At 37.5% G+C, this 66,840-nt stretch overlaps 5 protein-coding genes and 1 long non-coding RNA gene across 8 annotated transcripts; 2 read left to right on the top strand and 4 right to left on the bottom strand.

The window, feature by feature from the left end:
- Nucleotides 1–11,189: 11,189 nt before the first annotated feature.
- On the top strand, nucleotides 11,190–12,998 carry LOC126589678 (stem-specific protein TSJT1-like). Its single transcript, XM_050255047.1, has 4 exons — nucleotides 11,190–11,474; nucleotides 11,664–11,904; nucleotides 12,144–12,264; nucleotides 12,736–12,998. Exons 1-4 carry the CDS (start codon nucleotides 11,260–11,262, stop codon nucleotides 12,924–12,926), a joined length of 768 nt encoding a protein of 255 aa, XP_050111004.1. The 5' UTR covers nucleotides 11,190–11,259; the 3' UTR covers nucleotides 12,927–12,998.
- Nucleotides 12,999–13,406: 408 nt separating this feature from the next.
- LOC126589677 (ribosome biogenesis protein BRX1 homolog 2-like) lies at nucleotides 13,407–17,086 on the bottom strand. The gene is made up of 9 exons (XM_050255045.1): nucleotides 16,971–17,086; nucleotides 16,657–16,865; nucleotides 16,129–16,270; nucleotides 15,745–15,823; nucleotides 15,508–15,632; nucleotides 15,255–15,356; nucleotides 14,189–14,257; nucleotides 14,009–14,107; nucleotides 13,407–13,714 (listed from the first exon to the last, which is right to left on the bottom strand). Exons 2-9 carry the CDS (start codon nucleotides 16,854–16,856, stop codon nucleotides 13,583–13,585), a joined length of 948 nt encoding a protein of 315 aa, XP_050111002.1. The 5' UTR covers nucleotides 16,857–16,865; nucleotides 16,971–17,086; the 3' UTR covers nucleotides 13,407–13,582.
- A 1,887-nt stretch (nucleotides 17,087–18,973) lies between these two features.
- LOC126590411 (uncharacterized mitochondrial protein AtMg00810-like) lies at nucleotides 18,974–20,340 on the top strand. The gene is made up of 2 exons (XM_050255875.1): nucleotides 18,974–19,144; nucleotides 19,231–20,340. Exons 1-2 carry the CDS (start codon nucleotides 18,974–18,976, stop codon nucleotides 20,338–20,340), a joined length of 1,281 nt encoding a protein of 426 aa, XP_050111832.1.
- Nucleotides 20,341–20,735: 395 nt separating this feature from the next.
- On the bottom strand, nucleotides 20,736–22,868 carry LOC126590660 (protochlorophyllide reductase, chloroplastic-like). Its single transcript, XM_050256141.1, has 5 exons — nucleotides 22,667–22,868; nucleotides 22,441–22,539; nucleotides 21,602–22,124; nucleotides 21,157–21,515; nucleotides 20,736–21,068 (listed from the first exon to the last, which is right to left on the bottom strand). Exons 1-5 carry the CDS (start codon nucleotides 22,718–22,720, stop codon nucleotides 20,913–20,915), a joined length of 1,191 nt encoding a protein of 396 aa, XP_050112098.1. The 5' UTR covers nucleotides 22,721–22,868; the 3' UTR covers nucleotides 20,736–20,912.
- Nucleotides 22,869–25,311: 2,443 nt separating this feature from the next.
- Nucleotides 25,312–32,104, bottom strand: LOC126589872 (uncharacterized). The gene is made up of 7 exons (XM_050255310.1): nucleotides 30,095–32,104; nucleotides 27,897–27,987; nucleotides 27,277–27,434; nucleotides 27,141–27,192; nucleotides 26,972–27,054; nucleotides 26,682–26,775; nucleotides 25,312–26,252 (listed from the first exon to the last, which is right to left on the bottom strand). Exons 1-7 carry the CDS (start codon nucleotides 31,667–31,669, stop codon nucleotides 25,675–25,677), a joined length of 2,631 nt encoding a protein of 876 aa, XP_050111267.1. The 5' UTR covers nucleotides 31,670–32,104; the 3' UTR covers nucleotides 25,312–25,674.
- Nucleotides 32,105–50,454: 18,350 nt separating this feature from the next.
- Nucleotides 50,455–58,285, bottom strand: LOC126588480 (uncharacterized). Of its 3 annotated transcripts, XR_007611482.1 has the most exons (4): nucleotides 57,645–58,283; nucleotides 56,967–57,454; nucleotides 52,381–52,633; nucleotides 50,455–51,291 (listed from the first exon to the last, which is right to left on the bottom strand). It is a non-coding gene; the product is annotated as an uncharacterized LOC126588480 (long non-coding RNA). The 3 variants fall into 3 exon arrangements; XR_007611483.1 differs by having other exon boundaries at nucleotides 50,455–52,633; nucleotides 56,962–57,454; nucleotides 57,645–58,285; XR_007611481.1 differs by having other exon boundaries at nucleotides 50,455–52,633; nucleotides 57,645–58,282.
- Nucleotides 58,286–66,840: the final 8,555 nt, after the last annotated feature.

The following is a 66,840-nucleotide window of genomic DNA, read 5'->3' as shown; positions in this document are numbered from 1 at the left end:
AATAGACTAATTCTATTGATTTTAAATCTCATAAACCAAAATGATAAAAAATTATGTCATTCTCAAATATCATTTTGGCTAAAAAAACCTTCCATCAATCAACTTGCATATAAAGTCGTGGTTGTTGGGTGATAATCACTTGCAACGATCAATCAGCTCTACTCAATATTAATTAATCTTAAATAAATAAATTTGATTTATTCGTGTTAATATTTAGTGTTTATATTATTTACGAAGACGCAGACAAAGACGACCCACTTGTTTGAGGTAATGGATTAAAAGACCAAATGGAGGAAAGAGGACATGTTTGATGTCATATTTCAAGTGTGGTCCTGCAAACTAATAACACATTTCATTTTATTTGTGAAACGACAAGAAATGGATTCAGCTTTATGATCTCCATAGGCAGGAAGGCATGCGTCCCTCAAGGAGAGTGAGGTAGGGCGGAGTAGGATTTTCTCCCCTCTTATTTTTCCTCTCCTTCCCTCCCCTCTTATTTGAACGGTCACGGTTAAGTCACGTCAAAATCGTATATTAATTTTTTATAGCAAGAGAAAGACAAAATAAAAGAACGTGAGAGGAGGGGATGGAAGAGAATAAATAGAGAATGAGATAATTCTAGTCCAGGTAGGGCTCGAACACCAGTTCATGGCCCCTAACAAAAGGAAACAACAATATTGTTGCCTTTTCGGAACTAGAAGGGGTCTCGATAAAGATTGGAACAAAGTTTGGTTGCTGAACAATAAGCTAGAGGTTCTGCTATATAACAAATATAGCTGCTTTTTGGTTTGACAACTGTCTAGTTTTATATTTTTCTTCCAAACAATTATTCAGTTTGAAAAGTATCCCGTAAAAGACTAGAATGCCCTCACCTACTAATCTCTTTCAGTTCTTGATTGCTCTGTAGAAAAATTACTCTCGCTTAATACAAAGAATTCATTAAATAATATGCCAAAAGTAAAAATTAACATTGGTGCATACCTAATGTATGAGGTGGGAAGATTAAATAGCGTCCATGACTTAGAAAAGATAAAAGAGTTAACTTTTATCTATAGAGAGTAATAGAACGAAAGAAAGTTGAACAGCGTCAAGACCTCTAAAGAAAAGAAAATACGTGAAAATTTACACATGCGTAGCTTGTATGTAAAAAAAAGAGCATTATAGTCTATTACATGGGTATTTCTATTTTCTACTATTGATTAGTTTGTTAGAAAAGAAAAAAGAACTGAAAAAATGTCAAACCAAAGAGTCACATTAATTTTTTAAAAGAAATTGCTACTAATATCAGTAGCTAGCCAAGCTTTGCTCTAAAGTTTTACCGTAAAGCAGAAAGATTCCAAAAATAGTGAGACATGGGCCGTCATTAGTCCGTACCTATTACATGTGACAGATAAGTACACAAAAAAATTAAAAAATTAAAAGACAAAAATTAAAAAAAGAAAAAGAAAAGAGATTCGTGTGTTTTTAAAGTTGACCATTACAATAGCGTCTGTCAATAATATAAAGAGAAGTATTAAAGAGGTTTTCTTGAAAGTATAACTTTTTATAAAACATTCTATCACTTTATATTTTTCGTTATAATATTTTATAATATTAAAATAAGAATTTTTATTAAATTGTGAGATGTCACAAGAATTATCTCTCTTTTTGTTTTCATCATTTTCTTTCTTCTCCTCTCACGTTTTGTTTTTCATCTTACTATTATTATAAAAAATTAATAAAAAAATGTTAATATAATTTTACTGTAATCAAGAAAATAAAAAAAGAAAAATTAGAAAGAGAGAGAAGTTTTTTGCATTTCTAATTATCGATAACGTTATGTACTGTATATCCGTACCATACGGCTTGTGGAATTGAGTGCTTGACAGCTTGTAATATGGAAAAAGCGACAGGTGAAAAGAGAGGTGGCTTATCTGATTGCCACAGTTGTTTTGTCGTCCGCTTCACAATCGCACATGGGTATACGTGTTATCAATTATGCAACTAAAAACAAAAGTACGGCTGCTCGTATATTATATATATAGGGAAGAGATTCGGTTTGAATTATTTGATTGAAATTTGATTCAACAGTTATAATTATTATAATTTAAAAAAAAAAACTATCTATTTATAACTATTATATTAAATTTCAATGATCCGGATCATTTAATTATGAACTTTTTATAATGACCGGATCTCTTCCCATGTGTGTGTATATATATATATATATATATATATATATATATAGCTAACTATCATTATATTAATATTTTAATTTGATTTTGCTTGGGTGTGGATCACATGTTGTACTAGTTTGATGTGTTGATTTGAACAAGGCAATTGTATGGTTCAAATATTTCGTCTGTGTTTGTTGCATGTGTCCTCTGCATTAATTTGTCCTCGTTTGGAAAAGTCGCAACCCTTTCATTTTCATTTTCTTGCAACAATCGCACGTGGTATTAAGTAGCAGAAAAAGTGAAAAACAAATTTAACTGCTAAAATACTTGTAGTATTAAATATTATGTATTATTAAAGTCACACTCATTTTTTGTGGTTATAAGACTATAGGTACTTAAATGCGGAAAGGGATCCCCGCCGGATCCTTTTCTTGGAGATCCTAGGGATCCTGTAATCGTGATAATTCGTAGTATATCGTGCGGTCATAAATCATTTCAAAATTTAAAATTTAAAATTAAATATAAATAGTACTTAACGAAAACTAACCACACGATGTACGATGAACGGTCAAGATCACAGAATCCTTAGGATCCTCAGAAAAAGGATCTGGCGAGGATCCTTTTACCTTAAATGCTATTGGTGTAGAGTTTTTTATGAGAAGTGCAAAGTTTTGGTTCTATAGTTCGACGTGAATTTGATTGTTTTTTAGGCAATAACATGAATTTGATTAGACGTTTGTAATTTCAATTGGTCCAATCAAGTTGGTAGTGTATTATTAATTTCATTAGGTTTAAAACTATTATTATGAGTTTGAATCTTGGCTCAACAGAAATGTTGTTCTTTTGTGACCGTAAGGCTACAGATTCAAGTCGTAAAAATAATATCTTTACATAGTAAGAGTAAGTGTAAATGACTGCCTACAATAGACGTTCCTCTTCCGACTCTCAAAAAGTGATGTCGCGCTTTTTAAAACTAATTACGATAAATATTTAGATTGTTAACCATCAACAATACAAAAAACATGCATGTAATAACGCAGGAGACAAAAGAACGGAAAGCAAAGTTCCGATTGACTTCCCTCCTCCACCAGCCTCCCAACTTTTTTTTTTGCAAATTATTAAATGTTTCATGACCTTGAATATATTAAGCTATTAATTAAATGGAGTTTTAACGAAAAGCCTACGGTACTGTTCAATTTAACGAAAAACCACATTTTTATACTAAAAAATCAAACTTGGTACTATTTATTTTACTATTTATTTTGTCTTTATCATTAAAACTCAAAGTTTTCAAGCCATTTTTATTAGTTTTCTTTTAATTAAATTAAAAATTAATTGTTAATTAATCAAAGTTTAAGTGTCGAAACTGATGAACATGGCATTGCATTGATATTGGCCAAAAAAGAAGATTGGATAAAGTGAGAAGTGGCCAAACATAGAAAAGTAGCATAGCAAATTGCAGCAGCAGCAGCAGCAAGGCATGCAGGTTATGACAGATTCTCAACCATCAGCTAGCAGTTAGTACTTTACTACAAACTAACATAGAAAATTTAGATTATTTCCAACCGAAAGAGCTAACAAAAAATTATCTTTAAATGAACATTGTTAGATAATACTCATAAATTATCTCCAACCGAATAGGCTAAATATAGCCCCTTAATAATTTATTTGTTTTAAGTTTATACGTTAAAATTATTAGTTAATTTAATTAAACTATGTTTTCAAATCTAACTATTGAATTTGAAACAATTATTGTAAATGAGAACTGGATTCCAAAAAAGGTCTAAGAGGGGGGGGGGGGGGATTACATTTGGCCAGCATGTGTCCTTGGGTCAAATAATGGTCTGATGGGCTCCATTGAATTATAGGCCAGTCATCGATTGAAGATGAGTTTTTGGACAAATCGGATCATTTTTTTACTTTTAGACCTTTAGCCCTTTCCATTAGAGATGAACTTAGTTAGAGTAAACTAATATAACAGTTTTCTTTACTCTCAAGAATCATATAAAAAATGTAACCGATTCTTTCCTTTCCTTGGGTTATTGGCCATCTGCTGGGAGTTTTGGGTTAAATACCAATATTTTAGCAACAAATCCAATAAATCTACTATATATATTTATATATATAGTATATAAATTAAAAAAATTTATCTATTATCTAATAAATATTTATTAGATTAGAAGTGGTCCATATTAGGATTCATGATCATTTATCTATTGATGACATTCAGTTTATATTTCATTGAAAGAGTTTTTTAGTTCATCTCATAAACTATTGTTTGTGAAAACGTTGGCATATTATGACAAAGAACTTGTACGTGGTGAGTAAGACTAAATAAATTTTGGGCTTCAAATATTTGGGTCGTGGTGACAATGATTATCTTGGGCCTCAATCAGTGATCTCTTATGTTGTTTATTTATCTATGTTTAAAGAAAAAAAAGTGGTAAACAACCACGAGATGGCCTAGTAGTTGGGAACGAATTTCAAACCCGTAATTCACACAGTTTGTCCTGGATTCGATTCCTGACGCTGGTGAATCATACGATGGTGGCTAGGGAGAGCCTGAAATGCTTATGTGAGTCTTCCTGACTCCCGAAAGGATGGGTTGCAGTGGCAAAGTCATCAGCAAGCCCTTTTTTTTAAAGAGAAAAAAAGTGGTAGAATGTTGGAATTTTGGCTCCGTTCCCTTATGTATGAATAATTAATGGTGTTGGATATGTAGCCTTAGGGATAAAACTAGACACCTAAATGTGTTGATTCCAACATGCCAATGCATATAGAAACCGTCTTTCTCTCCTGCGCATATAGATCGTGCTCATGTGCATGACTCTCTCTCTACGCCAAACTGACACACTCCGACCAAATAACTAGCAAGCTAAGAGGTCGTAATGTGTTGGCTGACACTAAGCCGACATTGTTACCCCACCGTAGGATGACATCACAATACCAACCTAATGACGAAAGCCATAATAAGGAATTAACAATGTGAATTAATATGAACAATCAAGTTATCATTGATTTTTCAGTGTACCCCAACATATAAGGCCACATTTTCTTTCCAAGTGTTTTGGGGCCTGAACTTGAAGGGCTGGTCAGGCCCATTGAAGTTTTTCCGCAACAGATCCCCTAACACTATTAAAAATTAACCCACAGCCCAACCCATCCCATTCCACCCATCTCAAGTTCTCAACCCAACTCATGCTAAAACATGATTCAAGATTGGCAATGCAGTATTTATTTAGAACTTCTAGTTTGCTAGGGGAATAACATTTTTAATAACCTCAAGTGCGCCACTTAGTATTAAGGTCTATGTTATTTCCTCTCATTTATAAGTGGAACGTCAAGTTTTTACTCCCATAGATGACGAGTTCAATATCAACTTATTATGATCCGTTCATTGTGTGATTTAACTCAAATTACTCAAAGGTAATGCCAAGTGCACCTCCGCCGTAATTTTAAGCATGTATGGAGTTTGTTTCAATGGTCCATTGAACAAGTGTCGTTTATAAGATTTGAATAAATAGACATCCTCAAATAAAATAACGACTTAGCGCTACTAGACCAAATAATCATTCAATCGTATCCACCATTTTCCAATTGGGGTGTGATATCCACACACCTTATTTTACTTCTCACACACTTTTTTAATTTTAGACCGTTGGATTGGATGAATTGAAGAAGATCAACAGACAAAAATTATCAAAGAATGTGTGAGAAGTAAAATAGCACACCCTTTCCAATTTTACATGGTACTCACCAACACCGGGGGCTGGCTAGCCCATCGTTTTATTTCTATTAGATAAAGTTATCTTCTATAATTGAATAATGCTTTTTGCTTGGTAAGTGGGTTGAATCATGAGAGTGGGCCTTTGTTACAATCATGCTGTCGAAGATTGCAATTTCGAATCGAAAACTTGATGAAATATATTAATATTTACAAATAAACAGTTCTATTGTTAAGAATTTTATGATAAAAGTTAATGTTTATTGAATTATGCAGTTGTTCAAGTTAAAATAATATTGATGTAATTAACAATAAACCACAGACTCTAACTTTTAAATCTTGACACTGCAGCATCTGCTCCTTGTAGTGAAGTGTATACCATTATTGTAACCGCATACTATATATATATATATATGAAAATTACTTGTACTTTTTTATTTGTTAATGATAGAGTGTGTGTTGCTTACATGTTAATGCAGGTGGGGTAGCTGACTCTTATCCCTGTCACTCTTACCTGCTTTGGATAAGTCTAAAACACCCCATCACCATCAAACTATATCTCTATTTTTATTATTATGTTTTTTTTTTTATCAAAACACCACAGTCTCAAACTGACACTTTAGGGTATTTTTTTAAAAAAGGAAAAAAAAAAGAAAAAAAAAGCTGACATATGAGCATCAAAAAAGGAATGGCAGCAGCTAATTGCTCTAAATTGTTTCCTTCTAAACTAGTTTAAGCACCTTATTGTGTAATCTAACTATGTTAATCTTAAATATAATTAAGGAAAGTATATAAGTGTAATGTAGCTGAAGAACTCCAGCTATAAAATTGTGGGAGTTGATGGAACACAGATATTTCTGACGATTACCAAGCTCTCACGCAACTCAATTCCTTATGAACGACAAAAGAAAAATGTGAAGATAATATCTCAAAACTTATTAAATTCCAAGGATAGTCCAAAATATCTTCGTTTCTGCAATAAGTCAAGTTAGGCAGCTACTGCTCCCATGGTATTCCAATTTACAGGATCAAAACAGCTTTATACATGGAAATTCTGTGTTATTTTTGTAAAATAAAATAATTATTTAGTGCGTTATGAAATTACTTATTATTCCATATATGAATTATAAAAAATATATATAGATAGGGTGTAAGTCTACAATTAATGGTACATAATAATTTTAGGACTCGTTTGATATTTAAGATTAGCACGACTTAGACAGCCCTAGATTTAAGGAATATTTGACAGAAATATGAATGTTAACTTGCATATTTTTCTAGCAAAGATAGAACATGAAGAAAGTTGTGCAGAAAAATTGTTCTTCTTAATCCTACTACTTTGTGGTAATTAACAGGAATAAATTTTCTTCGCTCAAATCTTCTACCATCACTTACAAAAAATATTCAAACTGACATTCATGTTTTCATTTAACACAATAATATTGTCATTATTGTAACAGAGTTGATGCGTTGTAAACGGTAGACATGACATTCATGTCGTATTTTATGTGTTCGTGACATACCTGATATCTTAACGGACCATGTCGTATAACACCTGTTAAAGTAAACGGGTAATATAACCCAACCCAAAAATTGACCCGTTAATATTATCAGGTAATATGATCCGACCCACTAAACCGTTGAGAAAATATACTTTATATTAATAAATAATGAAAACAAAAGACATAATTTGACCCAAAAAAAAAATGAAAAACATAATATTGAATTAGTATAAGCATTGTGACATCCACTTCGCTCAGGGGAGTGGATCATGTAAGCCTTATATGTATATTCTCATCTCTACCTAGCACGAGACCTTTTGGGAGCTCATTGGCTTCGGGTTCCATAGGAACTTCGAAGTTAAATAAGTTCGTGCGAGAGCAATCCTATGATGAGTGACCCACTGTGAAGTTCTTGTGTGAATTCCCAGAAACAAAACCGTGAGGGCGTGGTCGGGGCCCAAAGCGGACAATAACGTGCTACGGTGGAGTCGAGCTCAGGATGTGGTGGGGGCCTGGGCCGGGATGTGACAATTTGGTATCAGAGTCAATCCTTGGCCGGAAGTGTGTCGACAAAGACGTCGGGCCCCTAAGGGGGGTGGATTGTGACATCCCACATCGTCCATGGGAGTGGATCCTGTAAGCCTTATATGTATATTCTCATCTCTACCTAGCACAAGGCCTTTTAAGAGTTCACTGGCTTCGGGTTCCATCTTAACTCCAAAGTTAAGCAAGTTCGCGCGAGAGCAATCCCATGATGGGTGACCGACTGGGAAGTTCTCGTGTGAGCTCCCAGAAACAAAACCGTGAGGACATTGTTGGGGACCAAAGCGAACAATATCGTGCTACAGCAGAGTCGAGCTCGGGATGTGGTGAGGGCTTGGGCCAGGATGTGACAATACCACATTATCAAATAAATATTACTTCAAAAAATATATATATGTATATAAATAAAAAATAAAATATAAACTATTCATGAGGGTTTGTATGGTTTTAAAAATTCAAACGACGGTGTACCCATCCTCATAACGTAAAGGATGCGATTACGAGCGTTTTTATATATATATATATATATATATATTTCACATTTGTAAATTAATTATATACATATATAAGTTTTTTTAGTAGTTTAAAAATTTAATAACATCAAAATAATTTTTTTAACGTGTCGAAATGGATTATCCACATATCACCCTCATGTAAACTTGTTAGGGATTCGTTGTTAACGGATTTTTATTGTGTGACCCAATAACAACCGAATTAGTTATCGTGTTAATCTAAAACCCGTTATTTTCATCTCATTTACGTATTTTGTTAGCAGATCGTATAAAAAATTGTCATTTCTAGTAAAATGTCTTATTATGCTTGTCAATATAAAGTTCTATGTGTAATAAGATCGCAAAATCATCATTTTTAAACAAATTATATAAGAAAGTTGTTGAGATGTCACAAAGTACAGAAAAGGTATTGGAATCCCATTATCCTACATCGCCTAGATGGAAAAGAGAACATCAATTTAAATAGAATTACCCCACTCTAACTAACATTGAGATCTTGTGATAAAATCTCACACTTGACGAATTGGGCAGGTGGTAAAGTGAGGACAATATCAGTATTATTGGAGTGGGCCCTCGGCCCGTCGACCTGAAAAATTCAACATGATATCAGAGCCAGGGACTGTGACAATATTTGTGTTATTGGAGTGGGCCCTCAGCCCGTCGACCTGAAAAATTCAACATGATATCAGAGCCAGGTAACTGCCACGTGATTGGGTGGGTCCCCTTTGGCCCCGCGCGATGGGTGAGTCCCGACACGGTTCCATGTAGCCTAAAGTTGCCACATGATTGGGTGGGTCCCCGTTTGGCCCCGCATGTTGGGTGAGCCCCGACTTGGCTCCACGTAGTTGTCGTGTGTGGATCTCAATGTGTGACCCACAAAATGGGGTCTCACGTGCAGGGATGTGTTGGAATCCCATTATCTAGACCTGGCATTCGTGTCGTGTTTTCCATTTTCGTGTCGTTTTCATGTCATACCCGATATCTTAACAGGTCATGTCGTGTAACACCCGTTAAAATAAACGGGTAAAATGACCCGACCCAAAATCGACCCGATAATATTAACAGGTAATATGACCCGACCCGTTACCAGTTAAGGAAAATATATTTCAAACCAATAAATAATCAAATGAAAAATATAATACTAAATAAGTATATACATACCATATTGTCATATCCAAAACATAAAAACACATTTTTTTTAAGTATATTTTCACTTACCTAAAGTCTTTAATAGTTTTTTAATTAATGTAGAAGTGTAAAAAAATATAGAAAAAAATATATAAACGCTTGTAATGACAAGCTTTACAACTTTCATGAAGAGCTTAACTTCGAAATTCGCCACTATAATCATATAAATCATAGATCAAAATTTAACTATTGATTGTTGTTTACATTTACGCTTCATTGTTCTCATCAAATTTTGTTTTTTCCGATTTTCTTTTTTGAAAAGTTGATCTATTAGAGGATGATTTTCTTTTTTGAAAACTTGATCTATTAGAGGATGCAAAAAGATGAACGGTTTGGATCGTTGATATTATATTCAGAGTTTTACGATTAGTGAAAATATTGCTTAATGTTTACAAAGTTCTACAAACTATATGACATCGACTCATATTTCAGTTAACCGTAAATCTCGAAACGTGATATCAAAGATCTGAACCGTTCATATTCTTACATCCGCCAGATGATCAAGTTTTCAAAAAAGAAAATTTTAAAAATAAATTTCAGTAAGAAAAATAAAGCGTAAATGGCAATCAACGATTAAATATAAATTTAAAGTTTATGAATTATAGTGTTGGATTTAGAAGCTGATCCCTTCATGAAAGTTGTAAATTTTGTCACTATGAGTGATTGTATATATTTTTTTTACATTTTTTACTCTTCTACAATAATTATTATTAATTTTACCCTCAAATAAAAAACATTATTCATGAAGATTTGGAGGATTTTAAAAATCTAAACGATAATGTAAGTGTAACCATTATTTACTCGTAGAGGAATAATGATGAATCACGAGTGTTTATATATTCTTTCACATTTTTTATACTTGTATGTATGTCTTCTTAGTTTTTGCCTATACAAATACTATATTAGTTTATTTTAATTTTGGACAGCAACATGTTAAGTAAAATTTATTCTAGTAATGTTAATAAGGAACTCTCATAATAAAAATAAATAATGACTAAAAACCTTTTTTAAACTTATATAAAATAATAATACAAACTATATATTTAATATAGAATATATTGTATATATTCATATGGCTATTGTATTTTATAATAAATCTTTTAGTAACTAAACTTAAAAATTATCAAAATAAACTTTTTCTTAACGGGTTGAAACGCGTTACCCGCGTATATACATGTTCTTAACGGGTCACCCGATAATGACCCGATAAGTTATTGTGTTGACCCGAAATCCGTAATTTTCGTGTCGTTTTAGTATCGTGTCACCGTGTCGTGTCAGAAACTGCCGGGTCATTATCCCACATCGGCCAGAGGGAAAAGAGAGCAACAATTTAAATAGAATTACACCACTCTAACTAACACTAAAGTATTTTGTGATAAAATCCTACACTTAATGAATTAAGCAAGTGATAAAGTAAGGACGGTATCAATATTATTGGAATGTACCATCAACCCGTCGAGCTAAAAAATCCAACAAAGGGATAAGAACACCTTGAATTACGAGAATCTTATCCATGACACACAAGATACACGCCCCCGTAACAACTATATAATACCGCCACCAGCCCCAGCGACAAATATACAAAATATTAAGCTCAGAAACTATCTATGAGCATATAGTTTTGATCGGAAATAATGTTGGCCATTTTTCACAAGGCTTTTGCTCATCCGCCGGATGAGCTGAACAGTCCGGCGTCTTACAACGGAAGCAAGAAGCCTAAGCACCCAGAAGAGACTCTCAGAGACTTCCTCTCCCACCATCCTCACAACTCCCTCTCCATGGGATTTGGCGATGCTGCTGTCCTTGCTTACGTCAAGCCAGATCAAGGCTCCTACTCCAAACACCAGAGGTAAACCCTACTAACCCAATCGGAGCTGTTATTGTCACTCCAAAACCGTCATACTGCAGTACTTCTCACAGTTGTCAAGCACAGGATGACGGTTTTGAAGTGGTAACAAATATTCCCATCAAATTTTTTTTTTTTTTTTTTTTTAATTTCAAAGAAATTAACATGTTTTAGGGTTTGGTGAAATATCAGGTTGTTCTGTGGGTTTGATGACATATACTGCTTGTTTTTGGGGAGCTTGAACAATCTGTGTTTACTGAATAAGCAGTATGGTCTAACAAAATGCTCCAATGAGGCCATGTTTGTGATTGAAGCTTATAGAACCCTTCGAGATCGTGGTCCGTACCCAGCTGATCAGGTTGTGAAAGATCTTGAAGGAAGCTTTGCTTTTGTTGTCTATGACAGCAAGGGTGGCAATGTCTTTGCTGCACTGGTATGTAGTCGTACACTCATCTTGTTTAGGGAAATAAATTACATAAAGGTTATTGAAAAAAATAAGATCAAGGGCGAGCAGAATAAGAAAAACGCGTGACAATTATTTTCCTGTGTTTAGGTTACCTTAATTTTTATTTGCGAGAAATTGCATAATTTTAAATTGGAACTAAAATTAAATAGATCATCATTCTGCTAAGGATCTTGTGAGCTTCAGAATTTTTGATGTTGTGATTTTAGGGTTCTGATGGTGGAGAACAACTGTATTGGGGCATTGCAGCCGATGGATCTGTGGTTATTTCTGATGAATTGGAGGTCATAAAAGAGGGTTGTGCTAAATCATTTGCCCCTTTCCCAAAAGGTACCTTATGTTATAAGCTTTTGCTTTTATTTACTATGTTCACGTCTACAAGGGTTTGTAACAAATTGTTTATACAGTTTTTATTCTCCCCTTGAGGTCCTGAGTTTAATAGTCTGTCTTGCTTATTGACAAGAAAAAAAAAATTAACGTAATTCATCCAATATAGTTAACTACCAATTAAAAAACATTCATTTGATATGTCGAAATTCAGGTCACTTAGAGAAAGATCCTAGAAATTGGAGTAATCAAATCAATTGTTGTAACTTGTAATTAATTCATCTTCGGATTCTTTTGGTGAGGATCAATTGTGTTTAATTTTAAAAAAAATATTTAAAATAATTTCTAATTATACGATGTACGATAAACAGATAAACAGATACGATTAATAAATTTCTAAGATCCACACAAAAAGGATCCGCTGAGGATCCGGATTGGTAATTAACTTGTAGTTAATGATAAATTGTTGTGCAGGATGCATGTTTCATAGTGAGGGAGGATTGATGAGCTTTGAGCATCCAATGAACAAGATGAAGGCAATGCCAAGGGTAGATAGTGAGGGGGCAATGTGTGGGGCCAACTTCAAAGTCGATAAATACACAAGGGTCAACAGCATTCCACGTGTCGGAAGTGAGGCTGATTGGACTGAGTGGGCCTCCCATTAGTCATTACTGCTTTTTGCTTTGTCACTCGCTCTTACTGTGCCTCAAATAATAACTTTGATCTTAGTTTGTCCATCGTCTCTTTCTAATTTTTTACCATTTCAGCTTCGTCTAGTTTTTACCTCCGAACAAAGATGTAAATAACTTGGGTAGTTTTCACTTGGCCTATGTAAGTATTTTTTTTCAGGTGAAGAAGCACCTAAAAGTGCTTTTAATAAAAAATTCATTGACGGTCAGTTTGAAAATGCTTTTTAAAAAAATTCTTGGTGGAAAGGATCCTTTCTGGATCTTTTTCTAGAGATCTTAGGAATCTCGTGATTTCATTTGTTCATCATATATTGTACGGTTAGAAATCATTTTAAAATTTAAAATTTAAAATTAAATATGAAGAGAGCCTTGAGGATTGAAAAATCCATTCTTTCACTCTAGTCTTAAGCTGAATTGCACAAATATTGGTTAGATAGAAAAAAGAAAAAATCCAAATTCCACAAATTGCAACCACCAAAGCCAACTTACATATATAAGCTAGTGCAGTTTTAGAGAGAACCAATATTTGAAAAAGAATGGGCAGTTCTAAGCAAAATCTGCCTTTTCGATTAAACGATACAACGTATGACATAAATTTATAATTGTGATTTCTCAGAGGAGGATGAAAGTTTTCATTCCTTCCACATCTCAGAAAACTCATCAGCCTCCAGTGGATTTTCAAGCTCATGCATTTTTCTCCTCGTCTTTGCTTTGACTTTCTTGACAAAGGTCCCAGCCTTCTTCTTTTTCTCCAATGTTCGAATCTGAAAGCATTTGAAAAATTATTCCATTACAAACAGGAAACGACGTAACGTGCACATGGCGAGATTTTCCAACAACCTCAATACGAAAGTTTCAAAAGTACAATTTCATGCAAGTAAAACATAATGCCGTTTTTATTGGCTTGATTTCATCCTTTCATAAAACGGATTAATAAATTTAATAGGACAGAATCATAAACTTGCAAGTAAAATCCTACGTCGATAACAGACTTTCTCATATTAACTGTTAAGCATTAGGATCAATATTCATTCATGAACAAAATCAAGATATCTAACCTGATTGGGTGATATGTAAAACGGATTCTCATATAATGTTGGACCTCCAAAGCTGCCACCAAATATCTTGATCGGATTCAAACAAAATCGTGGTCCAACCTATATACAACCAGTTCTCTGAGTTAAAACGTCATCAAAGATACTGTAATATATAGAGCAGACAAAAGCATCACTACGAACCTCAACAAGGGTCATTTTATCTAAGCCTCCTCGAGCTATTTTATCTGATTCGTTATGAGGAACAGATATCTGCAATTTAAGAAGCAAAAAAGGTCAAGACAAAAAGCCGCGACATCTAAAGCAACAAATTGTCATTTTTATAAAGAATTATAAAACAAATAGACGTTTGAGTAGAAACAAACATAATATGGTATTAGGAAAATCATATATGTATGATATTAAGCCAATCTTAACTCAGAAGTTATTTGACAATACTACCACACTGTTTCTAGAGCACAAATGGTTTGATACGTGTTCTTTTATAAGCCTTTTTCTATTGCAGAAGTGCACTACCTATTTTGATATGCATTATGCCTCCTCCCAAAAACAAGGGTGGTCATTTAAAATATTCATGTGGCATTATTATATATACTTTAGCTGAGCTTATAATTAGTTAAAACCATTAGCACAAAAAGCATCATCAGTGTTTACATGAAACTTAGGTTGGAACTATTGTCAGCACTCATCATGCACTTCCCAACCACGTTTTAGTAAAACTAACTACCAACTATATACTCTCAGAAAATAAAATCTTATGAGTGCCAAAAGATAAATGGAAGCCGTGCCTTCAGCAAGGAAGGGCTGGTGCAAGGAAGGGATCAGGCAACCCCTCTACCTTGAGTTCATAACTTGCATAATGAATATTTGACCTCCAGCTCCAAGGGTTCCCAAGTAAGGCATGTGACAGGCCGCGAAAGAAAATTGCAGTAGTACTCAACCCATGGAGTAATCAATGGAGACTAAACTAAAATGATTAGGATAGGATTTAGGAGTATTATGGGAATGAGGGGGGATTGGCCGAATAATGTGGCAATTGGTCGAATAATGTGGCAATTGGTGGGAGGTGGGGGTGTAGATTACAATTGGGGATGCTAATGGTACGACTTTAAATACGTAGTGCTTTTATAAAATACTTGGTGCTTTTATAAAAAAATACATCCGCCACTACTCAATGAGACTAATGACATATATTCTGTAAGGATTAAAGTAAACCAATTTTATTGGTGATGTCTTAAGAAATTAATACCTGATAGTTTCGGAACCAAATGTGGTCATCAACGATAGAGAATACAAAGACGTGATCATGATAGGGTTTAGATTTTCTGTGCTCCTTGGGAATGCCAAATATCTGAGAAGAAAGTTCAATAAGAAAGAGAATAAGATATGCTGTAAGCAGGGCATGATCAAAATCAACAACGCAAACTGATCACAAGCAACTAAGCAGGGCATGATCAGGAGAATGTTTATAACTACACAAGGAGGAAACAAATTCAACATGCCTGAGTGATCATCTCCTTCAGAAGCTTCCAGTGGGCATCTTTATCAAAGTTGGATGAAAAAGTCAAAATAGGCCGTGACCCTTTTAGATGATTTCCTGTAAGCTTCAATTCCTCCATTGTGTGCACTGTAAATCACAAAGCAACTTTCTTTGATCAGAATTTTTCCAAAAACCTTTAACCCCAAATGAGATAAGCAAATCTTTCATGATAAGCAACTAAATAAAACAGAAACATTACCAGCATTGACTAAGAATTTCACAGATGGCCCATTGGGGCACTTTGACATCCACAGATACAGATCTTTCCCCTTCCTGCACTGTAATTTAGAGACCCCCAAATAAGTACAAGTCAGCACATAGAAAAAACCAGTGACCTCAATTTGCTATTTGTATCCCTATCTCAAACACCCAAAATGTCATAAAAATCCCACTCAATTAAAACATCACGCAATTAACTTTTAACACTAACAGACTTAACCACTGGTAGCAAATATCCACAGATATATAAACGTGTCAGTTAAACTCAAATATCAATTCACCAATTAAAATGAAACGTAGTACAAAACTAATATCAAATAACAAATGCTAAACAAGGTCAGCAAGAAACAATGAGAAAACTAACCTCAAAAAACATACAGGAAGAACAATTCTTTAGCTCGACCAGCTCGTTAAGGGTTGCGCCGTTACTTGATTTAGAATCCACCTTATTGTCCTTCTTACAGTGAGGCATCAGGTCCACCACATTCAACATCAGGTGTCGGTACCTGCATATATAATATATACAATCATATACAAACTTATACAAACACACACACACCCAAGTATATATACTCAAACAAATTATAAAGACCAATATATCATATAAACAAAACTTATTATCATATTAATTCATCTAAGGGTCACATATTTACAACTATTACAGAAACCCTCTGTTGGTTCCGAACGCACATGAACTGTTAAATATCCCCCAACAATTTCAAAATTTGATAACAGATAGAAACATAGTACACTCCTCATACACTACCCCACTACTTTTTCAATCAACTTCCAATCAGTTCACAATTAGTTTCAACAAATCCTTCGAGTTTCGAATAAGGCAACACCGAGCGAGCTCGTAGCAGAGAAAAAATTGCTGCTTGATTAATTTTACCTGTAACTAATGCGACGAGAGCAAGTAACCAAGACCTTCTCTTTGTTCCTAAACACTCCCGTCGATTCAATCGGTTTCACTTCATCATCGTCCTTCTTCTCCTTCCAACCCGAAAGCGTTCGCTTCGGCCTCTCCGGAGCAACCTCCTCCTCCTTCTTTTCTGGCACCGCGGCCTCGCTCTGCTTTCTCTTCTTCCCCATTATTTTCTGCTGAAAATTCCAATATTCAATGTAAAAATTATAGTTGATAGTAAATATAAGCAAGCATGTGTGGATGGAAACCCTAATTAGGGTTTTGGTTGGGCGATTTCTTACCAGAGAGATATTTGGGGGCTCTCGGGACGGGAGGCTTCTGCAAATGAGAGGGCTAGGGTTTTAGGGTTTTAGGGTTTACGACGATAGTGACGACCGAGTAGAGAGAAGCAACGGCGTGCGGGCGGGTAAGTAAAGTTTTGCGTTTTGGGCTTGGATTGTCTTTTCGGATCAACAAACTTCGGTTCATCCATACTTTGCGGCCTGGCCCAAGTTTGTTCTGCTCATTTTGTTTGGCATTGGCCCGAGCCTAGCTTCTTGCTTTGATATATGTTTTCCTCTACGGATCCTCTTTGTGAGGATTTTAGAGATCTTTAAATCATGTCCGTTTATCGTACATCGTGAAGGTCAGAAATTATTTTAAATTAAATAAGAATAGTACCTGACGAAAACTGATCGCACGATATACGATGAACGTATACAATTTGAGGACCCGAGAGAGGATACTCCTGGGGGTCTCAAGTGCAAAAACTGACGCTCTAACTCAGCTATGTTAAACTTGGTATTAACATCGTTAACTCTAATAATATTAATAAAATAAAAACTAAAATTTCAAAGACAAAAACCAACTCGGAAATGCACAAATGTCAAATTATTAGATAGGAGATAAGGACTTGGAGACGGTAGATCCATGACTATTTTTTGCCCCAAAAGAAATTTCAATGTACTAGAAACACACTCAGAACACTAATTATCATAATACAATTGATAGAACACGAAAAAAAAAATCAACTTGTGTGTATGACACGTTCTGGTCCGTGTTCTAGTGAAAATTTTCCCATTGTCCCAAAATTCCCGCAAATCAAGCGCCAAGTAGCAGCAGCCTACACACGTGTAACTAGTTCAAGAGAGCTAGGGGTGGGTTAAAAAAACCGAAAAAGTGGACCGAACACCTAACCGAAATTGAAAGATTGAAAAAAAAACCGAACTGAATAAGAAAAAAACCGAACCGAACCGACTCGAATCCTTTACACTTTATGAATGTATACTCATTTTTGTGAAGCTTGGTTGCCAAGTTTGAAACTAAGCTTAGAACTTTTTCAAGAAGCATACTTGGTTCAATTAGGGAGGATATTTCATTGGTTATAGAGGAAAGTTTTGGAAGGCTTTGGAATTTGGAAGAGCTTCTCTTTTTGTTTGCTTTTTGAATGGATATGGTGATCATTTTTCTTTGCAATTGTGGTTGTTAATAGCATAAGATTGGTTTATATGATCTTGTAAATGACCATCTTTCCACTTTCTCTATTTTCTTATTGAGTAAATTGTAGCAATAGTTCCTTAACTTTAACTCAATTGGATCAATGGTGTCTCAACTAAAATTTCATTACCATTAATTCCTCAACTCATCAAAATGTGCAGCTATGATCCCTCAACTAAAAATCTATTACCATTGGTCCCTCAACTTTAATCCAACTGGAGAAATGGTTCCTCAACTTTAACTCAATTCGAGCAATGGTTCCTCAACTCTAACCCAATTGTAGCAATGGTCCTTCCAACATAACTCGTTTTGACAAAATTATGAAGAAGTTGACGAAAATGACCATAGCTACAGATTTTGATAAGTTGAAGGACCCCAATTGTAGCAATGGTCATTTCAACATAACTCATTTTGACAAAATTTTGACAAAGTTGATGAAAATGATCATAGCTATACATTTTGATAAGTTGAGGTATCAGTGGTAATTGATTTTTAGTTAAGAGACCATTGCTCCAATTTGATTAGAATTGAGAGACCATTGCTATAATTTACTCTTTCTTATTATTAGTCTACCAATACAAGCCTATTTTTTAAATTCCATATTAAAAATTATCAAATTTTATAAAATAAAAAAAATCAAAACACCGTACTAAAACCGACCAAATGAAACTAAACCGATAAAAATCAAAACAAAATTGAACCGAACCAAATGAAACTGAACCCTTTGGACAGTGAGCTCCGTTGCTCTTACACCTGTTGCAGAGAACCCAGTGAACAATAGTAAAGCGATATCTTACAGGCAAGGGGAATGGGGGACCCATTTTTCCCGAACGAAATGCCAGACTTCGTGGCAGAGCCACCGGCGGATGCGGGACCTGCGTCCCAAAAGCCCACAGACTCTTTCATGGAGCTCCTCCACCTTCCCTACAAAACACTCTCTGACACACTCAAGAGCTCCGCTTTGGACCTCAAAGAAACGGTATGATTCAGCCACCGGGATTTGTTGATCCCCTCAACCCTCGACATGTATGCAAACTTAAAAGATCTCTCTACGGTCTAAAACAGGCTCCTCGGGCCTGGTATGAAGCATTCTATACGGCCATTCTCTCCTTAGGTTTCTCCTCTTCATCTTCTGACACAAGTTTGTTTATCAAACAAGATTCTTCCATCACTTTCATTTTAGTGTATGTTGACGATATTATCATTACTGGTAGTTCATCCTCCGTTTGTCAATCTCTTATTGCTCAGTTACAACTCATGTTTCCTGTGAAGGATTTGGGTGATATTCACTATTTTCTGGGTATTGAAGTCCAACGATCGGCTACATGGTTGTTTATCCACCAATCCAAATATGCTCTTGATCTGTTAAAGAAAACTGATATGCTTGGTGTCAAGCCTTGTTCCACTCCTGTTGGTTCTGCCCGATTGGATCACTCAGGCTCTCTTTTCCATGATCCCACTTTTTACAGATCAACTGTTGGAACTTTACAGTACCTAACCTGGACTCGGCCTGATTTGGCATTTGCTATGAATCAAGTATGTCAGTACATGCATTCTCCTCGCACTATTCACTTGCAGGCAGTAAAACGAATCCTTCGGTATTTGAAGGGGACACTTGATGCTGGTCTATGGTTTACACCAGGTTCACAATGTCTCACTGCGTGGTCTGATGCAGATTGGGCTGGTTGCCCTGTTGACAGAAGATCAATGAGCGGTTACTGTGTTTTTCTGGGTCCTAATCTAATATCCTGGAGTGCAAAGAAGCAATGCACTATTGCACGGTCTTCTACTGAGGCTGAGTACCGGCCTCTAGCCAACACAGTTGCTGAACTTAGCTGGGTTTGTAAAATCCTGCAGGATCTTTCCTTCCCTCTTCTCCGGACTCATGCCATCTTCTGTGACGACAAAAGTGCTATTGCATTAGCATTTAATCCTGTGTTTCATGCTCGGACCAAACATGTGGAAATTGACTACCACTATATTCATGAAAAAGTTCTTGGTGGCCAAGTCAGTGTGCATCATGTTTCTTCTGCTCTTCAACTGGCTGACATTTTTACTAAATCCTTGCCCTCTGCTCGTTTTGCAGAATTGACTTCCAAGCTTTCAATTAGAGTTCCTAACTTTAGCTTGAGGGGGCGTGTTAAGGATATAATAGGATGTGATGTACCTTATTAGAACTTTACTTACTTTACTTAGTTGTTAAGATATGGTTGTTAGAGTCTGAGCTATTTATACTGAATGTACTCACAGTTTATAATGAATGAATAGAATCATTTTCTACAACTTCTCTCTCTACATTTTCTCTCACTATAATTTTCTCACACTGCTATGAGTTTCTACATATCAGAGGGGGATGATGCATGGAGGAGATCGGCCCTATTCTCTATTCGAAGGTGTTGGTGGAATGGCTCTTCTCCTTTTGGACATGACTGAGCCGTCTGAAGCACGGTTTCCTGGTTATGAGCTTTAAATGATTGACGTTTACTTCTTTACGACAGTCTGATACTTTTGTTATGTACATATTAAAGCAAATAAGAGTAAAAGGTTAACTTGTAACAAGAAATATGATCTGCAGTTTGCAACAGAGGTGAGTGATTTTATTCTCATTTGTTACTAACACTAGTCATCCACACGAGAAAAATTGTCTATGACAGTAGAGCATTTGATTTCAAAATCTGCACTCTACAAATGGACCTGATCTCGGGTGACATCCTCCGCCTCCGAGGTAAAACATCAAGTTTCTATACTCAGGCCAAACCCACAAGCTTCTCACTGACCTCCCACACCTTGCGAGCCTTCTCCGCATCACTAGCTTCTTGGGACAGTTGGTTCTCGAAGGAAGCCGAATCCTTGTTCCAGCTCCAGTAGACTCCCGACTTTGTCAAGCTTGGGTCGCTCACAACCTGAGAGTGATCAACAGCAAGGAAATGAGTTCATGCACAAGAGAGATCGAAAAACATAATGCGCCGTTTACAAGCTTTAAGTTCTTACCTGAGCAAGTCTCTTTCCGGCTTCTTCTTCTGAGACGTAGCCCTTGGTGATGTACTTTTGGAATGGAGGGAACAGAAGCCTGAACAAGGGAATGTGCTCCCTGAACAAACCAGTGGTGGCAATGCAGCCGGGGTAAAGGGAAGTAAATGTTATTCCGGTTTCCTCATGGTAGCGCCTGTGGAACTCTTGCATTGTGAGCATGTTGCAGACTTTGCTGTCCTTGTAGGCCTTGGCACCGTCAAAGTCTCCACCATCGATCATGGCCGAGCTGTTTAGACCGTTTAAGCCTCCTGCAAGTCCCCTCAAGTCCCCAAGGTTGGCCTTTGGAGGTACATTTCCGGCTAAGGTATTCGTGTTCCCTGAAAAGCAATTCCATTTTTTTACCACACATTCTAGAAAGAAGAGTGCAATTTGTAGAATTATATTCTTCGTTTGAATAAAGTACCGGTAATTGAGCCAACAATGATGAGTCTCCTTGATGGGTAGTCGGATTTGTTCAAATCTTCCATCAGCAACCGCGAAAGAAGGAAGTGTCCGAGATGGTTAGTCCCAACACTGAGTTCGAATCCCTCAGCAGTGAATGAGGGTTCCTTAGCAGTTGGCTGATAAACAGCAGCATTACACACAAGCACATCAAGCGGCCTCTCAGATCGCCTGAAGTTATCGACAAATTGGCGCACACTGTCGAGGGAAGCGAGGTCTAGATGCATAATGGTGTAGTTTTCTTTGGGCATGCCAGCTGACTTGGCAGCTCTTTCAGTCTTGAGGAAATCCCTGCAGGCCATAATTACATGCCATTTTCCAGATTCGGCCAAAGACTTGGCTGTGGCTAGACCGAGTCCGGAAGAGGCGCCGGTGACAATCACACTGCCCTTTCTTAGAGTTTTCCTTCCCTCTGATGTTCCCCTGTTAATTGCTGGGCTTGCTGTTGCTGCTGTTGTCTGGGCTCTCACTGGCTTGAATTCCCTCTGTAGTCAAAGCCATTGTGTTTTTTTACACACAAATTTGGTAAAAATTCAACATATATGCAATACAACTCCAAATTCAGCAACTACTACAAGTTACAACCAAAATGGTCTGTGCGGAAGCGCTTTTGAATGGCTAAAAGCATTTTCAGATAACCAAAAAGTTAAAGCATCTTTTGACAGAAACAATCTAAAAGTGATTATCGGTTTATATAAAAAATTCTGATGCGCTTCCATTAAAAACGTTTATAAGCAGAAGTGCTTTTTGTTTTGTTTATGCAACAAGAGGAAACACATTGCGTATTTGCAGAGTAGATACCTTGCAGCTTAATGCAACAGAACTGAACTCAGCCTTGAGATTGTCCGAGAAAGAGACTCCAAACAGACTTGAATCCTTGAAAGAAGCACTTGTCTTTCCCTGAAAAAACATACAATTCCAAGAAAATAAATAAAATCAAACCCCATTAGCTTCTTGGTCGATAAATACGAGAAGAAACGTTTCTTGGAATAAATAGAGGATTAGGCGATATTAGCTCGAAACAAACCTCTTTGGGAACGGAAAATGCAGAAGAAACCACAGAAGCAGCCTGAAGAGCCATTAATTCTCTGTAATTTTTTTTAATTGGGGTTTTTTCTGATCTTTTTCACAAGTGAGTGAGGAAGAGAGAGTGAGAGGTGGTGGGAGTGGCCAAAGTGGAAGCTTGAGCTCAAGTGCTGTGAAAAAGAAACCACCAGCTTGTATTTATACACGGTCGTTTTGGTGGGCAGATTTGAGGACTCATGAGAGACTAAAATAGCATTATTTTATGGGATATGAGTTGGCAGAGAGGATAAGATAATTGGCAGCATGTAAGTCTGCCACATCAAATTTCAAGCGGCCAATGAGGTTGTGAGGACTGGATTTCCTTTTGATATTTGTTTTCTTTCTTCTTTTTCAAAAAGTTTTAAGAGTACCGGAAACACAAATCGTGTGGGATATTATTTCCATTGTTATAATAAGGGTGCACGATAAGATTGATAGGCATCAATCTCCGATATATCAACTTTAAAACAAATTCACATGTTATGAAGCGAGTGAAACACAAATCGTGTGGGATATTATTTCTATTGTTATAATAAGGGTGCACGATAAGATTGATAGACATCAATCTCCGATATATCAACTTTAAAACAAATTCACATGTTATGAAGCGAGTGAAACACAAATCGTGTGGGATATTATTTCTATTGTTATAATAAGGGTGCACGATAAGATTGATAGGCATCAATCTCCGATATATCAACTTTAAAACAAATTCACATGTTATGAAGCGAGTGAAACACAAATCGTGTGGGATATTATTTCTATTGTTATAATAAGGGTGCACGATAAGATTGATAGGCATCAATCTCCGATATATCAACAAATTCACATGTTATGAAGCGAGTGATATAGTAACAACACGTATCCATGCTACGAATACCCCAAGAAATTATGCTTTTTCCCCCTTGCTTTTTAGAACATAGGATTATAGGATAAGATATTTTTCAGCAGTGTTCCCATTCTTTTGTGTTATGGGTTGTGCCTGCAGAGAGAAAATAGAAAAGGAGCCAGATTGTCTGCCCTCCTGTTTGGGTGTCCTTCCGATCCCTTCCTATTTTATGCGGTTGCGGTTAAGTCACTTCAACATTTTATATAGATTTTTCTATAAATATAATAAGACAAAAAATAAGATAAAAAATAATAGGAATATAAAATATTGATTTGGCTTAACCGTGACCGTACAAATAGGAGGGATGGAATGGCATCCAAATAAAAGGGCAGACACTCTGCCTCCAATAGAAATTTGTTGTTGTGAAAGGACAGGGAGTTGTGGGAGGAGGTTGTGGATTAGAGCCACATTTTTTGGCAAGTTCTGCTCTGGAATCTGGGTGAAGTTTCATTTTCTGTATTTTGTTTTGGATATTATGGCAAGTTGAAGGACTAGGCCCACTTTTTGTGGGGACTTTTGGCGGACACAATGTGGGCCTCCAAGTTGGTCGAAACCTTATCGTGACAAACCTAAGGATTTGGGCCTATTGTGCTTATAGTTCGGGTCTGACCCAAGTCTAACAATGGCCCAAGAAGTAGAGCTAGATAACTTTGTTCATTAGTTTTTCTTTTCTTTCTTTCGATTAATTAAAATAAAATTACAATGTGGATTCGCGACAGATCTAAAGTCATATATATATCAAAGGTTAGTCTGGAAATAATGCTGGAAGGCATATTGTTAAACCAAACACATGAATGATTGTTCAGAGTGTGTTTGTTGCACCAAACTCTCTTGGACTGAATCTCAAGGACTAATCAGAATTGACTTGGCGGCGAACTCGAATCTTAGTTCCATTTTGCAGAAAACATGCAACGCTATTTTGGCCAAATCTCATCGAGTTAGACGAGATTATCATCACCAATCAACTCATCATCATCTCTAGTGTAAGATTCAAGCATGCATCTAAAATTCTCATCATAGGATCCGAATGAAATCGATAACTCCAAAACAATTTTAATAGATGAAAAAAAATACTGATCATGAACATGATGTTCTTTAAATCGAGAAAGTTATTATTCTTTTAAAAAATAGCTAAAACTTAAAACCAAAGGACTCTCATCATAATTAGCAAGAACATCAATAAAAGATTTAAGGAGTAAATTAAAAAAAATAAAAACATTATAAAAGCCTAACACCCTTTTTAAAGGTAAAAATATGATTTTTCGTTAAAATGAATAGTACAGATAATGTTTTATTAAAATTCACAATTTTATACTCATATAAGTGTGACTTTTTTTCGCTCTCAACAACAAGGATAAGTTCATAACTTTACCCTCTTCGTATATGCGTACAATTAATTTATTTAGCATGAAATATGTGTCATGAAATGAGGAAGAGAGTGGTCTTAACTCCCTAAAAAAACAATACCAAAAGAGTTTCATTAAAACTCCCTATAATATAACGATCCATCACTTGGTTTGAAGAATTCAAATTAGGAGATAGTCGAGATTAAGAGTTGAAGACAAAATTCATCTTTATAGGGTACCCTATAACAAACCATCTTTACAGAGATGAAAAGGTTTTTGTTTACTTGGAAGCTAAGAATGTTACTTGTCTAATGGCCTACACACCAACAACCACCAATATTGGGCAGAAAAAGAAATCAAGACCTGTGCACATAAATTGTAAAAGAATTTTCATTTCTAAATTCAATAAGCTTTTCCCATCTCATAACTCTACAATTTTCCGACCACAGACATTCATCGGTGTAGTTTTCTTTTTTTTTTCTTCTCTTTTTTCAACAAATCTATTTTTCTTTCTTGTTGCCCCGACGGACCGGCTCTCCAACTGAACTCCACGTCCGCCGGGCACAAGCACAAGGAAACACATGGAACGCTTTAATATTACAAATCTCTCTCTCTCTCTCTCTCTCTCTCTCTCTCTGTACACATTTTGCCAATAGGGAAAAATGGACTGGCTCCTTGCAGAATTATCAACTCATCTTCCCCCCATGATCAAGGGTTCCACTTATTTGGCCCCCCTTAAATCCGAATCGGCAACCCAAAATTTTGGAAAGTTCTAATTTCACCTCGAAGGCCAGCAGTTACAATCACCACACCCCAGGCTGACATGTTTTGGCTTAAACCATTCGTAAAATCAAAACTTACACGTGGGCTTCGGTTCCTAGTAGCTAGAAGAAGTTTTTCCTCCGGCCACGTTGCTGAAATTCTATCAAAGAAGTAATTGTTGGATGCACTCGAAATGATTCCGTGGAGAGGGCTATTGGTGCAACCAGATGCTGATCTTGAACCCTCGTTGGCATTAGCCACCTCAACTGGTGTAGGGGGGTGATTTGCTGTGGGGACCTCGTCAAGCCCATTACGTTCTGAATCTTGTAATCCCCATAAATCAGTCATTCCAGGCCAAGGGATGGCTGCTGATACATCTTGACAATGGAAATGCTCAAAGGACCGTGTGACAGTGACACTTTTGCTTCTGCTAGGACGGGAATCAGCTTCATGTTTCCATATATATACATGAGAATCCTCACTAGCAGATACCACATATTTACCATTTGCCGTGAGGGTGGCTGAGATTTGGCTATTTGCGTTCCGAAATCCTGTCAAAAACAGACCAATTCACCTATGGAAAGGGGAACATTCTAATGCATGTGCTAATATTCAAAATGACATGTTCACAGATCTAGAAGACAGCATTATCATTAAATTATTGCCCAGAAAACACATCTTTGTGCTAATCTAAACTTGGGTAACAAATTTAAGTTCTAGAAAAATGAAATATCAATGGTCCATCTAAGAGCTTATGTTTTCCAATCTTATGATAATATCAAACGTGCCGGAATGAATTAAGCTAGAATGAAACTATTATAAGCTTGACAGCTAACAATTTCACAAATGTTTAAACATATGGTACTACCATCATCTTGATCTACTACTATTATGTTCAACTTAAATGGAAAAATTCATGAACTGAATTTGAAATTGATAAAATAACATATAAAGAGAATCATACAACATCATGTGCTTACCCTTGAACTTGTGAACCAGATCAATACCGTCAACAACTCTAATTCGTGAATCTGCAGACGTAATCAGTACTTCTGATGAACTTCCTGGTGCAAACTGTCAAGCAAAACTAATCAGCAACAGTATCAAACCAACAATCTTGCAGCTCAAAGTAATCAAAGAATAAAAAATACAAGATGGGAAAACGGCCCGAGTGGCGAGTTATAATGGTAAAATGGAATAAGGTTTGTCTCCCAATTTCAAGGCTAAAATCATCTATACAGAAGCAAAGCAAACCAAGGCAATTTATTACCTGAAAACCTGTAATTTTCTTGTGATGTGATTTCTTTTTCTTGTTCTGCAGATTAATTTGGCTTTTCTGTTGCAACTTGTTCTCTGAAAATTTTGGAAAAATTTATTAGATGCATGCGCACATATACTTGGAGGGAGGGAGAGAGGGAGAGAGAGGGAGAGAGTTGTACCAGATGTATTGTATAAACGGCAGCTGCCTTTGTATGAACCAACTAGGGCGCCCTTCAGATATCAACCAAAAGTTTATTGAGCTACGAACGATACTAATACAATACATAAAGACAAGAATAAAAGCTAGAGCCCAACCTGACCATCAGGAGTGTAGCAAGCAGCAGTGACCATCTCGTGCAGATCATTCCAATCAACCACTTGACGATCAGGGATGCTCCATATGCGAACCTTAGCATCAAGTGATCCACTAATGAAGTACCTATCATCAACAGGGTTGAACTGGATGCAAGTTACTGCATCAATGTTCATGCAAAATAAAGTTATTAGAAACAAATGATAGGTGATGGGGAAAATATCCATATATCACTTGCACATTTATAACATCTTTCGGAAAAGATGTTAAAAGTATCAGATTATAAGAATTCAGATGATGAACTTTAAAAAATATATATATTTAAAAATAAAAATTGCTTGGCGTGATCTGAACCTAGGATCTAACAAATCCCCCTTCCAATCCCTTACACCAGAGCCAAAAATCATATAGTCATACTCGACTCATTTAGATCTTACTGTTTTAAGATTCATAAACAAAGTACTTTTCCTTGATATCAAAGGTGTGTACTTGATTTTTCAGCACTTTATAAACCGTGAAGTAAGATGTGTGCGAATTAGCCCCTTTTTATACAACAGTTGTTCCAAGTAGAGGCCAACCAAAATTGTAGAGCGAAGTTGAAATCCAGACCACATATACTTACCATAGTCACTATGTGAAAATATCTTCAGACAAGTCTTGCTCGCCAAGTGCCAAAGGCGCACAGTTTTGTCCATTGAAGATGAGAGCAGGTGCTGAAAAAAGGAACAAAAAAGGAACCTTGTTGAGAGATTATAACTGAAAATGAAAAAGGTCCACATTATTGCCATTTGCCATATATACAGCTTATTTTACGATTGCACCACCATTTAAATCAATCTGCCTCTTTCCACACAAACTACTAAGAAAGACTTGATTGCAAAATATAACATAAAGAAATTTACATTAGATAACTAGAAAAAGAGAGGACAATATAAACACAACAAGTCAATAAGATTTTGCGAGTTTTTTTGGCCTCTGGGAAACTTTCAGGGTAATAGTTTAAAACTTTTAGTGAATCCCAAAATAATCAAAAGATAGAGAACAAAACATAATGGAATACTGACATCTGAATACCATGCTACTATATCAGAAAACTGATATATGGTCGACAGGCATCATTTTCTGCAAAACAATTTACAATGCACGTTTACAGCCAATTCCCTCTGCCCACCTTTGGATCCACTAGATAACCCTTACCAAAAGGCAGTGAGCAGAAATTGCACTGATTTAATTTCCACACATGCCTCAAAATAATAGAATAATAATAACAGCATCATCCCTCCCCTCTTTCACATTTCACTAACCTGTCATGCTCAGAAAATGACCAACTGGAATCCACTCCAAGGAAAAGGCACTTATAAGCCTTAAAATTATAAACTTGTCAGTGTACTAAAAAAAAACCTCATCCCCCCACCTGAATCGACCAAAAAAAAAAAAAAAAAAAAAACTCAGAAGCCTTGATTTCCTTGAAGATTCTATCTCTTATTTTATTGTCAATCAAGTTCTTGATTTACTGTAATCTCGCTTGGGCCAGAAGAAGCTGATGACATGAGGAATTTGACAAACCATCCCGCCCAGCTACCCGCTTAAAACATCTTTCCTCATTATCAACCATTTTAGCTCCCTTCCACTTTGAATTTTAATTTGGCTTATTTCAGACTTCCCTAGCTTTGAGTGCCTTATTTAACAAAACCTTTTAACTTACAGAATCTCAACGATCAATGCCAATTGGCATATCTAAGACTAACTTACAGAAATTGCTATCATAGATAAGCATTACACCCTCTTCTATGTGACTGTCTATTTCCAAAACAGAACCTAGCCTTCACTACTATGATGTCCATCATTCCATTGAAATATAATCAGGACTATTCCAAAATTGTTTTTCTTATCCGCTTAAGAAATTTAAACTTTCCATAGTAAAACTATAACTTTCTGCTAAAATATGCAGTTCTAAACGCTCAAGAAAACAACAGTGTAAGTCAGATACAGATAGAAAGAGAAAGGAGTTGACAAATTCTTATACTATGGGAGCAGCCAGGGATAATAGATTTCTTCATTGACACAGCAGTTGAGTGGTATAGTCAAACGTTTCATTCATTTATCAGATATCTACTTGAGTAAACCAATATACAATAGCGCACACATCCTGCAAGCCTATACTTAGACAAACAGCATATGTACTAGAGTTTGGTTAAACCTAGCACACGAAAGTTCCAGAACCAGATCAGCGATCATTACCGAAGTTTCTACAGCGACTTTTAATCAGAGCCCCATTGACTTATCCAATTTTGTCAAAAGTATCCATGATTTATTTTCTTTCTCTTCCTCGAAACTTAACAAAGCAGCTTGACCATATCCAAGGTGCATGGACTGAAGAACCTAACAGGTACAGTTAAGAAACAAAGCCTTACATTTTTCAAAGTTCCTCTCAATTAAATTTCAACTTATAACTAATAAAGAAAATTGTCCAGAGTATTTGAATTTCATCACTACACAACGTGTACCGTCTGTTAACCTATCCCCTTGGACCCTTCATATGACTTGATTCATATATCCCTCTCCATGTGAATGTAATGAAACCAAAACAAAAAAGAAACATAACACTAGGCAAAAAAAGTGGTAGGTAAGTGTTAGTTACATCACTTGGCAGACAAATACCAAATAGTATCCTCGGATCACATGACAATAAAACAACATCCATTCAAATTCACCCAACATTTTGGTATCAAGAAACAACAGATACGCAAATAACGTAACCTGCGGAGATTAGAAGTTGACAAAAATAAATCCAAACAGATTACCAGAACAGTAACTAACCTGCGACTTGGACCAAGAAAGGTCAAGCACATCATCCAGATGCCCTTGGAATGAAGAAATGGGTTTCTCTGAAAGTGCAAACACAGTCTCTGGAATCACATAATGGTCCAAACTAACAGATTTTCGACCGATAGACGACCTTCCTCTCCTCTTTTTTTCCACAAGGTTGTCCACATTCGGTGAGACTGAACATGCTTCCGGCGACCCATTGGCAAATAACAACATGTTTAAATTGCTATCTTCTGACTTCTCCATCAACAGGTCACCCTTCCTCTCACTCTGCATCACCTGCCAAATATGAATCACGCAATCCTCACCGGCACTAGCCAAATATTTTCCATCCAAACTAAATTTAATGCTCCAAATCGACCCAGTATGCGCCTGAATCTCCTGACTCTTGAACAATGCAGTGACCTCCTTACATGACTTCCCATACTGCCTCACCCTCACCCTCTCCGGCCCATGAAACGACACATCCTGGCTATCATCTGTGCCAGAGCTTGACCTCCGACCTCCCTTTTCCGATGATGTATCCCTGTCATCGCTACTCCGCCTATCCTTGTGACCCGTCATGGTGATCGCAACACTCTTGATGCTCTTCAACCAACCCCCTTTCTTCTTCAACTTTGAAACCCCGTCATTGCTCCCATTGGCATTGGACTCGGAACCATCCTTATGACCCTCCTCCACGTTCTGCCTCCTCATCAGTTCTTGAACAATCGGTGAATGCCCGACGCTCATCTCAAACTCCTCCATGGTCAACTGCTTCCCTGTACCCACTTCCTTAAGCTTGTTCCACATTCCATCTTCTCTAATCTCATTCACAACAAACTCTTTACCATTATCAAGGTTCCTAATAGTACACACTTGGGCATTATTAATAGCATCACTTTCACTAACCTTACCAATGTCATTGCAATCCAACTCCTCCGCCTTCGAATCACTTCGAATCTCGTCTACCCTCCTCGAATTCTTGCCAGAAGGCGGCTTATTCGGTGGCGGAGATGAGTTGCTTTTACCGCTTGAAGATTTACAAACCAAAGATTTTGTATTTCTATTTACAAATGGACCGGTTTCGGGTTCAGGCTCGGTCTCGGCCTCACTGGAACCACAACGAACCGAAAGAAATGGGGGAGAAGAAACAGATGAAGTAGAACAAGCGTTATTACACTGATCGCCGGCGTCGGATTTGGAGCGGACGATGCTATTAACGCCTCCACCGCCGGAATTTACTTCAGTCATCAAATAATCCGACGAGACAGATCGCCCGAACTCGCCGGAAAAACCCAGTTGGGGTTTGGCCCGGGTCAGCACTGGGTCGCCGGTGAGACCCATTTCAGTGAGGAGTTTGGACCGGCGTTCAGAGACGGAGGAAGGCTCGGAGATCCAAACATCGTACTTGGTGGAGGCGCCCATTGGGAATTTGGGTACGGCATAATTCGGGTTCGGGTCGGGGTCGGGGTCGGGGTCGGAGTCGGAGTTCGAAGTGGAACAAGAACAAGAGGAGGAGACAATGCGATCGAGGGACTCGTAGAACTCGTTGTCTTCGTCTTCTTCCTGTCCGGCTCTGCTCATCGTTTACTGGGCATTCCCATTGGGTAATGAAAATGCCCGAGAAATTTCACCGGCGCCGATCGGATCCGACCCGGGTGCGGCAGAAACGGCGGCGTTTCGTTGTGTGCTCGGTTCGAATCGGCCGATTCGTTTGTTGGGTTCGGAGAAAGCGGGGTGGGAATTTGATGGGATCGGAGAAGAGACGGCTGTGGAAGTGTGCGTCTTTAGGATTGTGAATCAGATCCGGTTACGGGAGGGGAGAGAGAGAGAGAGAGAGAGAGAGAGAGGAGATGGAGGAGAGAGAGCGTGGGGGAACGAAGCCCTATGCTGCTGGGTTGGTTTGGGTTGGGGCTTGAGCAGTTGTTGATGTTGTTGTGCGTGTATCAGAGTAGAGAGAGAGAGAGAGAGAGAAAGAGAGGGAGGGAGGAGAGAGAGGGGGATTTTCTTGTTTGTTTGTTTGTTTTTTATCTAATAAAAAGGAAAATGCGTGAGGAGTGGGAAAGGAAACGTTTGGATTGAGACTTTTGATTTTAATTTTGTAAGGGATGGATGGGATTGGAAATAAATTTGGGGGTAATTAGGGGATAATTGTTGGATTCAGTTTGTCTTAACGGGCTTTAGGTAATTTTCTATTTATGTGTTTAACAAAAAAACAAATTTTAGTTTTAAAAGTTTCAAATAAGTAAACTCTTCTAATTTTCTTACAACTAAAAAAACTAGGAAGTTTTAACGAAAAGTCCATGGTACTATTCACTTTAACGAAAAACCACATTTTTACACTAAAAAGTCAAACCTGGTACTATTCACTTTACCCTTTATTTTGTCCTTATCATTAAAACTCAAAGTTTTCAAGCTATTTTCATTAGTTTTCCTAAAAAACTACCCATTGTTTACGAAGAAAAAAAAATACTCATCGTCACATGATTACCAAAAATTTACAAATAAATTTAAAAAATATTCCGATCATAATAACACCTCTGTTCTGAGGTATTAGAGTATTGATTTTGAACACTGATACACCTGTCTATAGTTTATCTCAACTGGAGGCATTGGACATGGCCATGACACTCCTTAATGGTAGAAATTATATGGTGTGACCACTATAGAGTCACATTATTGTTGTAATGCACCATGTTAGAATACATGTTTAATTAAGTAGCATTTACAATACATGAATTAATCATTTCATGGCCATCGCAATCTCAAACTTCGGAGTTCCTAAGGAATCCGAAGCCCGTGAGCTTCCAAAAAGTCTCGTACTAGGTAGATATGAGAATATACATACAAGGCTTAGAGGATCCACTCCTCTAGGTGATGTAGGATGTTACAATCCATCCCCTTAGGGGTTCGACGTCCTCGTCGGCACACTTCCGACCAGGGATTGGCTCTAATACCAAATTTTCACATCCCAATCTGGGCTCGACTCCGCCGTAGCACGATATTGTCTGTTTTGGGCCCCGACCACGCCCTTACGGTTTTGTTTCTAGGAACTCACACGAGAACTTCCCAGTAGGTCACCCATCATTAGATTGCTCTCACGCGAACTCGCTTAACTTTGAAGTTCCTAAGGAATCCGAAGCTAGTGAGCTCTCAAAAAGCCTCGTGCTAGGTAGAGATGAGAATATACATATAAGACTTAGAGGATCCACTCCCCTGGACGATGTGGGATGTTACAACTTACAATCCACCCCTTTAGGGGCCCGACGTCCTCATCGGCACACTTCTGGCCAGGAATTAACTCTAATACCAAATTGTCACATCCTAACCCGGGCTCGACTCCGCCGTAACACCATATTGTCTGTTTTGGGCCCCGACCACGCCCTCACGGTTTTGTTTCTAGGAACTCACACAAGAACTTCCCAGTGGGTCACCTATCATTGGATTGCTCTCATGGAAACTCACTTAACTTTGGAGTTCCTAAGGAATTCGAAGCCAGTGAGCTCTCAAAAAGCCTCGTGCTAGGTAGCGATGAGAATATACATATAAGACTTAGAGGATCCACTCCCATAGGCGATGTGGGATATTACAACTTACAATCCACCCCCCTTAGGGGCTCGACGTCCTCGTCGACACACTTCCGGCCAGGGACTGGCTTTGATACCAAATTGTCACATCCCGACCCGAGCTCCACCACATCCTGGGCTTGACTTCGCCGTAACACGATATTGTCCGCTTTGGGCCCCTACCGCGCCCTCACGGTTTTGTTTATGGGAACTCATACAAGAACTTCCCAGTGGGTTACCCATTATGGGATTGCCCTCACGGTTTCTCTTTTCTATACACTCCCGTTTAATTATTTCTATTGTTTCCATTTGATTTATTAAATTCGAAGGTCATAAATAAAGAGGAAAATAACATTTTTGGTTGTTATTACAACTATGCAATTGACATTTAGATTTTTAGGTTTGTTTGATATTCCTCTCTATTTTTTATTTTTTGAAATTAATTAGTTTTTATTTTATTTTATAAAAGAGATAGTGGGAGAAGAGGTAACAAACCTAGGACCTCGGGGTGAAGAGATAAATGTCTTTTTATTCGAATCTCGTAGGTGGCGAATTCGATACCAAATTAGGTTGTTCATTGTGTGGTTTAATCTAACTCCCCTTCTCCACTGAGTGTAAAATATATCGTTGTACTAAAAAAACATTAACTAACTTACAAGTTAATTAAAAGTTACAAACGTTTTGCAATAAGTAGTTTAGTTACATCCAAGATCTATAAATCAAGATGGTCCTCTAGATAGATGGAGATGGGAGGAAAGGTAAAAAGTGGGAACATGATGGTGATGCTACCCAAAAAGTTTCCAAAAAGAGTTCACCTTTAGTCACGGGCTTTACTTTTATCTGGGCCTAAAACTTCAAGCCCAGTAAAATTCAAATACCGTGTACAAATTCAATGCTGAGTACAGCAGCAGTAGACTAGTAGCAGCAGCAAAGTAGTTAGATTATACAGCCTGCCGTTGTATTTGTGGCCAACCACTTTCCATTCACCTTACCAATCACATGCTGTCCAGCCCATTACTGTTAAGTGCTTTTCTTCCTGCTTGCTTCAACTGCTTTTGGGACCAATTAATTATTAATGAATTATATTTGTTTAGACAATAGGGACCATTATATTAACGTCTGGCTACCATTTTAATATTTGACAATTCTGTGTGTGTATTGTGTAATGTGTATCTCCCTATATATACAGATGGCTTTCTCTTTATGCTTGTTGGTAGGTGGGTTTTATAGAGCATCCTATCCTACATCCCAAGAAACACATCGATGGTTGGGATTAAATTTCATGATTACTCATTGTTGGATTGAATATCGAGTGTGAAGAATGAATGAATATGTGTTTAGTTTTTCTTTAATCTCCACTTCTGATATCAAATTTGATGATGAATAACCACCAATCATTGATCATCAGATAACCATGAGAACGATACTCATTAAGAGTATACCTATATTTTTTTTCTCTCTTATGCGATGAGAGAGATACATAGAGAAAGTCTTTCATTGAATAATATTTATTATTGTTACTTGTTACTGGGTGAACTCCGCCTATGTCTTACATGGCCGGTCCCAAGCCCGGATAAAGGAGGAGGGGGAGGGCGTCAGGTAGTCGACAGCCGGCACTCCATGATCACGTCGAATCCTTATGAAAATGAATCCAGAACAAAATCGCGCTAAAGCTAGGGCGTCACCCGTAAGTGGCGCGCTGTGTGGCCCGAGCACAGTGATAAGTGAGCAAGGGTCGCTGTATCTCCATCGGCACCCGGATGCAGTGTTAAATGAGCAAGGGGGCCATAGAAACTTCTTTTCGAACGACTCCACTCAAAGTTGTTTGGGAGCATATGCTCCTATCAACTTTACCCGGGACACACAAAAGAAGTACTTTGATCCTATTAGACGGGGGAGGGTGAAGAAGCTAGGACAGAAGGGTAGAGTTCAAGAGAGCAAAATGCGTTTAGGAACGTGGAATATAGGAACCTTAACGGGAAAATCTATGGAAGTAGTGGAAGTTATGGTGAGGAGAAGGATAAATATTATGTGCCTACAAGAAACTAAGTGGGTTGGTAGTAAGGCAAAGGATCTAGAAAACTCAGGGTTTAAACTTTGGTATTCGGGCACAAATAGAACGAGAAACGGTGTTGGCATCATCGTGGACAAGACCTTGGTACAAGATGTTGTAGATGTCAAGAGGGTAGGAGATAGAATCATGGCAATCAAGATTGTAATAGGACAAGAACTTATCAATGTGATTAGTGCGTACGCACCTCAAGTAGGGTTGGATACGAGTTCGAAGGAGAAATTTTGGGAAGATCTTGGAGACTTGGTGCAAGGAATTGCTCAGACGGAGAAGTTATTTATAGGAGGAGATTTAAATGGACACGTGGGCAGGGAGACAGGCAACTATGGAGGTTTTCATGGTGGCCATGGTTTTGGGGAGAGAAACGAGGATGGGGAAGCTATCTTGGATTTTGCAATGGCATATGATCTCTTCTTAGCCAACACCTTCTTTAAGAAGAGAGAAGAACATGTGATCACCTACAAGAGTGGGTCGTCAAAAACACAAATAGATTTTCTTCTAATGAGGAAAGGGGATCGTATAACTTGTAAGGATTGCAAAGTTATACCAGGAGAGAGCGTGGCTAATCAACATCGCTTGTTGGTGATGGATGTACATATCAAAAGAGTAAGACAAAAGAACAAGACTTGGAAGTGCCCAAGAACTAGATGGTGGAATCTAAAAGAAGAAAAACAAGCCATTTTCAAAGAGAAGGTAATCACCCAATGTGTGTGGGATAGAGAGGGGGAAGCTAGCCAAATGTGGGATTCCATGGCTAGTTGTATCCGAAAAGTAGCAAAAGAGGTATTAGGAGAGTCCAAGGGCTTTGCCCCACACCAAAAGGAATCTTGGTGGTGGAATGAGGAGGTACAAACAAAGGTGAAGGCTAAGAAGGAATGTTGTAAAGCCTTATACAAGGAGAGGACCGAAGAAAATGGTGAAAGGTATAGAAAAGCGAAGCAAGAGGCGAAGAAAGCTGTCAGAGAAGCTAAGTTAGCGGCTTACGACGATATGTATAAACGACTAGATACCAAAGAAGGAGAGTTGGATATCTATAAACTAGCTAGAGCAAGGGAAAAGAAGACAAGGGACCTAAACCAAGTGAGGTGCATCAAGGATGAGGATGGAAAGGTTCTTGCTACAGAGAACGCGGTTAAAGACAGATGGAGAGGTTATTTTCATAATCTTTTCAATGAAGGACATGAAAGGAGTGCTTCTTTAGGGGAGTTGAGTAACTCAGAAGAGTGTAGAAACTACTCCTTTTATCGTCGAATCCGGAAGGAAGAAGTGGTTGTAGCTTTGAAGAAGATGAAGCATAGAAAAGCAATAGGCCCAGACGATATACCAATCGAAGTGTGGAAAGTTTTGGGAGAGACAGGTATAACATGGCTCACTGACCTTTTCAATAGGATTTTGAAAACGAAGAAGATGCCAAATGAGTGGCGAACGAGCACTTTGGTGCCTATCTACAAGAATAAGGGCGACGTACAAAATTGCATGAACTATAGGGGTATTAAGCTAATGAGTCATACAATGAAGCTCTGGGAGAGAGTCATTGAGCATAGATTGAGGCAAGAGACACGGGTTTCGGACAACCAATTCGGGTTCATGCCAGGGCGCTCAACCATGGAGGCAATCTATCTCTTACGAAGATTGATGGAAAGATATAGAGATGGGAAAAAGGATTTACACATGGTCTTTATAGATTTGGAAAAAGCGTATGATAGGGTCCCAAGAGACATTCTTTGGAGGATTTTAGAGAAGAAAGGAGTACGAGTAGCATATATCCAAGCTATAAAGGATATGTATGAAGGAGCAAAGACTGCCGTAAGAACTCATGAAGGACAAACCGAAAGCTTTCCCATAACTGTAGGATTACATCAAGGCTCATCCTTAAGTCCTTACCTTTTTGCGTTGGTAATGGATGAGTTAACAGGACATATTCAAGATGATATTCCTTGGTGTATGCTTTTCGCAGACGATATAGTGTTGATAGATGAAACTCAGGAAGGGGTAAATGCAAAGCTTAACCTTTGGAGAGAAGTGTTGGAATCTAAAGGTCTTCGCCTAAGCCGATCAAAGACAGAATATATGGAGTGCAAGTTCAGTGCAAATGGAGGCCAAAATGAGTTAGGGGTGAGGATCGGAGATCAAGAAATACCAAAGAGCGACCGTTTTCGTTACCTAGGATCTATCTTGCAAAAGAACGGAGAATTAGATGGAGATCTCAACCATAGAATACAAGCTGGATGGATGAAGTGGAAGAGTGCATCCGGCGTGTTGTGTGACCGCCGTATGCCACTGAAGCTCAAGGGAAAATTTTATAGGACGGCAATAAGGCCGGCGATGCTGTATGGCACAGAATGTTGGGCGGTGAAACATCAACACGTACACAAAATGGGTGTAGCGGAGATGAGGATGCTTCGTTGGATGTGTGGGCACACGAGAAAGGATAAGATTAGGAATGAGGATATCCGGGGTAAAGTAGGAGTAGCCGAAATTGAAGGAAAGATGAGAGAAAATCGGTTACGGTGGTTTGGACATGTGCAAAGAAGGCCTACTGACGCTCCGATTAGAAGATGCGACTATGGGACAGAGGTTCAGGGCCGAAGGGGTAGAGGAAGACCTAGGAAAACTTTGGAAGAGACTCTAAGAAAAGACTTAGAGTACTTGGATCTAACGAAGGACATGACACAGGATCGAGCACAATGGCGTTCTAAGATTCATATAGCCGATCCCACTCAGTGACTTGGATTTTCCAAGTCTCCAACCAAGAAGTTTTCCTCACTCGGGAAATTAAGGGAACACTACCCCAACCTACATGCTCCACTCAGAAAGCTTCAACATACAAGCTTCAACAAAAGAAAATTCAAAGAACTTAGCGAAGAAGGCTTTGGTGTATTTAACACAATACGTTGAAATGAAGGAAAGCTTATTTATTGATATCCCCGATAAGCTACAAATATGTACATATACATGAGTCAAAATAAACACACAAGAGGGAGCCTTCACAAAGGTTGCTTAGGAGAAGTCTCAGCAGTCGGTAGAGCCCCAGAAAGAGAAGGCACCGGAGGGGGATCATTTGGAGCCTCAGTACTGGACAGAACCCTAGAAGGAGGAGGCATCAGAGGTTGATCATTTGGAGCTTCATTACGCGGTACAGCCCCAGAAGACGAAGGCAATAAATGCCTTTGGAACAAACCCACAAATCTCTGATGATCAAGTAAAACCTGACCATCAGTTTCCTTCATCTGGTCAAGCTTCCTCTTCATGTTTGTAGCATAGTCATGTGCGAGCCGGTGCAACTGTTTATTCTCATGCTTGAGCCCTCTAATCTCCTGTTTGAGACTCATCACTTCAGCCGCCAATGATTCAACTTGGCGGGTTCGAGCAAATAGGCGTTGGGCCATATTAGACACAGAACCTGCACACTGAACACTGAGAGCCAGCGAATCCTTAACAGCTAACTCATCAGACCGTTTGGAAAGTAGTCTGTTATCTTTGGGAGTGAGAAGGTTCCTGGCCACCACCGCAGCGGTCATATCATTCTTCATCACGGAATCCCCAACGGTAAGAGGACCAGTTGGGGAGATGAAGGATGGGCGCCATATGTTGTCTGGAGAAGGCGGGGCTGCCTCTTCAACAAGGTTCAAGTCAAAACGACGGTCGGAGGGGCCAGACATTTTCAAGATCTTAGAAGTGCAAGAATGAAGCTTCTACTGGTGGAGATTCAAGTGTGCTTTGGAACTTAATGCCAGCCTCTATAAAAATCTGCACTCGACGGAGCTTCAGAAATCAAAGAGGCGCCTGCTCAGAAATCGAAGAGGCGTTTGCTTTCTCAAAAGTTGGGCTGCTTAGAGATCACGAGGGTTGATCTCAGAAATCGAAGAGCCGTTTGCTTTCTCAAAAGTTGGGCTGCTCAAAGACCACGAAGGCCGATCTCAGAAATCGAAGAGGCGCTCGCTTTCTCAAAAGCTGGGCTCCCTAGAGACCACGAGGGCCGATCTCAGAAATCGAAGAGGCACCTACTTTTCCAGCCTTGTCAGCACCTGTCACACGCACACTCAGCTTTGCGGAAATTATGGGCATTCTGTCAAAGACTTCTGGGGAAGTAGAAAACACATGAATCTTACTGTTCAATCACCCACTTCCCACACGCAACAATAGCTCATGGGTACCACAGATAACTTTGCCAAAGTTCTCTGCCAAAGTTGAGCACGTGAAGCTTGCAGCTCCCACTACATCGCTCTGACCAAGAAGGGTAAAAGAATAGCAAAGAAACAGCACTAACAAAGTTTAGACCCATAAATTTTGAAGGTCTAGCTACCATATTATTACCCACAAGGGTAAAGGAACAGTACCACTGCTGGATAATTGGAAAGTCCATGTATGTCAACCTCTGTGCTTCGTGGCAAGGTAGACTAGCAAACATGCCCAACCTTTACTCACATTCGAGAAAACACTCCCAATAAGATTGCTTGCTCCAAAATCGAAGAGGCACCGTCCTCCGAATCTAAAGAGCCAGACTCCCAACATGACTACTTTCTTAAAAATCGAAGAGAGGGTAAAGGAACAGTACCATTGCTGGATAATTGGAAAGTCCCTGTGTGTCAACCTCTGTGCTTCGTGGCAAGGTAGACTAGCAAACATGCCCAACCTTTACTCACATTCGAGAAAACACTCCCAACAAGATTGCTTGCTCCAAAATCGAAGAGGCACCGCCCTCCGAATCTCGAGAGCCACTCTCCCAACATGATTACTTTCTCAAAAATCGAAGAGACACTGCTCCCCGAATCTCGAGAGCCAGACCCCCAGCATGATTGCTTTCTCAAAAATCGGTGAGGCACCGTTCTCCGAATCAATCGAAGAGGCGCTCGCTTTCTCAAAAGCTGGGCTGCTCAGAGACCACGAGGGCCGATCTCAGAAATCGAAGAGGCACCTACTTTTCTAGCCTTGTCAGCACCTGTCACACGCACACTCAGCTTTGCAGAAATTATGGGCATTCTGTCGAAGACTTCTGGTGAAGTAGAAAGCACATGAATCTTACTGTTCAATCACCCACTTCCCACACGCAACAATAACTCATGGGTACCACAGATCACTTTGCCAAAGTTCTCTGCCAAAGTTGAGCACGTGAAGCTTGCAGCTCCCACTACATCGCTCTGACCAAGAAAGGTAAAAGAATAGCAAAGAAACAGCACTAACAAAGTTTAGACACATAAATTTTGAAGGTCTAGCTACCATATTATTACCCACAAGGGTAAAGGAACAGTACCACTGCTGGATAATTGGAAAGTCCCTGTGTGTCAACCTCTGTGCTTCGTGGCAAGGTAGACTAGCAAACATGCCCAACCTTTACTCACATTCGAGAAAACAGTCCCAACAAGATTGCTTGCTCCAAAATCGAAGAGGCACCTTCCTCCGAATCTCGAGAGCCAGACTCCCAACATGATTACTTTCTCAAAATCGAAGAGAGGGTAAAGGAACAGTACCATTGCTGGATAATTGGAAAGTCCCTGTGTGTCAACCTTTGTGCTTCGTGGCAAGGTAGACTAGCAAACATGTCCAACCTTTACTCACATTCGAGACAACACTCCCAACAAGATTGCTTGCTCCAAAATCGAAGAGGCACCGCCTTCCGAATCTCGAGAGCCAGACTCCCAACATGATTACTTCCTCAAAAATCGAAGAGACACTGCTCTCCGAATCTCGAGAGTCAGACCCCCAGCATGATTGCTTTCTCAAAAATCGAAGAGGCATCGTTCTCCGAATCTCGAGAGCCAGATACCACAGACCACTTTTTCAAAGTGCTCTGGCAGAGTTAAAACATGTGAAACTGGCAGCTCCCACTACCGTGCTATGACCAAGCAGGGTAAAGGAATAGCATTACTACTTGTTGTTAGGGAGACTCCTATATATGTCGACCTCCATCCCCAACGGACAGGCAGACCTGCAAAAATGCTCAACCCTTCATCATATCTGAGAGGGCACTCCCAACAAAGCCTTTCGAAATATTCAGCTTTCTTTCCCCCCGATAATACCTCTGCAAACAAGCTATACTAGAGCAAGAATATCTCATATCATCAGGGTTAAAAGCAAGAGTATCCCATATCATGCTTTTTCCCTGTTTTTTCTTTTGGCCTTGTTTTTACCTGCAAGACAAGGAGAAAGAGAGCAATCAGTCAGCACTTGGAATCAAGCTTCCAGCCAGGAACTGACTGCCTGGAACCCCTTACCTGATTACTTACCTGGCATTGCTCTCGAGTACTCATCTTCATCATCTTATGTTTCCAGGGAAGATTCCGCATCTGCTTGAGGAACAGATAGGGCAAGTGCGAAGGATACAAGGAAGCATGTGGAGACAAGCGTAACAGCACACGTGCCGATACATCCATTACTCTGTCAAAAGCAAAAGTATCCCATATCAGCAGGGTGGAACGTACTCTAGATTTGATGGACTTGTTTTGACCCTCAAATTCTTCAGTCGGCCTTATACTCTGGAGGAAACCAGAAAACCCTCCAGCTCAGTTCAAGAATAAGCCTGTGGAAAGTTACTTCTTCAAAAGCAAAAGTATCTCATATCATCTCTTCTCATCTTTCTTCTCTTTATCCTTCATGCTGCTGCAAGATGGGGAGAAGGTGAACAATCAGTCGGAGCTCTGATTGCTTACCTTGTCTGTCACCTCTTTCAGCAGACCCCCTAGCTCGGCGACTTGGGGGACTCCTACTACATGGTTTGTATCGCGCTTGACCAAGCCTGAAACTACAAGTAAGCTTCAAGTGAAATTGATACATTACCTTGTGCATCTCCACCAGTTAAAGATACCACCCCTGGATGGAGGAAGAGTACTTCCAGAGAAGATGCCACATCTACCTATGAGACAGATAAGGCAAGTCAAGACGACACCACACTCCGATACTTAGAAGTTTCGTGATTACGAGATCATTCTCCCACAATATTTCCTAATGTCATTTGTACTAAATCATTCACTCGTACTCACTAAAGGAGAGCTTGAACCTATGTACTTGTGTAAACCCTTCACAATTAATGAGAACTCTTCTATTCCGTGGACGTAGCCAATCTGGGTGAACCACGTACATCTTGTGTTTGCTTTCCTATCTCTATCCATTTATATACTTATCCACACTAATGACCGGAGCAATCTAGCGAAGATCACAAAAAGCGACCGTTTTCGTTACCTAGGATCTATCTTGCAAGAGAACGGAGAATTAGATGGAGATCTCAACCATAGAATACGAGCTGGATGGAAAGAGTGCATCCGGCGTGTTGTGTGACCGTCGTAGGCCACTGAAGCTCAAGGGAAAATTTTATAGGACGGCAATAAGGCCAGCGATGTTGTATGGCAGAGAATGTTGGGTGGTGAAGCATCAACACGTACACAAAATGGGTGTAGCGGAGATGAGGATGCTTCGTGGGATGTGTGGGCACACGAGAAAGGATAAGATTGGGAATGAGGATATCCGAGGTAAAGTAGGAGTAGCCGAAATTGTAGGAAAGATGAGAGAAAATCGGCTCTGGTGATTTGGACATGTGCAAAGAAGGCCGACTGACGCTCCGGTTCGAAGATGTGACTACGGGACAGAGGTTCAGGGCCGAAGGGGTAGAGGAAGACCTAGGAAAACTTTGGAAGAGACTCTAAGAAAAGACTTAGAGTACTTGGATCTAACGGAGGGCATGACACAAAACCGAGCGCAATGGCGTTCTAGGATTCATATAGCCGACCCCACTTAGTGGGAAAAGGCTTTGTTGTTGTTGTTGTTGTGTACTTGTTACTGGGTGACCAACCAATTTCCGAAAGAAAAAAATATTCCAACAAAAAACATCTTGTACAACCACAAAACGTATGTTCTTGTAACCTAATATGCATCTCATTTTGCAAGTATATATCTATACGCAAAATTTTGGGTATTGTATGTTCGAGCTTATGTATTCCTTTCTATATGTATCTTAGATTATGTTGCTGATCACCTTTTTCATAAGCTATCATATCTCTTTTTGCAAGTACATATTTACTCTATTTTATAAGAGATGTCATATATCAGACGATGAATTTTTTAGGACAGGAGTAAGGTGGATCAGAATATAAACGTCTTTTAAGTCTGGTCATGAACTAAACGGCTTCGATTAGATGGGGCCGTACAAACAAACAAATGATGCCACCACATTTTGTTGGGCTCCGGAACGGTAGGCAAGGCCAATAGGTCTTGTATGCTTGCTCCAAAAGATACGAAGGCTTGTTCCGACAAGCTAGTTTCCTATAATATCGGAGATTCATAAGATCTAAGGATTGACTTATGCCTTAAGTAATCACAATCCTGAAAGTAAAGAATATCTAATGCTAGATATCCGCTAGGATTCTTCTGATTTAATATAGACATCACTATCCTAAGAGGACTCTCTCCCGACTACTATAAATACACCCCTCTAGAATTCAACATGGCAACGCGTAATTTGCTCTCAATCGCTTCCTTGCCTACTGTTTTAGTTCTACGATCTTTATACTAACTTAACCGTTAGAAAACCTTTGGTCAGTACACCACACTGGTGCCTAAGCGATTCACGGTTAATCTTCTTTTTTTACAAGTGGCCGTTCTTGCACTCTTATATCTAGGGTGGTGCACAAATTTAGTTTCAACATGATCACCAACATAATTTGTAAAAACTAAACATAATTTTATTGGTATTGTAAACCTCACTCCCAAACAAATGTCCTAATAGCTGTAATTGATACCATATAAAAATTTGAGGTCACACTCCAAAATCTTAAGACAAATCCAAAGTTCTCACAACTTAATTGGGACATGGACCCATATACTATACAAAATAAATCATTACTTATAGGACGCCTCATCCCTTTTGACTTCTAGCAGAAAGCAAGTGGTGAGGGAGGTTTCATTTATACATCAATAACAAGAAAGATACACACAGCTATGGAAAATAGCATATGCTAAAATTTGATATGGCAGTGTTTAGGTCTTAGGGCAGAATCAAAATAGGGTAAGCAAGACTAGCCTATATATATGGAGTAGGTTGAGTAAGATCATATTGTCAACTATCACAAAAGGGAAACAAGTCAAAGAAATTGTTCCCATTTTTTATGTCTTATTAAAATCGTCCTAAAGATTTATCATCACCCACCTTCAATCACGTGTTTGGTTGCAGGTATTTACAGCTTTTTAGAGTGAGTGCCCTAAACAACCCTGGAAATATAAGACTCTATGTATTTTATAGAGAGGTGGGTTTGTGGTTTGTCAAAGACAATGCATATTTATACATGATAATGACTCATACAATGGTGATTAAGGAGAGGCCAAAATGTTTTTGTGAGTTTTTTGGGCTTCCGAAAATGTGAACTGTTGTAATGAAGCCACTAACTGGTAATTTAAAAAGAAAAAGAATACATTATTTTGGTATGCATATTTAAAGCTTTCAAAAAAAGGTCATTACACAAAAACAAGCTAATTTTGATAATAGTGGAATTTTATGGGAAATTGGTTAAATGATTAGAAATTAAATTATAAATGTTGTATTGAGAAGAATAAATTATTACCAATGTAGTGATCTTGACACACCCTGATCCGAAAGGTCCACTTGGATTCCAAATCGGGCTGTGTTGGCTGACACCTGGAAGGTGACGAAGCCATAAAGTGTAGTGTAGTGGAAAATGTGAATAAATTTAAACCTAAAAGTGCCTAAATATAAGAGTGCGCTGGGAGCGGTAATGAACCCATTTCACACGTGATGTCAGAGCATAAGTACAATACAGTAAGATAGGGCCCAAGAATTCATTACAACATAATATCTCGTAAATAAGCGCATGACATCCATAATCACAAAATCTCACATAAGCAACATATCATATCAGATGCTCATCAACACATGCTGACACACGAGTTCATGCAGATGTATTCTGACATGAACATGACTGGATGTAATATATATATATATACACGCTCTAGTGCTACAATCACGTGAAGATTGGCACTATTCGTGGTCACATACGAGTTAGAGTTGCCTATTGCAATCTGTACAATAGGACTGACACCTACTTGGATCCAAGGTGAACGTGTGGTGTGGATGTGAACATACACGTGAAAGACTGGCCTTGGGCGAGCACTAGCACCGGGTGCAGCAATGATGAGTAGACTACATAAATATAATCATGCCATAACGATCCAATAATTCTAGTCAACATAGTAAACTTACATGCGCATCCCATATGATTATTTCATCATTTCTCAATAATAAGGTGTTTCTTATAAACGTTAATTTAATCATGGCAATTGCATACATAATTTATTAATGCTTGTATATATATGGAGACTAACCAATATATATATATATATATATATATATAAAGAAAAGGCCCACTCACATATCATGTCGCCGAGTCAAACCTGTCTCGTAGCATCAAGAGTCCTTGCGATCCATTTCGCCTAGAAACGAAACCATTTAGGTAAATATAACATGTTAATGAAATTACACGTTTTCGTACAAAGTATGGCTAATAAAGGAACTATCCTACAATGGTCTAATTTCGGAAAACGGATGGCGGATTTGAAATCAACATGTCGAAATGCACTAAGGAGGGTCCACAATCCTACATAAGTCAATCTAGAACATCCGCCCATGGATTTTCAATCTGTAACTTTCCAAAGTCCACACTATGCTTCTAGTACAACATACTAAAACTTCTTTACGATCCAACAGTTGGATCTTCGCCAATTGCAAATTCAAATGACGGTAAAAGTTAGATTTTACAAACTTTAGAAATTCAATTCAGGAAGATCCGTACATTGGATTCCCAATTCATAAGTTCCTAATGTCCAAAAGTATTATGTACTATCATGTATTAAAGTTTGGTGCTGATCCAATGGTCGGATCGTCATTTCATATAATAACCATGTGGCGGTCAACTAGGTTGTCCACTACGAAACTATATTAAAACATCAAGATTTCACTAAACGGATGTCAATTATGGAATCAAAGCATAAAATTAGCCTAGGATGGTCAGGTGGGGTCTCGGCCCATGCGCCGTTACAAGCAGCAGTCGGCCGCCCCGGCTCGCAGGAAAAACCAACTATTTCCAAAAATTACCAAATTTCACAAAAATGAATTTCTCAATGAGAAGAACAATTTTCATACTTGGGCTGAAATCCAATTTGGCCGGGAAGTGGCCTAAAATTACCACGAACCGCCAGAAACCCTATAAAAGGTGTGCGTCGATTTGTCACCTCCGGTGCTCCACCGCACCAACCAAGGCTTGGGACTTGTTCCTGGGTTCAAGAGGAGGCTAATGGTGATGTCAGTCGAAGGAATCACCTTAAAAAATGGTGGATTTCCGTCGATCTCCTCCACAATGCCGCTAGTGCTATCCCCACGAAACTGAGACAAAAAAGGGTCGAGTTTGGGGTTGAACTTGAAGAAAGAAGGTCGTGGAGTTGGTTTTGGGTAGTGGCGATGGTCATCTCGCCGGGAAAATGCTGAAATCGGCATTGGGGTGTTTTGAAATCGGGTGAGGTCGGCGGGGAGAAATTGCGTCAAGGGTGATCCGGTGCTCCCCCACTCTCTCCTTCCCCCTCATTTCTCTATTCTCTTGTTGGTCACTCTCTCTTTCTCTTCTTTCTGATTGGGCATCCACCCTCATCTCTCTCTTTTCTCCTTTCTCTCCTCCGATTGGGCAGCAACCCCCTCTTTTATCTCATTTCTCCTTTCTTTCCTCTGTCCATCCTTCTCCTTTCCTTCATTTCTCTCAACTAATATCAAAATAATAATATAATAAATATGAGAGAGATATATATATATATATATATATATATAAAATAAATAGTAATCTTTACAAAAGTACTTTTCAGATTTGTAGTTCCGTAAAACCCCTATCGTAACTCCAGTTTCGATTCAGATTACATTTACGTGATTGTCCAGTCGAGAACTTCAAGAGTACGGTAAAATAGTAACATACACGCATCACTAAATGACGGTCAACGAAAATCAACAATCTCGCTAGTAGGGGCATTTTCGTCAATTCACTCTTTTAAAAATTAATAAAATCGTAAAATTAGGGACGGTTTGTCATAGATTTGATATTAACGACATAACAATTAAATTTCGACATTATGTTGAAAAAGATATACAAAATTGAGACACGAGAAATTATTATTGTGACCATTTTTTCAAAACATTTTATGTTTGAAAAGTAAATAACATGGTCTCGTGTTATTATTAATTAGGAAAATTGGTTAAAATGAATATTTTATAAATCTTAATTGTTGACATTTCAAATTCAATGAAAACATGTCAATCAAATATTGACGACATTAGCAATCAAATTGGTTATATATATATATATATATATATATATATATATTAAAAAAACTGAAAAAAAATGATCATTTTAGGAATATTTGAAATTATATTATTTAGAAAATTAGCTAAATGACTAAAAACTAAATCTCAATAGATAAACTAACAAAAATTAGATATCAACGACATAGCTAAAATGATTATGATCATTGATATAACTGCAGCTTGTTAAAAAAAAAATTGAAAATACCAAGACAATCAAAGAGTTCATTTTTGCAAATTTAGAATCCAACAATTCATGGTAAACCAAATCCCATCCTTTCAAGGGGTTGGACACTTTGGATTATTCCTTCATGATTTAAGAACTAGTGCAGCTTTATATGATTTCTTTACTCCAACTTGGTTAGCAAGGCAAATACCTAATTAAGAACTAGGGAGTAGGGACCTTGACAGCCGTGCATTTCATCCAAACATGCCGATGGTTTCCTTGTTAAGCCATGTATCTAAATGGTTTATTAAGATTAAAATATGGTAAAGTAACTTGACCAAACTATCTTCCAGCTAAATATGGCATTGACCTGGCCTGGTTCCAAAAATGCATTACAACTCATTCTTGCATATCAAGCTTTGGGGAGCTCGTGTGAATAGTTTATTACGATTAAATTAAAAGAGGATGAAGACACCAAGAAAAAGGGAACATGATTCTATTTGGATTCTCTTTCTGAGGATCCTAGGGATCAGTTCATGTTATCCATTCATCAGTTATCCTGCGGTCAAAAATCATTTTGAATTTTTTTATTTAAAATTGAAGACAAATAGTACATAACGAAAGCTGCCCGCACGATGTATGATAAACAACTGAGATGAATTGATCCCTAAGATTCTCACAAAGAGAATCCGAAGAGGATCTTCATTCAAGAAAAAGGGTTGGGTCGATGGCCAGCCCAGACCGCCTCAGACTATAAGCCAGACCATATCAAATGTGCTTACGGAATGTTTGAGACAGAGACCTTGTTTGTACTATTAAAACATTTAGATGAGTTTCATATGGTTATAACGGGTGATTTTATTATGCACTTGGATCTCTAACAATACTTTGCTGATGTTCATGGAACATATAGCCACACAGAGGCAATAACTTTATAAGGAAAGATAAAAGAGAAAAGTTATTGTGCGTGACGGTAACATCATGTGACATATCAATGTGATGCTAAAGTCATCGAAAAATTGGTGTTTGACATTGTTTTAGATTTATAGACTTATAGTGTCACTATAACAATTTTCTTATTATTGCATAGAACTTTGATAAGACAATCAATTCGATAAAATTAGAGTTAACATCATACCGTGAGAGAAATTATAAAAATAATTAGAATTAGATTAAGTTAAGAGTTCGATAAAACTAGAATTAACATCAAACCGTGAAAGAAATTAAAGAAAATGAGCAGAATTAAGTTACAACGAGAGTTTGATTAAACCAGAGTTCCTTATACGAATTGGAAAACTATACAACTTGAGCTAGTTATCTTGGTTGGGTTTTGCTGAAGAAAAGTAGAAAAAAAGCATCAAGTCAAGTGACGCGATGATATGATTGACGTGGAGGAGGATTGTTTGCCCTCCAAGTTTCGGTGCCCTTCCATGCCCTCCTGTTTTGTGTGGTCACGGTTAAGCCACGTTAATATTTTATATTATTTTTTTATAACGATAATAAGACAAAAATGAATAATAATATAAAATATTAACGTGGTTTAACCGTGACCACACAATCAGGAGGGCATGAGAGGGCACGGAAACTTGGAGGACATACAATCCTCCTCCGATTGACGCTGCATGGTAAACATGTAAATTATTATATTATAATATTTATGTAATATAACGACAGTTGGACAAGACTTGCACGTAAAGCCAAAAGTGGGGTTTGGTATTTGGTATTTGGTAGTACTTGTAAAAAATGATAGGCTAAAAAGGATCTTGGTGTTTGTCATGCAGCAGGGCCAAGCAAAAGCAAAAGACGAGAGATCCTCACCAACCTAGTGCTCGATCCACTCTTCTTTTCTTTGATTAAAGTTTTTGAGCAAAACTATGATTCCGGGGAGACATGTATCTCACACAATTTGGTTACGTTTAGTTTATAAGATTTTGAAAAATAAAAATAAATTTAACTTGAGGGTAGAAGAGAATATGTGTATTACTCATTGAGAAAACTTATTTATTTTACCTTTTTAATAAAAAGTAGTATTACAAGAAATAAGTTTTTTTCATGCTTAATCTTCTTATGTTATGATCCCTTCTAAATAAAAGAAATCATTCATTCTACCTTTAGAACTTGAATATAGTAGCAAACTAGAATTTGTACCTGCACGTTGCTGCGAGGTTGAAAATTATATGAAAGATTATGCAACTACAATATTAAAAAACAATGTTCGAGTAAAAAATTGAGTTACGAACGCCAATGCAACCAATGCAATTTATACACAACCTCATCATGAATGAAACAAATTTAAATGTCTAAAGAGAATTCTATTTTTTCAAAGTAGAAAGGGGAAAATAATTGTTTACTTAAAAGTTGGAGTAACGATAACTGCATCAATTACATCAATTACAAATGTAATATTGAGTGAATACCTGCCAAATAAAGCGTACAAAATCTTTTCATAATCTATAGCACCTTCAACGTTTCATAATCTTGATTTTTTTCATGATGACTTGCACGTTCAAAAGTAAGGGGTTCAGAAAACCTTAAAAAAGTTAAAAAAAATAAAAACAAAAAAAAAAAAGTTATGCCCTCCCATATCATATAATGAAACAAATAGAAGAATGAATTCAACATTAGAATTTAGAGAATTTAATTGAGAATCATTACACCTATAACCTTGATACACAAACAATCTAAGAACTAAGTTAACACCTCAATTCGCTTGCCTTCATTATTCACTTTATATATTAAGAATAATTACTAAATAGTTTTTAATATTAAACGTTCCACAATCAAAAGGATTAAACACTTCAATCATTACTAATAGTCATTTCAACCAAATTCATGATTGCAAGATCCTTACTATAGTATGTCTTGACAACAGATTCAATGATCATATTATCCTCGACCTGAAATGACACTAATTTCACAAAATCAAACTGCATGTTGTTTATAAAATGACATCAACCACATATATGCCATCTTTTCTCATTGCAGTATCTATCATATCATGTTTTCCACAATCATTGGTAAAAAAATATAAAGCCTAGTGAAGCCAATAAGTAGGGACTGTCATAGCAAAGATGAATTTTCTAAGAAAAATGAAAGGGATATGTCATAAACATAACTCAATGCTTTAGAAGGCAAAGAAATGAGATTAATTAATGGAAAAGAGACCAAGCTTTTAGCTTGAGGACAGTGGTGACATTATCTATGTCAATAGGTATCATGCATATAAAATCATCCAAATATATAAAACTTTCAGTTTACATGCATCCCAAATTTGGGTTCCAACATCACAATAATTTTGGAATTTAGGTTCCAACATCCCAGAAATAATTAAACGAAAAAAAAAAAACAATGAGAGAGGGAGGAATAATGCATACCAAGGAAGAGAAAAAGCTGGAACGGATCGAGGTGTTTGGGAATTGAAGTGAATTGGTATCTGGGTCTATTATTTTTGCTTGAAGTTTTAGTAATTTGTGTGCACCATCCATTTGTATTTATAGTAATAACATGCACAAACCTCAATCACCTTACAATCTATCCCTATTCACATATAGTTCATACAAAATGGCACATTGTGACCTCTCTTTGGCCAGCAACAGTTTTCCAAAGTGAAATCAACTATTACCATTGTTAATTAACAATCTGTTTGGCCAATTTATTGAATACACTACACCAAAAATTTCACAATTCATTGAATTGACATATAATTGGGAGATGTACAAAAACAAAGACATTGGCAGAAATTATCACCATAAGAATTCTACTATGAAACATCTAAAGACCAAAATCCTTGTTAACAGAATTTAATCACATTAAGAGACATACACTTTCGGTTCCAAAACAAATTTTCCTAAGAAAATTAAACGCAGAAGAAACGGGATAAAAGAATTATCCAGAAAATATAGGAAATTGTTCTATTTTATAGGAACCAAATTGCATATAAATAAAATAAAATTAAAACATGGCAATTGAAAACCCCAACAAAGAAAAAAGAAAAAAGGAAATGAAACGATCATTATTCTAAATGGGAAATCAAAATTGAAGAGAAATCCTACACAGAAAACCAACAACTTCAAGAATTTCACACACAAATTGCAGAAATAAATTAAACGAAAAAAAAATTAAGAGAGAGGGAGAAATAACGCATACCAAGGAAGAGAAAAAGCTGGAACCGACCATGCCATGGTATACACTATATGGTATCTCAATTTTCAATACCAATTGTCTTTCTCAAATCCAAACGTCTATCTCTAGTCCTCCATCCCATCTCAAAGTCTTCTCACTAGCACAACATATGGTAACACGAAATCAACTTATTCATGATTACTCAAACCCCAAGTTGGGTGAGTGACTATAAATTCTCGAGGCATCTAGTGACCAAGAGAACAACGCTCGCTTTTACCTTCAAAAATAGCCATGTTAGGTTATTGTCAAAATTATATCCATTTTGATCATATTTATAAAACTCTAAATAAGAGATTATGAAACATTGTGTTATTTACATGCACCAACATGCAGGAAAATCATATGGTTTTGTTTGTACCATACTTAGGGCCTCCATATTTAGATCTCGTATAAATACTCGGGGGACTCAAATGTAATTATGTGATAAAGGAAGGGGCAAATATGTAATAAGCGAGGAGCCTTTATTCTATAAAAAGACTCCTTACTCTCTTCATTGGGAGAGCCTCACTCTCACCCTCAGAGGCCAATTCTTAGACCATACCCTCACCCTCTCAGAGCTCTCACATCACTGAGAATCTCTCTCTCTCTCTCCCTCTTCAACATCTCAGAGAAATACAATATCAGTGTGGACGTAGCCCAAACCTTGGGATGAACCACGATACATCTTATGTTATTTACTTTCTTGTAGATTCACGATCGGATTTACGTTGTTCCAAGACCCCTCCGGTTTTGTGCATCAACATTTATCGCCGTCTGTAGGAATCGACACAAAAAGCTATGTCGGTTCTTTTTCATTTTTCCATCTCACCATTGTCCACCGTGAATCTGCAGAAACCCAAGAACCAAACACCTGCACAGTCACTGCAAAACCCAAAACCTTACCACCTCTATCTCTCTCCCCTCTAGGCTTCTGTGTTCTCTCTAGTTTCTTGTACACACACAGAAGCGAAGGTGCACCAAAAAAAAAAACTTTTTGTCACGAAAAAACACTCAGTTTTCTCGACCGCCGCTGATGACTCCATTACCCTCACGATCGAGACGTATATTCCCTTCACTACCTACAACTGCGAGCTGTTGTCGCGCACGCTCGAGACCACTCCCAATGAGCTTATGACGTTTCTTCCGTGACATGGCGTTGATGCGCCGGATGGAAATCGCCACCGATTCGCTCTACAAGGCCGAGCTGATCCATGGGTTTTGCCATCTGTACGACAGGACTCCATCGGCATGAAGGCCGCAATTACCAAAAAGGACTGCATCGTCACTGCGTATCGTGACCACTGCACCTCCCTAGACCGTGGTATGACCCTCCTGCAAATTTTCTTGGAACTCATAAGGCGCAAGGATGGTTGTTCCAAAGGGAAATGTGGGCCATCTCTCTTGCTCAACCTTCAAAAACCCTAGTTTTTCCCACACTTGTACCTTGCAGTCAGGCTTCACCCTCAATCCATGGCAACCAGAGTGTAATTCGAGAACTCGTGCGAGGTTGGGGTGTTTTCGAAGCTGACGAATGCGTATTGTTTGGTCTCCATCGGAGGCTTTGAGAACTTCTACAACACATTTGAGGCAGAGTTGGCTGATGTCATCCCCGTCGTGAAAACCTCAATCGGCGGCACTGGCATCATAGGCCACCTCTATGCTGGAAATAAAAACGGGTTTCTTTTGCCTCACTCTACCTAGCCATGCCATCGGAGTCTGAGCTTTCTGAAAGTGGTTCAGATGAGAGAGCACCACTGGTCTTTATGATTCAAATCCCAGTGGTTTTGTTACACTTGACATTAATTCTTGCGATGTAAATAATGAGGTTGACGAGCAACGCCACGCGAAAAGGGTATTGGTCGAGAGTTTCTGTTAGCTGGTTTTTATCCTTGGGATGGGAAGGTTCTCCGTTGACCTCTCCATCAACACCAACGACGACATTGATTTCGTCGACAACCACGCCCTGCACGACTCCGTCAAGCAGAAGGAGGATAAGAACGACAAGTGGCACAGGGTGGAGAAGAGCAGCAGCAAGTTCATAAGGAGGTTCAGGTTGTCGGAGAACGTGAAGATTGATTAGGTGAAGGCAGCGATGGAGAATGGGGTGCTGACTGTGACTGTGTGTAAAGAGGAAAAGAGAAGAAAGACAAGTCCATGCCCCCGCCATCTGCAATTTGCAAAGTAAAGCAAAGTAAAGAGAACTTTACTTTACTTTTGTCTGCCATCTGCAAAGGCTAAAGCACCTAGACCTCAGCAACAAATAATAAATGCAGTAAAAAAGAGAGGTGCGGTGGAAAAGAGAACAACAAAAGCAAAAAAGGGAGGTGCAAGCTGTCACCAATGAGTCCTATTCGTCGGTTCAAGCGAGGCAAGCTTCAAATTTGCAGAGAAAACACAAAAGCAAAAGAAAGGTGCGGTGGAAAAGAGAAAAGCAAAAATAAGGAATAAACACCCCACCAGAATGATGTGATTTACTTTTCTTGTTTTTGAATGATGTGATTTATTTTTCTTATCTTTTAGAGACATCTATATAAACCCCATCAGAGGGTAATAAAAAATAAAAATAAAAAACGGCAAAGCCCAAAAATGGGCTGGAATGTTGTGTGGAGGGCAAAGGCCCATAAGCCCAAAATAGCACCAACCAGGTGACCAAAAGTACATCTAGTACTACAACAAATTATTCGGCACCCTGCCGCTATTATCACCAACCAGGTGACCAAAAGTATGCCCAGTACTACAAAAAATTATTCCGCACCCCGCCGTTATTATCGCCAACCAGGTGATTAAAAGTATGCCCAGTACTCCAAATTATTCGGCAGCCTGCCGCTATTATCACCAACTAGGTGATCAAAAGTACGCCCAATACTTCAAATTATACATGAGCATTACTCATGTCAATCATACATAAACATTCATGAGCATTACTCATATCAATCATACATAAACATTCATGAGCATTACTCATGTCAATCATTCATAAACATACATGAGCATCACTCATGTCAATCAACTTCAAAAGCTTCATTTACAGAGCTCTAGCTTCAAAAGCTTCATTTATAGAGCTCTAGCTTCGAAAGCTTCATTTACAAAAGTTCTAGCTTCAAAAGCTTCATTTACAGAGCTCTAGTTTCAGAAGCTTCATTTACAAAAGCTCTAGCTTCAAAAGCTTCATTTACAGAGCTCTAGCTTTGAAAGCTTCATTTACAAAAGCTCTAGCTTCAAAAGCTTCATTTACAGAGCTCTAGCTTTAAAAGCTTCATTTACAAAAGCTCTAGTTTCAAAAGCTTCATTTAAAGAGCTCTAGCTTCAAAAACTTCATTTACAAAAGCTCCAGCTTCAAAGCATCACTTGCAAAGCTTCACCTACAAAGCTTCAGTGCAGGGTATACAAATACCGCATCCAAACAACCGCCACTTCGGCCCATACATGGATTCAATTTGAAGTCTCCAGTCAACAGACTCTATTGACCGAAGACTTGGGGGACTACACTATGTACCATATATTGGGCCTTAACTGGGCCTCATGAAAAATACTTGGGGCACTTAGCCCATTATTTATGTATTGAGGAGCGAGCCTTTATTCTATAAAAGGGACTCCTTCATTTTCATTAGAGAGCACCCATTATTCATGTACTGAGGAGCGAGCCCTTATTTTATAAAAGGGACTCCCTCACCTTTATTAGAGAGCATCGTCGCCAACTGAGCAACCGCATTGCCATGAGCATCACTCATAATCCATTATTCATGTACTGAGGAACGAGCCCTTATTTTATAAAAAGGACTCCTTCACATTCATTAGAGAGCATTGCCGCCAGCTGGGCAACCTCCTCACCACGAGCATCAATTATAGCCCACCATTTATGTATTGAAGAGCGAGTCCTTATTCTAGAAAATGGACTCCCTCACCTTCAACGCCACAAGCCGAGCCAACCAAGGAAACATAAGCCACAAGCAGAGCAGCCTCGCAACATGTGCTACTTCGAGTTGAGCATCATTTCAGATTGGGCACCGCCCCATATCGAGTATCAATTCTAGACGATTTCTAGTTACTTCGGCCCATACATGGACTGAATTTTAAGTCTCCAGCTAAAAGACTCTCTTGACAGAAGACTTGGGGGACTACTGTTTATACCATACTTAGGGACTCCGTATTTAGATCTCGTATAAATACTCGGGGGCCTCAAATGTAATTATGTGATAAAGGAAGGGGCAAATATGTAATAAGTGAGGAGCCCTTATTCTATAAAAGGACTCCTTACTTTCTTCATTGGGAGAGCCTCACTCTCACCCTCAGAGGCCAATTCTTAGACCATACCCTCACCCTCTCAGAGCTCTCACATCATAGAGAAGCTCTCTCTCTCTCTCTCTCCCTCTTCAACATCTCAGAGAAATACAATATCAGTGTGGACGTAGCCTAAACCTTGAGGTGAACCACGATACATCTTGTGTTATTTATTTTCTTGCAGATTCACGGTCGGATTTACGTTGTTCTAAGACCCATCCGGTTTTGTGCATCAACATGTTTCATATTTCAAGAGAAAAATAAGTTAAGGAAAAACCTCAATACCTAACCTTAAAAATTATTATGATGGTGGCTGCTCAGTATAGCATCTGATCATCTCAAGGACCTATTTGAAACTGTCATGGAAACGTGTAGTTGGGAATCTGGATGACAGCCTAGAACAGTATTGTATCTTAAAGCCTGATATTCATAAAACATGTGTCAGCTTTAAAAAATCTAACTATTTCCTGAATCACCAGCTACCATTCTTTAAAATCAGTTTCCTGGAAACAAAGATCATCCAAACGTCATTATTATTAAACCTATTAGCAAGAACAAAGATCCTTAAACTTCCTATTTCCATATATGAATTTAAGGAGGAGAGAAAAACAAAGTTATGCATTAATGTACTAAATGGAAACTAAACAAAGTGTCGTACTCAACTTTCACAATCATAAAAATTAAAAATTTGGTTCCACAATAGCCCCAAAGAGAGAAGCTGAAATTGCTCACCTTGAATTACAAAAGCCCAAAAAAGAAAAAGAAAATCCAGGGTCCCCTGAAATTGAAAACAAAATCGAATTAAACATCCATATGCAGTCAAATTAAACACCCACATGCATGATCCAAGGGTACAAACAAAACCCCCAAAATCGCAAAAAAGAAATTTGAATAGAAAACCCATCTACAAATCCAAAATCACAAAAAAGAAATTAAAACACCTATATTGAGAAAGCCGTAAAACTCACTAGGAAACGCTTGGGTACAAAATTTCCCCGCATCCAACTAAAGAACCAAAGAAGCTACTACAGATTGGGTGGTTTTTCAGCAAGAAAGTGCGGTTGGTAATTTGTGAGACAAAGATCGCAAGGTTGGAGAGGGAGAAAGGTGGCGTTTGAGAGGGAAAGAAATTTAGGTTCGAGAGTGATAGAAGCAGGGATGTAGACTGATCTGAAGAGGCAAGGCATTTTCACACATGTAGCACATGCAAAGCATCAGAGAAAACCCTAACTTGATCCACGCCCCAAGGCAAAGGTTTGGATAGTGTAGGAATCGAAGGAAAACCCAAATCCAAGGAAAAGCAAATGGCTTTTCGAATTAGATTTTTTTTTTTTTTTTTTTTTGGAGTTTGGTTGTTGTGATTTGTAGTTTTTGAAGAAAGAACTGGAGAAATTTCTACTGGGTTGGTCTTTTTCATTAGGAAAGTGAGAGAGGGAAGTCGAGATCGAAGAGCGAGGGAAGGCAAGCTTTGGCAACATAAGGGTTTGTGGGAGAGATCGAAATAGATGGAAGGCTTCTTCAGTACAGAAGGAAAGCATGAGAAAGAGTGAGAGATGAGAGAAGACCGCAAATTGAAGGAGAGTCAGAGGAAAAGTCAAGAAGGAGTCGAAGCAGAGCCCTTTGACGATGATCGACGCGTGGACATGATGGATGTCATTCCACTGTGCGGAGGAGGAAAAATGGGGAATGACAAAGAAAGGCCGAAGCGATGATCAACACGTGGAGAGCATTTGGGTGGAAGAAAAAAAAACAAACGTTGGATTCGAGGGCAAGAAGGTCATTTTCCTGCAGCAGAGAGGGAGAAAAGAACCGGGAAGGAAGGAATGGGAGGGCAGTTTGGGGAGTTCATTGCTGGTGAACAGTAACCCCTCTCACATGATGAACAGTGGACGAAAACTGAGTTTTAGTAGCTAGTAATTTATTCCAACTTAATCTTAGAAACCAAATGACGTCTTTATGTTTATAAATTTGATATGAGTAGACTCTTTTAACAATAATTTTTTCTTTAACATATGTCTGACATGTCATATTGTCGAGAACAATTTGCATAAAATATGTTCACTGTAGAATAACATTCAAATAATGCAATATCATATAAAAATAAAAATAAACGTATTTATAATATTATATTATTAGGCTACGACGTGAAAGTCAAGATGAACTCCTTTAGTGTAAATCATTCTTCTTGTTATATATATAACAGTCCACATGATCCCACGATTGCAAATGAAAAATCTGATATCATATACTGTTTGATAAGAGGTTTCCTTTTCGTTTGTCAATAACAATTAAGTGTGTCTTGAATAGGTTGTCAGCTAGATTCGAAACAAGGATTCATCTAATCAAGAAATGAACATATATATTCAAGACAAGTGGCTTAGTGTCATATCGATGCCGTCCAATCAGCCACCCCCTTGAATTGTATTTACATCCTTGCTGGTTGTTAGTTGGTGAACTGACATATATGCTAGAAAACATAATCATAATGCCAAAATGTTAAAAGTGGACAAGGATTGTTTGCCCTTCACTTCTGATATTATTCTCGTGTTCTTCTGTTTTGTGTGATCATGGTTAAGTCACTTTAACATTTTATATTTTTTTTATAAAGATAATAAGACAAAAATGAATAGTAATATAAAATATTGACATGGCTTAATCGTGACCACACAAACAGGAAGGCACGGGAAGGGCACAAGAAGTGGAGGGCAGACAATCCTTGTCCATTAAAAGTAGGCCTCTGAGCCTCACAATCGCATCTGCTGCATCCACAAATTGTCAACATTAGATAGTGTTATTTACATATCTATTTTTACTTTATACATATATAATTTTTTTTTAATTTCTAACTCTAGCGGAGCCACGTTAAGTGTTACCCGCCCAGATAGCTTTCAGTGGAAAATAAAATTTTACATAAAATTTTTATTGATTTTTGAATGTAACTCATCATATATTTAGTCACTCATCCAAATTCTATAATTTTAATTATATAAAATTATATAATGCAGTTTACAAACCATCTCTTTTTCTTATATCCATTTTCTCATCACTTCTTGTATTTGTACAAGTTTGGATTTGTTTGAATTTTAACACGTATTTGTTTAATAACGAAAATTCGTGGCTCACAATGTGAATTTTTTTAAGCTTACTGATATTGTGAAAAATACAGTATTAAGTTTCTTTGTCTATAAAGATTTAAATTTTTAAGTTAGCCCACCCAATGAAAAATCCATAGCTCTGCCATTGATCAGATCAAATGAATTCAAAAAGATCAATGACAAAAAATTAACAAGAGTGTAGAAGAAGTATAAAAATATGTGTCTGGATAACACTATCCAAGATTTTATCAAATTTAATATCAAAATTGCGTTGTGCTGTATTTATTTATATATAATATCGTGAAAAATATAGCATGAGTTTGTAGTTGATTTGATTTATATTAATTTGTAATTAATTTTTTGTTTTTCGTTTGCTTATGACCTAGAAGAGTTTGCAAACCAAACAAGGCAGGTCTACCAACGGCACAATGCCCCCACTACCTTTAATTCAAATTATAATTAGATCAGCGGCGACCACATTGTCATTACAATCATGACCACGAAAGGAAACCCTCCTTCTCATTAGCTTAAGCAAAATTTGCTTAGCTTTATAGGGTTTCCACAATCATCATTAAGATTGATTAATTATGATACTTATTAAAAGACTAACCCACGTATTGGAGACATATTTATCATCTATTATATAATCAAAGACACCACGTGGCTTGATTCTAAACAGCCTGTATATGCGTGAAACACGTTCTTGATTAAGTATATACATGATATTATTGAGGTGAAGTGAAATTGAAATGCCATTAGTTAAATTAATTAGTTAACTATACAACAGTGGGGTGACAATTAGTTTAGCCAAGTTGATCTTTTATTTTATGTTAAAGTTTTTTTGGATTAATGATCACTTGAATGTAATCTCGAATGTTCTCTTGTATTTATACATTAATTTTTAGGGTGAAGTCCGATTTAGTCTTTAAATTATTACCTCAGTGAAAATTAGGTTACTGAATTATTTTTTTGGTAAAATAAGTCCCTAAATTCATTAAAAATTGCTAATTTCATCTGTACTATTATATTCAAAGCTATTTTATCCAATTTTTCGTCAACTTAAGTTACTTGTCACACTTTAGAGTGTACCGTCATTTTTTCACCTATAAGCCCTTAACATTTCATATAGGTTACGAATCTAACGTCTAATTTACTCTTCAAAGTTAACTCAATACACTATTTCTTTATGAAAAATTACCAATCTACCCTCCAATGTATATAAGTAATGTGATTTAAAGTGATGGAAAATTGAATATAGTAGTTTTGAATATAATATTAGGGATGTATTGGCAGATTTTTATAATTGAAGAATGGATTTTTCTGAAAAAAATAATTTAGGGACCTAATTTTCACTCAGATAATAATTCAATGACTAAATTGACAGTTCACCCTAAATTGACAATTCATAACTTGTAGTCTCGTACAAATAAGGCATGGACCGCTTGGTTATTGGTCCTTACTTTCTTAGACGGTCCAAGACTCCAAGATTTAACCATCAACTACAAAGTAAGTTACTTTTTTTTTTCAATTTAAATTAATTAGAAATGGCTGACTCCCAAATAGAATGACACCTATGTCCCCTATTCCGTAATTTTAAATACAAAAAGAGAGAAAAATTAAATATACAAGCGGGGGACGAAATCAAAACTTGCAAATAAATAATAATACATCATTTCAGGATATGCAGTAATTTGTGAAGTGGAAGCTAGGCAAGTAAGCAAAATCTAAAAACAAAGCACCACGATCTATCAACGGAGGAGAATCATGCCAAACCAAATTAGGAGAAGACATGCCTATTGGCAAAGCTATCCACAATGACATTCCCCTCTCAAAAGATGTGAGAATAAAAAAATCATCTCGCAAATGCGGGCCAAACAAGTAAACCATTGTGTGCGAAGAACCCAAGAAAGATCAAAATCATTCGAATGGAGAATGAAAATAACACTAGAATGGTCATTTTTCAACTTAAGATAATGTCAAATCCTATAATAACCAAATTGAACACCAATAATAATTACATAAAATTGTGCAAAGAAAAAATTAGAATAGTCAATACCCTATCAAAAACTAGTAAGAAATCGACCGTGACGATCCTAAAAATGCCACCACAAGCAGCCGCCCCAAAATGTGTTTTAGACAAATCATCCGTAACCAAAATAGTCTTGTACAATATGCTTTAGATTTTAAATTTATTTATATTTCATCAGATTGTCATGATTGTCACCCAGTAATGATAATGCGGGAGATATATATGTGTGTGTGTATTAATTTCATTTGATCAACTAGCCAGCCATTAATTAATTTAATTATTCAGCAATCATCTATTCATGTGATGAAAGACAGAAAAATCATAACAAAACTACAAAGTTAATTAACTACTTCAGAAGAAGCAGAAAGAAGATCCTATACTATTTGCTGACAAGACAGCGGATCATGGGGCTAGTATTTTATTGATCAACACAAACCAATACAAAGGTGATAATTGAGTTCATTGGATAGAGTACTTAAATAAATTAATTTGGAGTGAATTTGCACAAACAAATAACTAGTAAGACCCCATACAGCTACTACATGCACGAAACTACAAATGTTACCTAATACAAAATTGTCACAAAAATCGATACGCAACAAATTCGTATCGGCGACCACACCAGTCATCGTTGAATAGCGAGGCTACATAAAGTCATCGTAGAAGAGTTAAACCACGTAAAGTCATCGTTAGAAGACGAGACCACAAATCCCGACGCTCAAAAGCAAAAACCACATCTAGCCATCACCGAAGCACGACCACAACACTCACTAGGCGAGACAACAAAACTACATTATTGCAACCTGATTTTACAAAAACATTATTATCACCGAAGCACGACCACACCACATGAGGACATTATTATTACTGTAATAAGAAGTTACATAAACATTGTCCGACTAAAGAGTACCAATACCATTTTCTTTCTTAAGAATATATACCGTAGACTAACCTGATTTTTTAGAGGATTATATTCTATGGATACAATGGTTGTAGTATATATGGTACTAAGTGGAATACAAATTGGCTTATTGGGTTGCATGGAGCCAATTGTAAAACTTCAAATGACTACATGGATTGGAGAGGCACTGGCAAGCCTGTGGACCATAACAACATATAATACCATAGATCAAAATCTTGGTGAGTCATATGCATGTGAATTATTAGATGGTGAAGATGGCAAAGCATATCATCACTCCTGCGAAAGGTGCAGATACGTCAACCTAAGAAAAGGCTTTTCTTCATGTCTGTTTTGGCTGCATTTTGAAGAAAGCAGAAATCTTCACATTGCTTCATTTCATCAAATATGTCAAACACTTTTCATAGATTAAAAGTTTCAATTTGACATGTTCGTATCGAAGCCCCCGGGCCACTACAATGTTGCATCACTGTAGCCATGAAAAATATCAAAATACCCTCATATATGTATATGCCCTAACTTGGAGAGATACTTTCTGATCACTATTTTATCACGCGATAAGTGTTTATTGAACAGTTAGTTTACATTTTAACTAAATAGAAAATGTCTATTAATTGAATGATGGCGCCACTAAAACTAAATCTTGATTGCAAACTGAGTGCATCGTGCATGCATGTACTATCACGAATAAAGAAAAGGGCCGCTACTGCAGAGAAAAAAAGAAACTGAGAGCATGTGGCAGCTACAATCATGCTATGTAAGGGGGACATGACAATGTAACATATTCTAGCATGTAAAGCTTTGCATGTGCAGTGTGCACTAATACCCATTAAATTAAAAGATTGAAACGAAGAAACAGAAGAGGGGAAACATGATTTGGAGGTTGGCATTTTGACAACTTATATAGGAGAGCGAGCATCACGAATTTTTCTGCTTAACAAAATGATGAACATGCCTCCGGTTTTGACATGAATCAAAGTATCAATCATTTCGTACTTTGTTTTTCTATTTGGTTTTGATTTATTTATTTATTTTATGTGCAATAGAATTCACGATAATTTTAGATACATTTTTACATTTTTATAGTAATTTAGACATACATCAATAATTGACAATCGTTCACACGCATGTAATTCTAATTAAGCATTTTTCTTTTCAGGGTTTTTGTCTTTTACACCATTGCCCTAATTAAGCATTTCTCTTTCATATGTCATGTTTCTGTTCCTTCTTAACATAACACCCTCACGGATTAAACCTAACCCACAATCTATGCTGGTTTTGTAAGAAGCTATCATTGTCGATCATGTCGTCATTGGGCTCATAAACGATTTTGGTGCATAATATTTCTTCAATCTCAGACGATATTTGTGCAGCGCAGTGTGAATCAAATTTTGGTGATTCAACAGTGACCTCAAATCTCTGCAGATTATGCGTGGTCAGTGATCACTTGAGGCCTTGAGGGAGAGATATGGCGGATTCTCAGATCTGGGTGTGGTGCCAGAAAAGCTTTCACAAAATAGAGCCAAGCAGGCTAGATTGCAAGTACAAGTTTCGCATATCATTGCACCATTTGGGTTAAGATATGGAGCAGCACGATGACCTAATAGTACACTTCCCAAAGCTGCGTGCAGGCATCAGTTGGCACTAACACCTTGGATATATAGGCCACACGAAGGCTTAAATATTAGTTGCTGGCGTTAGGTCAGATGAGGTTTCAGAGGTATCAATGTGTATGTGTGAGATGATAGTGATCGATTCTACTGGCTAGGAACCAACCAGGAACAAGAGAGCACGAGGGTTTGCTTGGCTTATTTTATGGTGTTGTCTAGCTCTATTTCGACTAGATTCTTATCGTTGAATTAGCAATCAGAATTTTGGGTGTAAGAGTAAATATTTTTAACTAATTAAGCTACAAGTTGTCGACCTTTACAAGTTCAAATTTTTTAAATCATGCCGTTTTCTATATGAGCCAACACAAATTTCATCTTTTGGCACATTATGATATGTTTCATCTACATTCCTTTCATGATTGTTAAATTAAAACATATATCGGTGAGATAAAATAACCATATACTGTACTTTACAATATAATTTGTTGTCTACTTATATTATAACATGTGAATTAGTAACATCAAGTATAGTGTTGCAATCACATACAAAACTTTATCGTTGCGACTTGTAACAACCATTGAGGAGATTGAATAGAGATCCATGAATCATATCTTTATGTTCCGTTCGTGTCAATTTATCAAGGCAATGACACTTATATTCCTACACCAATTTTTGCACAATACTTTTGAAATGCATATTAACCTTTTATGGATCAAAGATCCGTTAATCTCATGATATCCATTAGGGGTGTTAGCTGTGAGCCTGTGTACAGGGCTGTAGGGTTTAGGGCTTTTCCTTACCCCTGACTCTTGAGTCCATTTTTTTTTAACATTCCTGAAGAGCCCATTCCACGAACCCAAGGATACCGGTTTCAATTTTTCGATGGAAGTAAATAATTTTGGAAAAAAAATCACAATAAAATTACATGAATCAAATATCAAATTCCACAAATGGTTCATGTAGTGACAGGATAAGCGGAAGATAGTCATGTAATAAAAGAATGAGAAATTTTATTTAATCCCATGTAACCTATCTCTACACCTAATTTATTATTTGTATCAATTTGATTTTTAACTAAACTATTAATATCTCTTTAAGCCCAAATTTATTACCTAATATACCCCTATAAATCCAATTCAATATGTGAATACACCCATTTGATTTATAACTTTATATTTACGCCGTTTGGAAATGAACAATGAGAATTGAGGTGTGAATTCAGCCATGGCAGACAACAAGACTGACATTTATGTAGATGTTGACAAAAACCAGGTATCACCATCTCTGTGTGTGTGGTCTCTGTTTCATGAGCATATGTGTCTGCTACCATACCTTTTCATAGGAATCTTTCTATAGGCTTCATGAAGTGCATGGAGCACTAGTAAACAAATTGGGTTTGTTCAAAAACATTACTGTTTGTTTGACAAGATAATATCTTTGTAATTTCGAAATTGCACACTCGCATATCAATTGCAAATTTTGCTTATGAAATTCCTACCGATCTAGTACCATTGTACAAGTCTAACCAACGGCTAGGCCTTAAAGATGCTGGACAACCACCAGTAGCCTAAGATTTGTGGCACACATATTAATTTACAAGCACAAATGTTGAATTTGCAAGCACATATGTCGTAGACACAAGACTTACTTACCTGCAGGATATCAAATGCTGCAAATTATATTGAATTATATTGTATTTCAAGGTGCATCTTGGTTAGTCTCTGGTGTTTGAATGTCAGAAACATTACTGTTTGTGTGAAATCGTAAATACTAATTTAGTACATGAAAATTTAAGAATGTACATGTAAAATTTAAAATACTCATCTTCTAAACTCTAAAAAATTGAAATCAAGCGAACACAAAATTTATAAATTGAGTCATACCTTGGTTGGAAGATTCAAAACTTCAAAATCACCATCCATCAATAAAAAAATTTGTTTTTCTTTATGAGAGCTATTAGAGTTTTAGCCGAAATGAACTTAGGATAAACAAAGAGTGATTGTAGGGTTTAATTATAGTGTTTGAGTTTATTGATAAATTTGAGTTTTATTATTAATTTCATTTTGTACTTAATAGTAATTATGCAATAGGGTACAATAGACAATTAACATTTAAAATTTAAGTTGGGTGTAGAAATAGGTTATATGGGTTTAAATAAAATTTCGGGTAAAGTACAAAAAACTACCTTAACTATTGGTGTCACGACACTTTCATATCTCATATTTTAAAATTAACAATGTCATACCTCATCTTACGAATTTGTGCCAATGTCATACCTCCGTCAAATTTTCTGTTAATTTCTCAGTTAATTGCTGACGTGGCTTGATTCGGGACCCACTTTGTATTAAAAAATTAATAAAAAAAAATTAAAAATTAAAAAAAATCATTTAATATTTTTAAAATATTAAAATAATAAAGAAAGGTTAAAAAAAACCAAACAAAACTTCCCCTACGCCCTCTCTCTTCTCCCCCATCTTCATCTCCCTTCATCTTCTTCCTACCTACTGCAA

This window comes from Malus sylvestris, chromosome 11 (assembly GCF_916048215.2).
Source record: "Malus sylvestris chromosome 11, drMalSylv7.2, whole genome shotgun sequence".
NCBI lineage: Eukaryota > Viridiplantae > Streptophyta > Magnoliopsida > Rosales > Rosaceae > Malus > Malus sylvestris.
The sequence above is the reverse complement of the archived record's forward strand: the minus strand, read 5'-3'. Positions and strand labels throughout refer to the sequence as shown.

What these genes read in the sequence shown, in the direction of transcription:
- LOC126589677 (XM_050255045.1), bottom strand. Translation starts at nt 16,856, where the DNA reads ATGGGGAAGAAGAGAAAGCAGAGCGAGGCCGCGGTGCCAGAAAAGAAG. An exon ending in ATAAAATGACCCTTGTTGAG is followed by an intron (nt 14,108 to 14,188) that starts GTTCGTAGTGAT and finishes GGTTGTATATAG; the next exon opens with GTTGGACCACGATTTTGTTT. An exon ending in TTTACATATCACCCAATCAG is followed by an intron (nt 13,715 to 14,008) that starts GTTAGATATCTT and finishes AAATGCTTTCAG; the next exon opens with ATTCGAACATTGGAGAAAAA.
- LOC126590411 (XM_050255875.1), top strand. Translation starts at nt 18,974, where the DNA reads ATGGGGGACCCATTTTTCCCGAACGAAATGCCAGACTTCGTGGCAGAG. An exon ending in CTTTGGACCTCAAAGAAACG is followed by an intron (nt 19,145 to 19,230) that starts GTATGATTCAGC and finishes GGTCTAAAACAG; the next exon opens with GCTCCTCGGGCCTGGTATGA.
- LOC126589678 (XM_050255047.1), top strand. Translation starts at nt 11,260, where the DNA reads ATGTTGGCCATTTTTCACAAGGCTTTTGCTCATCCGCCGGATGAGCTG. An exon ending in GCAATGTCTTTGCTGCACTG is followed by an intron (nt 11,905 to 12,143) that starts GTATGTAGTCGT and finishes TTGTGATTTTAG; the next exon opens with GGTTCTGATGGTGGAGAACA. An exon ending in ATTTGCCCCTTTCCCAAAAG is followed by an intron (nt 12,265 to 12,735) that starts GTACCTTATGTT and finishes ATTGTTGTGCAG; the next exon opens with GATGCATGTTTCATAGTGAG.
- LOC126589872 (XM_050255310.1), bottom strand. Translation starts at nt 31,669, where the DNA reads ATGAGCAGAGCCGGACAGGAAGAAGACGAAGACAACGAGTTCTACGAG. An exon ending in TTTCTTGGTCCAAGTCGCAG is followed by an intron (nt 27,988 to 30,094) that starts GTTAGTTACTGT and finishes TCCTTTTTTCAG; the next exon opens with CACCTGCTCTCATCTTCAAT. An exon ending in TCTGGTTCACAAGTTCAAGG is followed by an intron (nt 26,253 to 26,681) that starts GTAAGCACATGA and finishes TGTTTTTGACAG; the next exon opens with GATTTCGGAACGCAAATAGC.
- LOC126590660 (XM_050256141.1), bottom strand. Translation starts at nt 22,720, where the DNA reads ATGGCTCTTCAGGCTGCTTCTGTGGTTTCTTCTGCATTTTCCGTTCCC. An exon ending in CATTTTCCGTTCCCAAAGAG is followed by an intron (nt 22,540 to 22,666) that starts GTTTGTTTCGAG and finishes ATGTTTTTTCAG; the next exon opens with GGAAAGACAAGTGCTTCTTT. An exon ending in CATTGTTGGCTCAATTACCG is followed by an intron (nt 21,516 to 21,601) that starts GTACTTTATTCA and finishes ATTGCTTTTCAG; the next exon opens with GGAACACGAATACCTTAGCC.